Raw genomic sequence first — 72,089 nt, forward strand, 5'->3', positions numbered from 1 at the left:
TACTGTCAACAGCATAATAGTTCCCCTCCCACAGTGACACAGGCCATGACAAATCCTCCCAGTGAGCAGAAGTGTTAGACTGGGATGCTCCAGCTGCTTCTCCTGCTGCCTCCACCTGCTGAGGGCACAGCTCAGGGGCACCAGGCTCTGTGGGTCACTGGGAGGGTTTCCCAGAAGGGGACAAGGAAGGTCTCTGCCCATGAGCCCCCTTGCTCCTCTTCAGCCCCAGCAGCAGACAGGACAAGGCTTCTCCTGGTCTAATCCAGGACAGAGATTGTTGCTATGTGTGTTTGTGTCGTGATGCTGTGATAAACACTGTGTGTTGTCAGCTGGGCTGGATGGAAAGGCCTGGAGTTTGGAGTATTAGTAGAGCATGATCAGGAAGATTAGTGGGATGTTCAGGGCACTGAGTGAGGAAGTCACTCCCTCATGTAGGTGGCTCCATTTAATGTGCAGGACCAAGATAACTGTAGCAGGTACAGGGGACACTAATTCTATATCTTCTTTCAGCACTTTCCCCGCAAGAGAATGGGATTCTACTGCCACCATGATTAGACTTGGACCTTGAGTCTTTCAGCCTTTGGGTCTAGACTTGTACCTGCTGCTGTCACTGGGGCTAAGGAACTGTGGAAATGGATGGTGAAAACCAATAAGCTGCTTATTACATTGACATGAACTATTGGTTTAATCTCTGGAGAACCCTGACTAACTCAGGCATCACAGAAAATTTATCCAATAAAAGATGACTCACTACAGCTATTCTAAGCAGAAAGTGTTTTTTTTTAATGCAAAAATTTAATATAAATTAAAAACTTTAAAATACATAACATATGCTACTGAGTAAAAGATTCATTGACAACCATTAAATATACAACAATAAAGAATTTTAAAGTGTTTTTATTTACTTCTTCCCTTTTTCAAAAACAATATTTGGCATAAAATCTCAGCATTAAACATACAAATTTGGATGTCAGTTAAAAAATTTGTCAATGACATACACAACTTAGTTTTTAAAATTACATTACTTTTCAGTCATTTAATTTTTAGTATTTGTCAGATTTTAACACAAACATAGCCAAAAATATTAAAATGGTATTTCTGACCTGTGGCTCCTGACACCCACACTCAGTAATTATCTCCAGAGAAGACTTTCATACTGGAGGACATTACGTGTATAGCCTGGAATTGTGTGCCGAGAGTGTTGAGCCCAAATGTGAGAACAGGCTGTGTTACAGGGGACCTTCTCTAGGACACTGGGTTTTGCAAGTATGTGAGCTGACTGCTTCAGGTTTGGTACATGGTATTTCAACTTCTAAGCCATTTACTCTAGGTACATGTCCAGATCTTCCCCACTCCTTCTAGATCAAAGCTCATGGAAAGACAATTGGAATTAGATACCTGGTCCTGATGTCAGTTGGCTGCCTAAGGTTTCTCCTAGGACCCTCCCATTAAACACCACAATCCTGGGGTCTCTCCATCCTCCTTCCTGGGAAACAATACAAGCTTTCTTTGTATTATTTCAAAAAAGATCCTTTTTGCTCTTGTAAGTTTCTTTTTTCTTTGCTCAATTGATGTTTTTCAACTGTGCAAGCAGTTGTACCTGCAATTTAGTGGAATTCACTATATTTTTAGAGTATAAAGTTGTGACATACTGTTGTGTTTGAAGGTTTTCAGCTTCATGGCAGAGATTGCGGAACAAGTTACATCCCTCACATGAAGATAGGTGCACTTGACCAGTGTGTGACCCAGGCACTGATGTCCTGGTAATGATAGGAACCACACCATGCAGGAAACTGTGATTTAATGGGTGAAAGTGAGCAGAGTCATGTCAATCCCTAATGAATCATGTGTGGAGTCTGATGTGGTGTGGAGTGTGTGGAGTGTGCAGATTTCCCTGTTTAGATCAAGGAGGGCACTAGGAAATATGGGGATGCATCTGAGAGGAGAGGAGGGAGCTCTGGGAGCAATGGGGACAACAACAGAAAGACCGTGATGGGATCCAGGAAGAGCAGGGGCCCCACAATTCCAGAAGAACATTGTTCATTGAAAAATATTTTTTACCTCTGTAATGTGCAAATGTCAAGAAGGCCTACAGTGATTGATAACCTTATCAAATGATTCCAGTGGAAGTCACCAGTTAATTGACCACAGTCTGCATCCTGGAAGAGACAGTATCAACAGTGTTAAAATGCATCAACATTTCCAATGTCTCCTCTCACCCTTCACATGTGTCTTTCTGATCTGTCTCTACGGGATGAAAAACAAGCGACTACTGACTCACTGACCAGTCACAGTTGTGTTGTGCTGAACATTCCCGCACAATAGACACCTGATTTTGCCAGGGACCAGGCTTCTGCCACATTATCACTTTGGAGTAACATAGTCACCATCCTCCTTGTCCATCTCCACCTGGATCTGGTTTTTATTTTTAAACAATCCAAGGCAACTGTTTCGATTAATATATATTAATATATATGTTAATCAAATATATACGATGTATAATAATATACATAATAATATATATATAATAATATATATAATGCTGATGCTCCACAGAGCTATCACTAGAAAGCAAGCTCACAAGTCAATCAACAATCCAAGGAATCAATCTGGAATTCTTGGGACAGGAGCCGTGATCTTGTCCTTTGTTTGATATATATTTTCAGATTTCTCTTGGGTGACTAATACACTAGTCACAGGTGAACCTGAGGGCCCAAGACCCCTAAGAAGAGGTGTGTTCTGAGCTGGGACCCTCAGGGGTCTAGGGGTAGGTCCTTCCCTTCCACAGCACCTGCAGATGCTGGGGACAGAGGCACAGGGTGGTGGTGGTTATTGGAGTTTCAGAACCACTGGGACCTTCCCTGCTGCTCTCTATGGGGCCTTGAATGACTCTGATCACCTGTTGAGTGCTGTTCCTGGGCCTGAGAGCAGTTGGGAGCTGCTGAGAGTCTCACAGGGGGTCTTGGAATATTGGGGTGGAAGCTCTAAAACTGGATCCCCAGGATCTCCCATCCCTGATGTCATTGTACCCTGAAGAGTCCCTCAGGCCCATTCTCTCTTTGCCAAAATCACATCATTGGCATCTCATGTGGGTCATTTGGCCAAAATCTCAACTGCCTTGACACTAGCATATTTATGAATTCCTAATGAACTCTGTTCATTAGGAATTCATAAGTACTTTGTTCTTAAGCAGTTGGACAATTTCTTGAAGAGAGGGATCACTGAGATTCTCACAGAATCTTGCCTAGTCATGAAGGGAACCTTTGATATCCTGCAGATCCAGGACATTGGGTGATTTAGTTTTGCCCTTGAGGCATTTTTGTAACCACTTTGGATGTTGGAGAATCAAATCTAGCCTTTGGTCTATATTTAGGAACTGGTCGGGATGTCCAGGCCTGCTAGTCACCAATTTCCAGACCTTCCAGAATACGAGGAGATCTAGATATTCCTCAAATGGCATCCCACAGCCTTTGCCATTCCACCTCATGCAGGATTTGAACCCCAGGATCACAAGTACCCCATAATCAACATGGAACCCAGTCAAGAGGTGTCAGATGATGAGACTGGTTAGATCACATACTAAAGCTAAGGGTTAAATTAACAGGCAGAAATTGAAGGAAACTGAGAGACAAAAACCTAATGAGATAGTGAGTTTGTGGATCCAAGAGAACTGAGATTGCAAGTCACTGATGGGTCCAATCTGTTAGGGACAGAAGAAGGTTTTCTCACTGGGGCAACAATGAAGGAGCAATATTAGAGACAACTAGACAAACAAACTTGATCAACACAAGATAATTATGCATGAAAAACAAACACTCCTTCCTCCCTTCCCAGTCTCCAGACCATCATCACAGCTTTTTGATCAGAGGCTCTGGGCCAAGCCCATGTCTGAAAGACTACCAGCTAATCCAAACACCTACAATGCTTTCTAATCAATCTAGGTGGAATGCCTGTCAGGATTTACAGTCAACTTAGTTGACACACCTGTGGGCTTTACATTAATTCTAGATGAGACAGCACAGAGGATTTATCATCAATCTGCTTAATACACCTTATTGCTTTAGAATCAGTCCTGTTCTTCTTCTTCTTCTCTCTCTACCCCCACTACTGTAATTCATTCCTCACCCTTGTATTATTTTTCCCCTTTCCCCTCACTTCCTCTTGTATGTAATTTTGTATAACCCTGAGGGTCTCCTTCCATTTCCATGCAGGGGAGGGGAGGGGAGGTGAGGGGGGATAGTAGAGGATAGGAAAGGCAGCAGAATACAACGGACATGAGTATATCAATATGTAAATCAGTGGAAGTGTAACTGATGTGATTCTGCAAGCTGTATACGGGGTAAAATGGGAGTTCATAACCAGCTTGAATCAAAATATGAAATATGATATATCAAGAACTATGTAATGTTTTGAACAACCAACAATAAAAAAAAATTAAAAAAAAAAGAATCAGTCCTGTTGATATACCTTTAGGCTTTACATTAAAACCAAATGCAGAGAACAAATAAGGTACATTTAAGCACACATAGCTCCTTTTGTCTTCCTATACCCAAGATACAATGGGTCACTACATAGGATCCAAACCCTAGGCAAATGCAGAGCTCCCACCACCATAAGAGTGTCAGCTGCCTAGCACTCACAGCATGATGATGTTCAGACTGGCCTGTCACCCTGAGTGCTGTGCAGAGTGAAGTACTGAGTTCTCCTGTGCCCCCCCCTCCTCCCAGGGCTTTTCACTACAGCACAGATAGTTGTTTCCTTTTTTAAATTTTTTTCTTCAAATTTGGTATTGAATTCAGACACACACTACCATTTAAATACAATCACAGTCACATTTTTAATTTTTTTTTTTTTAGGCAGTGTCTCTCTAAGTTGCTAGGTCTTTGCTAAGTTGCTGAATCTGGCCTTAAACTTGTGATCCTCCTGCCTCAGCCTCCCAGTTGGTGAGGGTTACAGGTCAGCACCACAACACCCAGCCAGATAGCTGGTTTTTTTCATTGCTGAGTAATATTCTACTTTCTGGCTGTTCAACATTACTGATCCATTCCCCCCAGAGATGGGCAGGCTTGTATCCTTCAAATTTTCATTGCTGACCACAGGTCCTCTAAGTTTTCCAGTACAGAATTTTATTTATTTTTAGAAGTGTATTTTCACCATTTTTAGTTTTATAGCAGAATGCCTAGTGTTATCAGAATCTGTCACACTGTCTTGCATGTCCTGTCTCCATCTTGGAGACAGCTTGTGGATACTCCCCACAACACTCAGCTTCTAAGAGTGGCTTGAGACTGCAGCCAGAACCAGCTCAGCATCAGGGATGGGGCCTTGGCTCCCCTCCTGCTGCCTGTGGGGTGCTCCCTCCTGGACTTGGCCATCCCTCAGGGGTGGTGTTTCCTCATGTGTTTTAATTTGCATTTCCCTGATGACCTGGGGTATCACAATGGTGTGTAGACAGATGTCCACAATTTGCAGTAGTCATACCCAGCTGTCAAATGTTTGTCATTTGTCATTTGTGAGGTATGCAGGGGCCAGCGGTCCTGCAAGTCAGCCTCCGGTCTTAGGTTGGTACCATTGCAGTTGGATCTTACCCGTCATTGACTACCAGTCCAGCATACAGCCACACCTGTGGATAGGTCTTTGTACCAGCGGGGGGTGGGTGGGGTGGTGGGGTGAGGTTCTTTGCCTCACCTCTGTTGGCCCCCACATTTTAGCTGAATGACCATCACAAGCAGAAGGGAGGAAGATACAATAAGCCAATTGATGGCTCCTTTTGGAAAAAATGTACCACCGATGACAACATCAGCAAAAATACCCAAACTCTACCACAAGTCATTGCACCAACAGATAGTTCACAATGCATACAAGTGAGTTCACAATGCATACAAGTGATACATAGTCCAGACAAGTTCTGCAAGCAGCTCAATGATAGTTATTGCAGAAGCTGTAGATTGGTTTTATCTTTGTCTTCACCAGCACTGGGATGAAGACAGGAATTCTGGCAATAATGGCTAAAGAAAAAAATTATGTAACATTCCAGAAGGCACTAAAAGAAAACAATTTTCTGAACAATTTACATTATCTTGAACAGAATTATTAAATATAATGAAAAAGGAAAGATGCATGTAAACAAACAGATCTGTTAACCTCCTTTTTTGTTCATATATTAAAAACAATCCTCAGCAGCTATTTACCCAACTTAAATTAAACCATTTAAATCACGTGAATAAAAAATTTGTATCCATTTTTTTATGAACACACATCATATATGATATATGAACATATGTACATACAAACATACAACATAAAACATAAGTGTGCACACATAATATAATACATACAGCACATAACATAATAGTAAAGGCCTTATAACATTTTACAGGTGAAATCTCCATTGCAATGTTTAAAAACTCTATAGTCAAAAAATAGAACTGATCAGCAAAACATTAACCTAGGTCTGTATGAGCTCAAAAAACAAAATAGAATTTCATAATGTGGGAATGGGTAATAATAAAATAGATATTGATAAAAGCATCCTGGTGCTGTCACAGATGTAAGGGTAGCCAAACTGGAGTTCTGATTATCAGCTGTTATGGATTTGAGCCAAATTATCTTCTTTTTGGTATACAGAAATCACTTTAGTTAATCTCTCTGGAATCCAAATCAGCTGCTGTTCTCCCTGTGGAAACACACAAACAGACCCCCGACTCCAGACAATTAATGGGTCAGGACCTTTCCATTGTCCTGTTAGATTATTCTTCCAAAGTACCTTGGGCTTATTTGCATTTTTTGGACACATATGCCTTTCCACAGCATTAAGTCCTGATTAATCCAAATTTTAAAAGTTTAGAGTAAAAAGGGTTATTTAAAGTTTATCTTTGGGGGATATATACCCCTTCCCTATTCCGTCTTTTTGCTTTAATAAGTACATTTTAATAGTTTGATGAGCTCTTTCAACTATGCCTTGTCCCTGTGGATTGTATGGGATTCCTGTTATATGAGTAATGCCAAATGATGAGCAAAATTGTTTAAAAGAGGTAGAAGTATAACCAGGGGCATTATCTGTTTTTAACTGTTTTGGAATGCCCACAGTGGCAAAATTTTGTAAGCAATGAGCTATAATATCTTAAGTTTTTTCTCCAGCATGAAGGGAGCCCATCAAAAATCCAGAAGAAGTATCAACTGTAACATGCAAATATTTTAATTTTCCATATTCTGGCCAGTGTGTGACGTCCATCTGCCAAATATGGTTAAGTATCAGTCCTCTAGGATTGACTCCAAGATTAACTTGTGGTAAAAAGGTCACACAATTTTGACATTGTTTTATTATATGTCTAGCTTGTTCCTTAGTTATTTTACAATGCTTTTGTAAAGTATTAGCATTGACATGAAACTTTTTATGAAAATTTGTAGCTTCTTCTAGTGTAAAGAAAATATGTATGTCATGTGTAGTTTTATCTGCTAAATATTGCCCAAACTAAGGGCTCCAGGCAATCCTGTACGTTGTTTAAACAGAGAGAAGGAGATGGAAAAGGAAGGCCAACTGAATCTTCACTTAAGAATACAGAACTATGAAAAATTCCCAGGTCAAAGGTGTTCCCAATGAAACCATACTTTGTGAAAGCACAAAGGAAATTCTTCAAAGGAAATCAAAAGTACTGAATAACTATAGTCCCTTTCAAAAAGTAAATCTTAAATTACTGGATCAATTGCCACTGTTGCATTGTTATTATCAAGTTCACGCCCAGAATCATCAGATATTTTGGTCCGTTTGTTACTAGGGCATGCTTCCTGATTGCTATGTGTGGATACATTACTACAATGTGAATTGTCACCATTATCTTCTGTTCCACTGCCATTTTCAATCTGCTGTTTCTTGCCTCGCTGTAATCTGTTCATGGCCTGTATCTTCAGTCCTTCCTCAATGCTGTGACTGAGTGCCTGTTGATTATTGTGCTTATTGATCCTGGCTAATACTCTCTCTTGATGAGCTTCATACTCATCATGACTTGGATAAATTTTGCTGAGGAGTGCATCAATGTTTGGATCTGGCCTTAGTGATCTTTTGGAAACTAGCTTTTTCCAACAAGTAAGACATTCTTTGTTGCCACTTCTAAGGGCTGTAATTATACAATCTGCACAAAAATGATGCAAACACTCCTTTGTAGTCGTGGTGTTTTTCAACATATCCAAACAAATTTGGCACATTAATTCACTGTTTAGACTTCTAGGTGAAACCACAATCTCCAAGCCATCTGTTATTGCCTCCTGAGGTGTTCGTTGTAATTCATATAAACTGAGTTCCCATGTTTTGCTTAATGGTTGAGTTCCATTTGTCTGCACAGCCTGAGACCTTGCGGCTCCTACCCCAGCCCGGGGCTCCGCTGGCCGCTGCCAGAGCGAGACTCAGGTATCAGCCGCAGAGTCCTCCGGCGCCACCGCACAATATAGAGAGCCTCGGCTTCCGCAATGGAACTCGGGAAATACAACCGGGGAAACTCAATATTCATGAGAGATGGAGGGGAAGCCGGCTTGGCTGGCGCTATGGGAAGGGCGGAAAGAAGCGAGTGAGGGAGGAGGCAGAGGCTCCCCATCCTGTGTTCCAAGGTCCCTGCTCCTGTCATGTCTCTATTCTCTATAGAGCCCCTCACAGCCTCTTTGGTCTTTTGTCCAAACTCTCTTGAGTTTACTGTGATTCCTGAGGAACATTTTCCAGCATCTAGACTTCTGCCATGAGCAGGCTGGTCTGTCCTGTAGAGGAAAATATTGTGCACTGGGTCCCGACACTGTGGCATTGACCACTGATGGGTAGCAGGAAGAAAAGGATCCAGGGCTCCTCATCCTGGTGGGAGAAGGTGCCCACCCTGCAGGGTCTCCCAGGTCAGTGGCTGAACCTTTGGGGATCTGTTACTCAGACTCTTGGTTGGTCACATTCATAGTTTCCTCCTGGCTCCAGAGATGAGATGGGTATGGTCTAGAGCCCAGCTCTTCAGGAGCTGAGGACACCTCTTAAAATCAAGAAAAAGAAGGTGGAAATGAGTGGATTCAGACCTCCAGCTGTGCTCAGGATGGAGAATTCCGTCCTTCCTTCCCTACAGACAGCTGTACTCACACAAATGCAGTGCATCTATGACCAGGACATGGGCATTAGTGCTCTGTCCCATCCAGCTTATATGGAAGTTCACATGTGCCCAGTCATCCCCTAGTGTCTTTTGTAGCAAATGGTCCAGTGGAGACTTCCCAGCTGCTGTGGAGCCAGGTCTCTTCAGCCTCCTTCAGCCTGGGGTGGCAGCCTCTGCTTCCTTGGATCTTGGGGTCCTATCTCTGTTGAAGGTGCTGTGTCAGTGGCCCTATAGAATACCCTCACAGAGGACGCAGTGTCTCTCAGGACTGAATTTTGATCCTTCATCCAGAATTGTGGTCATTCTACTGCCATAAAGAGGAAACCCCCCTGCCTGCCCACCAGTGGGTGGGTTCAACAGAAATGGACTTTCTCATGACTGGAATCTCAGGCAGACATCAGAGTACCAGCAGGGCTGTCCTGTTCTCCCATGGCTCTCACATGGCCGCCGTCATGTGTGTCACGTATTCTTTTCCCTGATGTTTCTGAGGCCTAATGTCTCTTCCATTAGGACACCAGTCATTTAAGATTAGACCTCAAACTCAAAACTCACACTTGCATGATTACATCTTCCACACACTGTGAAGTTGTGCAGACCACAGCCCCAACCTGTGAATTTTGAAGGACACAGCTCAGCCCATAGTGGGTGGGCAGGAATGTGCAGAGGGACACTCTACTCTTCTCATGGCCTCCTGCCAGTTGGGTCATGGCTTCATGTCCTACATCTTAGTGATGCTCTCTGAACCTGGGCTCAGGGTGTCACCAGAGTTCTCCGATGATTGTTGTCCCCTTTATAATTATAAGAATTTGTTCTTTGGAATATCATTATACACTAATGAGTTTATATGCTCCTCAGTGGTCAGAATGTTGTGATCATTAATAATTTTAACCCTTCAAATTCTCCAAATTTGTCTACTTGCTGACACATACAAATTGTCTTTTGTTATGTTTTTCTATGGCCTCTCAATATTTCACTGCATCCTGTGTTTCAAAATGGTCCTAGTTTTTCTTTTTCCTACCCTGTATTATAAATAAAACATTTTTCAGAAATTCATGGTTTTATTAGTGAATAGTTGTTTTCAAAATTATAGGTTCTTTTTGAGAGAACAGGATGTTTTCTTCAAGATTGTATGGATTTTTCCATTTATCAATTCACCCCTTAACCATATACAATGATACATGCTCATGTTCTATCGACAAAATCCATGGTTTTACATGATCACATGTAATTACATTCTAAAACACAGACTTTGTTTAATAATTCTTCTGTCAGATAAGTCACTTGTTTTTTCAACAGTGAATCTCTTAGGTCTAATTACTGATTGTTAATTTACTTACTTGATCCATACAACTGTTCAAAACCAAGCTCTAGATGATGTTTTTGTGAAGACCTTCAGGCTTGATCAGGGCAGAATAATCAGGGGTAGGAAACAGGGTAGATTTCGCTGAAAGAAAATGCTCTGCTCTCTGGTGCCACAGGCAGGATGAGGGTTGGAGGGGTGAGGACTGCCACCTCTGAATACAATGGTCTGTGAGGCCAGAGAGAGTGGGCGTGATAATCTGCAATCTGGTGTCCCAACAAGGTTCAGTGGCAGTGGATCTGGGATAGAATTTACTCTCACCATCACCAGCCTGGAGCTTGAATTTGTTGCCACTTATTACTGTCTTCAGTATATCAGTTGACCAGCCACAGTGACACAGGCCATAAGAAAAACCTCCAGGGAGCAGAAGTGTGAGGCTGGGTTGCCCCAGGTACTCCTGCTAACTACACCTGCTGAGGGCACTGCTCAGAGGCAGCCAGGCTCTGAAGGCCACTGGGAGGGTTTGGTAGAAGGGACCAGGAAAGCTCCTCTGCAGCCTCCCTCTCCCTCTTCTTTAGGTACAACAGCACATACTTGGCAATGTTTCTCCTGGTTTAAATAATAAATTTGATCAATGCACTTTTACAGTCTGAGTTCCAGTATAAGTCTGGATTATGAAAAAAAACTGAAGCCACCTCAGGTTTCCAAGTGGTGCTTGCTTTATACAGGGAGTTAGAGTCTACATTATAGTCATGATCTGCCTTGGCAGGTTAGACAGGCTGCCGAGATGATATGAAAAGCAGGGCATTGTCTGGTGCCCCTGATCCACACCTTGTCTGACCCTGGAGGCATGGGCCTCCTGACCATGGTGTTAGTGAATGGGTAGATCTGGTTTTCTCAGCTGCCTGCATAATATAACCTCATGATTTTGCAAAGCTCACTTTACCTCTGTCAATGCATCTGCCTACTGGTGCTGGTGGATACTGAATTCTCTTCTTTAGACTCTTAATCCTGAGAAAGGCACAGCTCAGATCAATTGTCCTAGTTTCCAGGAAATCACAGGGTAAAAAGGAAAAAAGAAATATGCTTCTAATGAGAGATGATGAGCTGGGAACAGAAAACAGTAACCCTGCATAATCACTGTTCCTCCAACTCTCAGAATTTCACTAGCAGAGGATGGACTCATACTATGTGAGGATCCTATCTCCATGGTTGCTAGCAAGTCTGGGATCACATTGGAAAAATTCATCAAGTTCCACAGTAAGTAGATAATGAAGAATTGTATTAAACATGCAGCTTTATGATAATAAATATATAGACAATTTAAATTAATGAATACTCATGCAATCTTCATTTTCATTAAAATATGTGTGCCTTCCTGATGGTAATTGCTGCAGAAGCTGATTTACAGGAATAGCTGCCAAATTCATGGAGTCTAAAAAATGTATATTCCTTTTTTCTGTCAGGCCCAGTCTAAGATGGTGAGATCAAGAGATGATAAGATGAACATTCAACAACAAAATGAAAAATTGGCCAGCAGACTGACCTGTTCTGTGTCTCCCAGGGATTAATACATTCTCAGCAGGCAAATGTTTGCTGTCTTATTCTGACATGGGACATATGGGGACACTGGACCTGTGTGCTTGGTTATTGAGAAGAGAGAGCCCTGCAGCTGTGCCTAGCCCTGCTCAGTCCTGCTGATTTGCATGTGCCCACAGCACAGCCCACTGCCATGAGTATATGTTAAGAGGCAGCTCACACACCTTTCTGGAGTCAGTCCCCATCTTGGCACAGCATGGACATGAGGGTCCCCACCCATATTCTGGGGCTTCTGCTGCTCTGCCTCCCAGGTAAGGAGGGACAATATTGGGGATGTGCTCATCCCAGTGGTCAGTGTTTCATGGTGTTCACTGAAGTCCTCTAGTAACATTCCTACTTATGTGGGTATTTATGTGTATGTATCTAATATCAGGTTCCATATGTGACATCATGATAATGCAATCTCCATCCTCCCCATCTACATCTCAAGGAGACATAGTCACCATCAGTTCTAGGGCAAGTCAAAGTGTTAATAATTGGTTATTCTTCTATCAACAGAAGCCAAGGTAAGCTCCTCTATGCTCCTCATTTATCATGTCACCAATATGGGATCTGGGCCCCATAGAGGTTCAGTAGCAGTGGATCTGGCACAGATTTCACTCTCACCATCAGCAGCCTGGACCCTGAAGATGTTGCCACTTATTACTGTCTACAGACTAACAGTTCCCCTGCCAAGTGACACAGGCCATTTTACAACCTCCAAGGGAGCAGAAGTGTGAGGCTGGGCTGCCACAGCTGCTCCTCCTGCAGCCTCCACCTGCTGAGGGCACTGCTCAGAGGAAGCCAGGCTCTGAGATCACAGGGAGGTTTTGGAGGAAGGGAGAGTGAGGGTCCTCTGCGTCCCCTCTTGAGATGACAACTGCACTTCTGATTGAATAGATCATCACATCTAGGAGGATGGGATTCATAGAGTATGGGGAAGCCACATTAGGTATTCTGGGTTGGAACTTCATACTATAGGAAAAGAGAGAAAATTTAAGTGTTTCATTGTCTGAATGTATGGTGGTCAATGATGTAGTGAATTAATGCAGATCCTGGAAGGTACTGATTCTCTGGTTCACCACTGAAGTCTGAGTTGTCTCCTCCTCACATCCCAGGCCACATGTATTTCAGTAGTGAATGGAGAGCCTAAACTAAACTTTTTGGAAGTTCTGGGGATATGATCATTTGTGAAGCTGGTGCTAGAAATGGGAGAGTTTCTGTTGTTACTCCAAAGGTGAGGTCCAGTCAGAACTGAGAGCAAGAGGACCAGAGCTCCTGTGTGACCATCACCTCTGTCCTTCAAATTCCTCCCAATACTGCTGAGGATGCCAGAGAGATGAACAGCAATCACCACCTTAATTAAACCAAAATGCTGAAGATTGCAATTTCTCTGAAGTGAAAGAGATTATTGATCCTCAGGACAGCAGCAGATAATGGGCTGGCTCCAGCAGTCACCAGTTGGGCCTCTATAGTAGCTGGGGATGCACATTTTGACAATAAAGCCAATGAAAAGTTTCAATGAATGCTTTTGGGAAAAAGCCTAGTGTTTTCTCTGTTGCCCCTCTGCTGGGTATGGCTAGGAGGAGCAAGATTACAGAAAAAGAGAAATCCCTTATGGTAAGAAGGCAGTAACAAGGAGCAGTGTTCTCATGGGTTGGGTGAGTTCAGTCAAGAAATTCACAGTAACCAAGACTCAGTGTCCCTAGTGTTTGGCCACCTGATTTCCACACAGGATCAGAAATGTTTAGCAGTCTTGTTGGCTTTGGCCTGTAGCTGTCACTTTACTATGTCTCCTGCTCCCTCCCTCCCTGCCTGCTTCTGTCCTTATGATTAATCTAGCACATCTCAGGATATTTATTTTCTCATACCCCAGAAATAATGACTGGAAGTGGTCAATAAAAGTTCAGTGGAGGATAAGATGAGCTGAATGGCTGGGACCCCAGGTACACTGACTCCACAGTTAGCTGCTTACAGAGAGAGTGGGACAATAAAGGTTCATGTGGCCCTTGATCTCCAAGCCTGGTGGCAGAGTCCTGACTCATGGCTCTCATGTCTCCCTGGAAACTGAGACCCAAAACCTCATTTAATCTCAGCCCTGTACAGTGTGACAAAACATGTACGTTGGTCACATCTAAACAAGCCAGGAAACAATACCACTCTGTGTCTGAAATGTGCAGGAAAGAACATTTCACTCTCACCAGGACACCAAGTGTAAAATCCTCAGGGTGTCTCTGCCATGTGGTCATAGAGGGGGCCATGAATGGCTGGCATGTCCTTGGAATTGTGTTCTGAGTCTCTGAGGGGCCTGTGAAGGCCTTGCTGCCCAGGTCCTACTGCCTCCTGCTGCCCTCTGCATACTGTGCCTGCCTGGGGGTCTGGGGGGCAGGGACACAGGTCACTCTGGCCACCAGCAGCCACACTTCCTTCAGGGCACATTAACTTCCTCCTGACACCTCTAGGGAAAAATCTCTACCCAGATTCTGATGAGCTCAGCCCTGGGTGACCCCTGCTGCAGCCTCTCACAGTCCACTGTCTGAAGGACTGAGCTGGATTTTAATGCAGAAGCCTCATTTCTACAGTTGTGAACCTAGGTTGTCATGAGGAAAATCAGAACATGATTCCATTTTTATTCTCAGGGCCTAGCTTGCTCCAACTCTCCAGAAAAAAGATTGCCTTAGGATCTCTCTTTCCTACTGAATCCCACTTAAAACCATAGTGAGTCTTTCAGGGCAAAGCTCTCTACCCTGAACAGTGGCCAGGCCCCTCCTCCAGTGTACTGAGCACCAGCTCTGCACTGTTGTGCATGGTGAGATCAGGTGAGCCTCTCCCAGCCCAGGCAGGAGCAGGGATGGAGGCACATGGGATCAGCTCAGGGGCCTGTGAGAGCAGAGAGGGGTGGAAATGGTTTCTGTGAGGATTATGATTCCTTTTGAGCAGAGTGGAGCTGAAGCCCTTGGCCACTCTTTTCCATGTCCCAGACACGAAGGGAATGACAGTGAAAGCCACCAGCCTTCCTAGGCCCAGGAGGCATCAAGCTCAGGTTTGACAGCTAATGTGCTGAGGATGAGAAACACAGATGGAGTGTTTCCTGGGTTATTTCTGCTTTCACTGACCTTGCAAATCCCCACATGTTTGACCTTCTGTGTTTATTTGTTAAAACTTCCCTAGAGTGATGCAAGAAACTAAAACTTCCTTCCCAACTCCCTTTTACTTCTCCAGAAAGAACACATGGGTGAAAGAGCTTGTCGGGGCTTGATCCCTGCTACTCTGGAGAGAGAGGGAGCATCCGGTGTTAGTGTTGGAGAGACTGAGGCAGGAAGGGCTGAATTTAAAATAGGACTTCTCTTCCCCTAAACTCTCAGTCAGCCTAAGCCACTGTCAACTGAAACCCCAAATCTTCAAAGACTTACAAATTCAACTCTCTTTTTATCTTCCTAACTCTGTTTATACCCTATACATGAAATATAGCCTCCATTCTAAATTTCTCCCTTATCAAGAGAATGTAATAGAATTGTCATTAAGAAATATTAGATATGGGTACAGTTGTGCATGCTTGTACTCCCAGCAGCCAAGGAAGTTAAGGAAGGAGAATCTCAAGTTCAAAGCCAGCTTCAGCAATTTAGCAAGGCCCTAAATAACTTAGCAAGACCCTGTCTCAAAATTATATATATATATATATATATATATATATATATATATATATATATATTGCTTGGAATGTTTCTCAGTGGCTAAGCATATAATACTGCTATAAGTATTCCATGCAGAAATTATTTAAATGAAAATAATGAGAGTCTAAATGACAGTTTTCTGAATTTTTGGATGGAACTAATGGGTTCAATCTGTGAAACTCCAAAAAGAAAGGAAAAAAAAAGAAAGAGAGAAAGAAAGAAAAAAGAAAGAAGAAAGAAAGAAAGAAAGAAAGAAAGAAAGAAAGAAAGAAAGAAAGAAAAGAAAAGAAAAGAAAAGAAAAGAAAAGAAAAGAAAAGAAAAGAAAGGAAGGAAGAAAGGATAAAGAAGGGAGGGAGTTAGGAAGGGAGGGACAGAAAAAGAAGGGGAGAAAAAGAATTACTATAAACCCTTTTCAGAACCATAAAGAAGAAATAGGTGACAACTCAGAGGACAATGGAATGAACCTTTCCTGTGGACCCTCAGGGAAACATTTTCTTCAGGCAAATTTATACTGTCCCAATCTGAACTGGGACACCTGAAAACGGGGCCTGCACTGAGTGACAGATAAGCCAGCCCTGCAGCTGTGCCCAGCCTGCCCAGCCCTGCTTATTTGCATGAGCAGAGCACAGTCCACTGCCCTGAGGACTTCTTAACTGCCTAATCTCTACCTGTGCAGGAGTCAGTCCCAGTGAAGACACAGCATGGCCATGAGGGCCCCAGCTCAGTTCCTGGGGCTCCTGTTGCTCTGCCTCCCAGGTAAGGAGGGACAATACTAAGAATGTACTCATTGCACTGTGGTCAGTGCTACCTGCCTCTGCCCAGAAGTCCTCATAAGGCATGTCTAATTGTGTGTGTCTTTGTTTTATTTTCTTGCTTCTAATATCAGGTGCCAGATGTGACATCTAGATGACTCAATCTCCATCCTCCTTATATAAATCTCCAGGAGACAGGGTCACCATTACTTGCCATTCAAGTCAGGGCACTAAAAATTACTTACACTGGTACCAGCAGAACCCAGGGCAAGCTCCTAAGCTCCTCATTCATTGGGCAACTCGAGGCTCAGTGGCAGTGGATATTGAAGATTTCACTCTCACCATTAGCAGTCTGGAGCCTGAAGATGTTGCCACTTATTACTGTCTACAAAGCTACATTTTTCCTCCCACAGTGATATAGGCCATGACAAAAACCTCCCAGGGAAGCAGAAGTGTGAGGCTGGGCTGCCCCAGCTGTTCCTCCTGCTGCCTCCACCTGATGAGGGCAAAGCTCAGAGGCAGCCTGGCTCTGAGGTTACTGGAAGGGTTTTGTAGAAAGAACTGGGTGCTCTTCTGAAGCCTCACTCTTTCCTCTGCAGAGCACTAGCAGGCGGGCACGGAAATGCATCACCTTCTTTAATAAAGGACATGGATCACTACAACCAAGGACATGAGTTATGGCATTGGTTTAGATACATGCAGCACAGATGAAGTTGCTATAAGTATTCCAAGCAGAATTTTTTTTTAAATGAAGATGAGAGTCTAAATGAGAGTTTCCTGTATTTTTGGATGGAACTAATATTTGTATGCATTTGTGGGTTACAATGTGAGGTTTCTATACCTATGTATATCATGTGACGATGTGGAAAGTCCAAGTCAAAACCATAGTAATGTAGTATTTCTTTTTCCTTTTTTTATGGAGGGGGCACTTTGAGGGTGCCAGCAATTAAACTCAAGGGTACTCAACCACTGAGCCACATTCCCAACCCTATTTTGTATTTTATTTAGAGACAGGGTCTCCTGGAGTTTTTTGGCACCTTCCTGTTGATGAGGCTGGCTTTGAACTCATGATCCTCCTGCCTTAGCCTCCCGAGCTTCTGGGATTATTGAAATGCAACACTGTACCCAGTAGTAATGACTGCATTTACATTAATTATTATTATTTTTTTATTTTTTTAAAGCTATGGATAGAACCCTGGGACACTTAACCACAGAGCCACATATCTAGCCCTTTTAATGTTTTACTTTAACAGAGGGTCCTGATAAGTTGCTTGGGGCCTCAAAAAATGCTGATGCTGGCTTTGTCCTTTGGATTCCTCCCAGCATTCTCTTTAAATGTTGTTTGTAAAGAGCTGTTTTTAAGCAAAACATGATGAAAGACATGAAGGAAGGAAGAAAGGAAGAAAAAAGAAAGACAAGAATAGATAAAGGCCAGCAAGCTTGTTTCTAAGGAAATAAAATACACAGAATCAAGACCACTCTCTGTATGGCCAATTTCCATTTACTGAGACTTGGGGTCCCATTGTTCATTCAATTCTGTTTTAAGGAGTGAACATTCAGATGTTGCATTCAACCCAATCTTGAGGAAGGTATTGGAATCTTTTCATGCATGTCAGCATAAACCTTTTTAATATCCAGGCTATTCTTGTTTTAGAAGATGAAGAGGCTGCCGACACTCTCCACAACCATCTGCAGGCATCAGCCAGTCCACTGAGGCCCTTTAATGCAGTGAAGCTGAGATCCAGCCAGAACTGAGAAATTGGGGACAAGTCCTACTGTGCTGCCACCAACTCTGTTCCCCTATAATATTCCAAGATTGCCGTGGGTGACACAGATGTGGGAGATGGTCACTGCCTCTTGAACCAAAACTCTGGAGATTCTATATACTCTGAAATAAAAGGGATTATTTATCATTTTCAGATGTCCATAAGGAATGCACCAGTCCTGTGACAAGCTCTTGTATCAGCCAGTGACAAAGTTCCATAGCAGTGGGAAATATTCCCACATGCCTAGAAGCCAACGGTCTGTTTAGGATAAAAATTTGGCATAGGAAAGCACTTGTATTCATGGAGACTTTATTGGCCATAGAGAAGAGGGGAGAGATTGCCCTATCAGGGAAAGGTCTGGAAATAGGGGGCAGTCCTAAGGAGTAGCCCTTGATGCTTATGGATTGTGTGGTTCCCAGTCAGGAAGGTTCACAGAAGTACCAGCTACAGGGACTGTGAAAAGTGCCCTCTGTTCTATGTCTGCTCATGGCTTCCTGCATAACACCTACAAAAATTCAACAGTCAAAACCAACTACAGTCTCCACACTGAAAATGAACAATATGAAGAAGACATTTTAGAAAAATTAAACATACATTATTATTAAAAATAAAGAAATACATAAGAATATGCTTAGCCAATGACATCAAGGGTTTCTAAACACAAAACTGCAAAATGTTGATGGAAAAAAATGAAAATAACATAAACAAAGGAAATCCAACCCACATGCATAGACTGGAAAACCTAATTTTGTGAAAATAAAGATGGTCTGCAAACTTATTTACACGTTGAATGCAATCCCTATCAAAATCACTGGTTCTGTAGGTTTTCCATGGGTGGAATCCAAACACCTGAGAAAACAACTTGGAGGAGGATACTTTCATTTTAGCTCATGGATTCAGCCTTTCTGTTCATGGCTGGCTGATACCATTGCTCTGGGCCCTGGTGAGGGAAAGCATCATGGCGGAAAGTTGTGGCAGGAGAAAGGAAGTCAGACCTGGCACCGGGAATAACATGGAGAGCCCTGCTGTTATGGTTTGGATGTGATGTGTCCTGCAAAATCTCATGTAGGAGACAATGGGAGAAGGTTCAGAGGAGAAATGATGGGGTTAATCACTCAATCAGTGATTAATCCCCTATAGGGATTATCTGAGTGGTAACTGGAGTGATGGGTGTGGCTGTGGAGGAAGGAGTGGGGATGTGGCTTTGAAGTATATATTTGTATCTGGTGAGTGGAGTCTCTCTCTGCTTCCACATGTGCACTGCTTCCCTCTATCACACTCTCTGCCTTGATGTTCTGCCTCACCTCCAGCCCTGAGGAATGAAGCTGTCTGTCTATAGAGTAAGACTTCTGAACTGTGAGCCCTAAATAAATTTCCCTTCCCTATGGTTGTTCTGGTTGGTTCTTTAATTATAGTGGCAGGAAAGCTGACTAAAACACCTGCTCACCAGTGACAGAATGTAAACCCAAAAAGCACAATCCCAGTGAACTCCTTCCTTCCGCCACACCATACCTGCCACTGTTACCACCCATTTAATCCATTTCAGTGGATTAACCCATTCTTTATGTTGCACCTCTCGTGATATGATCATACCACCTCTGAACATTCTTTCATTTTCTCACACTTGAGCTTCTGGGGGAAACCTGCTATCTAAACCATAAAAATGGTAACACTACTTTGGATGAAATAGAAAAATTCACCTTAATTTTTTGGTGGGGGAATCATCAGGGGTCTTAATATTAAATGGATCTTGAAAAACACAAAACAAAATTGAATGTCTCAATGCTGTCTTCTTTATAAATTTGTTTCATGCCTCATATCAACACTCTCTGGTGCTGGTTCAAATGCACACATGTAATCCATGGGATACACAAAAGGATTCATGTGGGGACAACTTCATTTCACTGGGGGCAGGCAGCCAACAAATTATGGGTGGTCACTGTTTGAAAAAAAGTGAGCAGAAAAATGAATATCCACATAGAAAAGAAGGAGGATGGACCTTACTCTAAAACCTCCACAAAGATTGACTTCAAATTTATGAAAGATCAAAATTTAAAGACCAAATCAATGAAACTTCACACAGCAAACTCAGAAGGAAGCTTCATGGCTTTCAACTTGTGAACGAATTCTTGGATATGAAATCAAAAGTGCAGGCAAGAAAAGAAAACAGGATATATGGGATTCATCATACACACATGCATACACACACATGCATACACACACACACATACACACACACACACACACACACACACACACACACACTAAATCCGCATCTAAGAGCACTGTGAACAGAGTGAAAAGGAAGCCAGAGACTGAGAGAAATAGCATAAGTCATGCATTTTGTGGGGACAGATACTCACAATAGGTGAACAGGTTCAGTTCTATAACAAACCTGGTTAAGTTAGCAAAATATCCAACAGTGCACCAGACTCACAAAGTCCTAATAAATAAGTGAACAACATGCAGCATCACTCATCTTTAGGAAGCTCAGATTGCAGCCTCTGTGGGATCCTATGGCACCTGCATTAGCATGACTTCTTCAAACTCCACATAATCCCCTGGCTTAGGTAGAATGTGGGTTACTTGGAAGCCTCAGGCAGGGCTGTGAGTGTAAGGGTCCAGCCACATTGGACACAGCCTGCTGCTCCTGCAGTGTTCAACTCAGATCCAGCATGGCTCCTGCAAATGCTCTTCTGAGGAAGCCCCAGAGGTGGGAATCTGGGCCTTGGGCATATTTTATACCCATGTTCACAGCATCATCCACAACAGCCAAAAGGGAACACAAAAAAAAAATCCCATGTATGGATGAGGAGGTCAGCTACAGCAGTATGCACATCAGGCAGAGCATCACTAAGCCTTGGGAGGAAGAGAATCCTGGTACATACTACACCTGGGTGAGAGCTGCAAACAGAGTGAGTGAGGAGCACTCTGCCAGTCACAATAAGACGTACACTGAGTGACCCCACTTTTATAAGAAATTTAAACTGAAATTCCAGAGATAGGCAGCTATGATAATTGTACAACATTATTTACACCAGATGTGCTACAAGATGTGTCCTTAAAATGTTTAAAACATCAAAAGATCTGTTATTTTTAACTCATCATAATAATTAAAAAAAGAAAAAGAAAAACTTAAGATGGGGAATGATACTGCTCCATGTGTAGAGCAATGGTCTGGTGCTGAGTAACTCTTACAAAGAGTTATTTAATGCATTTCAGATAATTTGCATAGCTTTTTGATCACTCACACAAAAAGCAACACCTTCCTGCCCTGTGGAGCTTCTGTCATAGGGGTGACAACCAACATTTGTGCACTACTGACCTTCAGCAGGTTCTGTCTTCAGAGCTCAACACCTGGAAAACTAACTACAAGATCATCAACCCATGAAGAGGACCCAGAGACAAGTGGCTTGGAGACACGTCGAAGGGGCAGATTTATAGCAGCTGGGTGGTGGTCACTCACTTCATAACTGTGACATCCAGGCTTCTGTGTCCACTTGCTTTGGTTATAAGGTGCCAAAGTATCTGGTGACATACTGTCCTGGGTGTGCCAATGAGGGGGGTTTGGATGAGATAATCCTTTGAATTTGCAGGCTGAGCTAAGCAGACTGACTTTTCTCATGTGCGAGGACCACACAGCTGGGCCTAATGGAAATTCCTGGGAGTAGGGAAGCACCCCTGCTGCCTGACTGGACCTACATTGGTGTTGCTCTGCTGAGGAACCAGCCTAGAAACAAGGGTTTCATTGACGTGGAATCTCCTGACATGGGCTGGAGCCCACCATTGGTCTCCTGGGTCCACTGCTTGCCCACTGCATATTGTGGGACCTCTCAGCCTCCTGAAAACTGTGTATGAAATTCTCATAAGATGACCCACACCTGTGACCACATACACAGCCCTCTGGCTTCTGTTGGTTTGCTCTCTGGAAAATCCTGACTGACCACACATAGATGCTCTGAGGGTCCCTGTGGTGTCTGACTGACAGCAGGTGCAGGTCAATGTGATTCCTCTGGTAATCCTGGCCTTCTGAGACTCAGCCTCTGACTCAGGGAACAAGTATCCTGATCCACCAGGCAGCAGAACCTAAGCACTTATTGACCTTACCTCCAGTTCCAGGAGTTCCCTGGAAATGCCATGCTTTATCTTTTCTGTTAGAGTAGTTCACCAAAAATGTTTTACTGGACCATCTGCCACTTCAAAGATACGACTTTCAATTTCTTATTTCAGTAAACTGACCACCTTAAATTCTACATTCAAGTGCAAGAAAAAAAAAAAAAACCTGTGTCTTCTTAAGGAAGTAAGGAAATACACCTGCTGGCCTTGTATTCATCTTATATTTCTAGGCTCAACCCTAATAGTACAGTTTTAGTAAAATGAAAAGTCCATTTAAATGTGCTGGGCCACCTGCAGCCTGTGTGTGAGCTGTGAGCACTGAGGACAGGAGGGTGGACTGATGGTGCCTCTGTTTGGGCTGCAGCAATCTGTGTCCTTCTCCTCTCTCTGCCCATGACCCCCACACAGCACCTGGGATGGGTGTGTCCTCCAAGATGTCAGTCAAGCTGCTGACTTTAGACATCAGGAAGCCAAGTTCTGCCTTCTGAATCTTGCCTTATTTGGAAAGAATATGCAATAAACCTCCCTTTGTGTGCCCCCTATAAACATAAATAATCCAGGTGCAAGCTCTGTCTTTCCAACACACCCCTAAGGTCGAGAGCCATCCTGGATTTTGAAAAGGTATTTCTGTGTGTTATTGTGCTTCTTTCTCTGTTTTCTCAGTTATTGATGTAGCCAGACATTGTGGACCCTGCAGAGGTGGCCAGCCCGGCCAGCTGGTGATATAGATGATTTTGTTGTTCAGAAGAAATTATATTGTAATGAATTTTATATTTTAGTGGATATAGACAATTGATTTTTTTGCATTCTGTATTTCTCTCTATGAAAGGATGCAATGTCGTCTCCTGAATAGGAAAACCATACCCAGCATACATATGTCTGAGTTTCTGATGGTGATGCCCACACAAAAACCCTCTCCAATCCACCTTTCAGCCAGGTTCTGGAGCTTGTTACACTGAATGCTGAAGCACATCCCCAGATGCACCTCCTGATACAGTGGTCTCAGCTGTCCAGGATGTAGGTGGACACTCATTCCATTTTTTCTGGACAGTGTCAGTAGAGTATCCTCCTGGCTCAGACCTTCCGCTGGGGAGAATGGCTGGAAAGAGTGTGCTCCATGTTATATCTACTCAGGGCCTCCTGAGACTTGGGAGGCTGCTGTGGACCCTGGGAAAGGGAGTCCTTCCACTTCCCTCTCTGAGGATATCTGCAAAAGGCAGTCAGGGACAGGGCAGGGACAGAAGGCCTAGAGTTCACAGCTTCAGGGCTGTGTCCACAGGAATCTCCAGAGCTCCTGCTGATTCTCCCTGAATTCCACCAGTTATGCTGCACTACATTTTACATGACTATAACGAAACACCACAGCAATTGACTTACAAGGAGGATAGTTTCATCTGGGTCCATTTCTGGAGGTACCTGTTCAATGCCAGATGGCCCCACTGCTTTGATACCTGGGCAGAGACAGCACACCATGGGAGGTTGTGAGACAAAGCCCATCACTTATCTCAGGAACCAGGAAACAAAGAGGAGCAGGAAGATAAAGTGATTGGGGTCACCATGGTCCCTTCCTCAAGGTGCACAGCACCTCCCAGCAGCACCATTCTGGGGCTAAGCCTTTAGCTCATGGTCCTGTGGGGACACCTGGTGCTCACAGTAGCAGATACAGGTGGAAAATGTACCTGGACAGTGTCCAAAAGACCTTGGGACACCCTGGCTCACCAGGTTCCCATTTATTCACAGGATCCCCTGTAGTTCCCATACCATGGGTCTGACGATGATGTCAACCTTGACACAGCAGCTTGGAGGCTGAGGATGCCACTTTCCATCACTATTGCCATGGTATGGGGCTGACAGCGTGCCTATCAATTAGCATTCTGGTAGCCACAGAGATTGTGCTGATGCTGCTTTTAGAGCTCTGCTGTCTCACGTGGAACACACTAGTAACAGGGACTCTATAAACTCAGATTCAGTTAAATTTTACAATGAACATTTCCTTTGCACTTGGTTCTTTCCTGTGCTTCATCTCAGAGGCCAAGTATGACAAACGGCTGCCACATAGGACAGATAAGATGCAGATCTCTTCATCATGGCAGGAGATTCTGTTGGCCAGTGTTGGTCTAAAAGATTCACAAAGTCTTTCATGGAGCTGCAGCTCAGAACACAAACCTCCCCAGCCACTGGGCACAAGCCTGTCCTTCCTCAGCAGTTATAGCTGCTGTGGTCCAGAGTCTGCTCTGGAAGGCTTCTGGGATGGCAGGAATGGAGCTGCATGGACAGATCTACACCAGGAGAACAGGATTCCAGTGACCTCAGACAGTATGCCCTGCAGCCCTCAGGAGTCTTTGTAAATCCACACCTGTGGCATCTCACCACAGTGTCTAGCCCCTACTGTCCTAGGACTGGATCACAGTGTCCAGCCCCTACTGTCCTAGGACTCTTTCTTTTTCTGACTATGAAATTGTCTGTTAATCTTGTGTCTTCAATTAATGTCTGTATCAGAGAAGGGATAATTTCTGTTCTCTACAGAATTCTTCTGGTGACTAATGCAATAGAATGAGATCCATCAGGAAGAGATAAGGGACTCCAGGAAGCCACCTTGGTACCATCTCTGACCCTGTAAGATGAAATACCAACCATCAACCAGTAGGTGTCAGAACAAACCACAATTTGCAAAGATAATCTTGATCTTGGAAATGCTAGGTAAGTAAGAGAGTGATACTGTCCTTTACCTACAGGGAGATCCCCAAGCTTGAATGGGGACTCTGTGTGGCCAGGAGTGTGTGGAGGACCTCTCTGGAGGCTGAGTTGTGGGGAAAACCTCTCTGTGTTGGTGCTCTGAGACTGGATGCCCAGCCCTGCCTTTGCATCTCTCCACCTAGTCACTAAGGCCACTACTTTAGGATTAGTAAAACTGCCCCCATTCATATGTTGATGGCTCACAAAGGCGTGTTTGCAGAAGTGGTCTATAAGAAGGAATGGAGGATAAACAAGGTCACCAAGGTGAGGCTGATCCTACAGGAACTGTGTCCTTCTGAATAGATGTTCAGTGAGCTCTCTGTCCAGGGAGCTCTCTCCATCCCTCTCAGGCCATAAGGAGAACCCGTGAGGACAGAGAAGAAGGGAGCCCTAGGAAGAGAGCCTACGACAGAGAGGTCATCTGCTGCCCCTTGTCTATGGACCTTCAGTCTGCAGAACATTGAGAAGACACTGAGACCAGGGAGATGTGTCTCCCTATGACAGTCCCTGAAGATTACTTCAGAATCTTGACCTTCCCTGAGTGGGAGCAGCCTCAAGACCAGGCTCATGGACATGGACCTGCCAGGCTCCTCTCTCCCCTGCTCCTCTGACTCGTGAGGAAGGAGGACCCTCATCCTCAGTGTGTGACATGTGATATACTTTGAACATGATGTTGTCCACCTGCTGGGGTGTTTTACTGTCAGCAGCACTTCAGCCAGCCTCTCACAGTGACTGAGCCCAAGCAGAAATGTGCCCTATGTGCTCCAGATCCTGCCCTGGTGCAGATACCTACTCCTTACTGGAGGTGAGCCTGAGATGTGTGAAGAGCCCTTTCTGCAGCTCTGCAGGTTCTCAGAACTATGCTTCTGACATGCTGAAGCAGTATGCAACTCACATTCCATCACAGGGGAGAGGTGCCTAGGGATTTATGGATGGAGGCTTCCATCATTGATCACTGCATAATGGAGCCCCTGACCCTCAGACTAAATGATGGTTCATTTCTTCCTGAGAGGCTGTGGCATGGTGATGGGTCCTCTGCAGCTGTGCCTGGCTGCTGCATGCAGCTGGTCAGCTGGGCTGGAGCCTCATGCTTGCCTCATCTACCTGCCACACAGTTGGAGTTGGCTTTCAGCCAGGGTTCTTGGGTTTTCCTCTTAATGACAGGCGAATTGGAGGAGTCATGGGTGACTTCAAATGGTTTTGGTTTGTTTGTTTTATTTTGTTTTCTGTCAATGTTCCTGAGCGCTTCTACACAGCACCAGAGACAGAGCACTCCTCCACACAAAAAGGAGCCTGCTCATAGTCCTTGGTTAGCTCCCTGCTGTGTCATGGCCAGTCTGCCCACAGGTGTGGTGGTAGGTGTGGCTGTGGGCTGGGTGCTTCTCCTGCAGGTGGGCTCTGTCTCTCCAGTGGACAGCCTCAGTTTTCACATTCTAAGGTAGAAGGTGGTTCGTGCTGCAGCATCAGCCCTGGGTTCTTGGGCAGTGCAGCCTTCACGTGTTCTACAGTCAAACAAGTCCAGAGTTTGGGGTTGCTCCTGCCTCTTCAATTTTTGGTAGTTTAAAAATTCTCAATACTTTCTTTGGGGTGGGGGGATGTGTATGGGGAATGGAACTCAGGGGCACTCAACCACTAAGCCACATCCCCAGCCCTGTTTTTTATTTTACTTAGAGATAGGGTCTCACTGAGCTACCTAGTACCTCACTTTTAATGAGGCTTGCTTAAAAATTACGATCTTCCTGCCTCAGCCTCCAGAGCAGCTGAGATTACAGGCATGCACCTCTTTGATGAGCAAGAAGGATCAATGTTATTTGAATATTTGAGGGGCTGGGTATGTAGCTGAGTGGTAGAACACTTGCTGGCATGCAAGAGGCCCCGAGTTCAATCCCAAGAGTGCAATATTTTAAATATTTCATAAAATCAAAGTGAAGCCATTGAAATCTGAGATATTCTTTAACAGATGATTTTATTTCCTCCTTTTTCCCCATCCTTCCTGAAGTTTTAGGAATGGACCCTGGGCCTGTCATGCACTAGGCAAGACCTTTGCCACTGAGCTACACCCCAGCCCTTGAGGGGAGAGTCTCGATTACTAACTCCATCTCCTTCTCTATATTGCTCTATTCAGATTGTTTCTCCATGACTTAGTCTTGTTGGTTGTTTCTATCTAGGACTTTATCCATTTTTTCTAGGTTATTCTATTTACTGGCAGAAAACTGTTTTTCTATTCTCTTATAATACTTTGAATGGCTGTTAGTAGGTCTAAATTTTCTTTTATTTCTAATTTCATTTGAGACTCTTTTTAATTTAGTCTAGTCAACCATCTGCCAATTATATCTATCTTTTCCTAAAACCAATATTTAGTTTTGCTTCTTTTCTATTGTTGTTCTCGTCTCTATTTTATTCTGATGTTTGTAACATCTGTTCTTCATGATAACAAGGGGCTTAGCTGGTCCATCTGTTCCTCCTCCCCTGGGCATAAAGCCAGCTGTTTGGACATCTCTCCTTTTTCAATGAAGGAAGCTACTGCTGTAAACCTTCCTCTTTGAACAGCCTTTGCTCCACTCCATAGGCTTGGGTGTGTTGTTAGTATTCTCACTTGTCTCAGCAGAAAAACTTTTATTTCATTTCTTCTTTGACCATTTGGTTCTTAAGGACCATATTTAAAATCTGCACCCATTTGTTAATTTGCTACAATTATTCTTTACTGAGTTTTAGTTTTATGGCATTGTGTCAGGGGAAGACTCTTGCTGATTTCAGTCTTCTTAAGTAGCCATGATGTGTTTAGTGGTCAAACATATGCTCAGGAGAATGGTCCAAGTTTGATTGAAAAGAATGTGTGTTCTGTTGCTGTTGTAAATGAGGTCTGGTAGATGTCCATTAGGTCCATTTTTCTACAATGGTGGTTACTCTCTATTCACTGATGAAAGTATTATTGTATTGCTGTATTCATTTCCCTGTGGATCTATTAATGTTTACTTTTTATAATTAGGTACTACAATGTTGGGTGCATATACACTCATAATCCCAGCTTCTTGACGAACTGTTTCCAGTGTCTTTTGTAATGACCTTTCCCTTCATTCCCTGTTCAGTTTTGTGCTGAAGTCTTGTTTACCTGCTGTGACTGCAGTGGTCCTTGCTCTCTTCTGGTTTCTGAAGACTGCTTTCTGAGAAGAGTAGCTATTGGAAAGTGCAGTTTAACCAAAATAAGGATGATCCTCAAGAGCTCCAGTGAGTTCAGTTTGTATAAATTAGAGTAACTGAACATAATGGGTTATAGAATAAAGGCCCAACTATATTGATAGATGATAGAAAATGCATGTTAATTTTTATATATATTAATATTTTTTAGTTAAGAAATATCTCAGTGTACTTGGAGGAAGGAGAATCAGAAGGCAGAGTGACCACAGAGTTTCACTCTGAGGACAGAGAGGGAGTGCTATTAATGAGTATCCAAGAACCCTCTCAGGCAACGAAAACACACCCTAAAGTATGACAGTGGTATCACAGAAATGGTTTTTAAAAATGATATAGAAAACAAGAAAAAGTTAAGAAAAAAAATCCATTAGTCTCCCAAACAAGGGATCACACTGGTCATGAAAATATGCTCCAATAATCTGGGTCTTTTCTGGTGCACAGCGCCCCCAAGAGGTATGCTATGGATTTGCTCCAAGAAATCCCTCTGCCCAGGGCACCTAGCATCTCCTCTAAGCCACACACCAACACATAGCCACTTTTTCTATCATTTCTAGAAGATGATATTCCATGGGATTTGGGGAAAAGAATGACATGTCATGTTAAGGATTAAGTCATGAGATCAAGTAGCTTCTTTTGTTTAATCTTTCTTAAAAGGAGGATGCCTCATTCTAACTACAAAATCTTACACGAATAGGAACCAGAATAATTAGGGAAATTTTTCTCTCACAAGGCCAAGAAGAAACTCCTCTGGGACTGTGTATGGACACCAGCAGGAAGGTAGCCCCCAGAACACCAGCTCTGCAGCTGCCAAGCAGGGTCTGCCCCACCCTTACTGATCTGCATGTTTCCCAGAGCCTATTTCTGCTTCTCAAAGTCCCTGTGAACAGGCCTTTTGGTGACCCTGGGTAGCAGGAACCTTATGCAGGGCCTGTCTAAACATGGGTGACCTGGATGCCCTCATCTGCATTCTGCTCCTCTAGTGTCCAGGTGAGGAAGGAGCACAGGGGACAGCCTGAGCTGATGGAGTTCTCTCCTCCTAGAGTGAGATGCTCCCAGGGTTCTTTGCATATCTGGCCAACAGTCCTCTGAGGTTAGGGGACCAGGAAAGCCAGGTCTACTGCAGGAAATGGAGTGTGACACATTTGACAACAGGAATGCTGTTTCTTTCTTCCCAGCTTCCAGTGGGACCCAAGGGCTGACGCAGTCACCAGACTCCCTGACTGTGTTTCCAGGAGAGGGCACCTCAATCACCTGCACTGCCAATGAGAGCATCAGTGACTCTCTAACCTGGTACTAGCAGAGACCAAGCCAGGCTCCCAAGATTCTCATCTATGAAGCTGATAAGTGATGATCTGGCATCCCAAATGGCTTTGCTGGGGTACAGTCTCAGACAAAATTCACTATCAAAATCAGCAGGATAGAGACTGAAGATGCTGCCAGCTCTGACTGGCACCAGGACTCTGCAGTCCCTCCCACACAGTCACAGCCCTGTGCACAAACCCTCCTCCCAGGGATGGTACAGGGAGTCAAATGGTGTCACCAGCTGCCCTCTGCCATGGGGCATGCTCAGAGGCACTGGGTCTGGTTGGAAGCATTGGCCGGGCTCATGGTAAAGGCCTGAAAGGGACTTCAGAATTCTTAAAGCAGGCTATCCCACTACTGCCACCATGAGGGACCCTGAAAAGCAGCATACACTTCACAGCCAGTGGCCAGGGACTGAGATTTGGAGATTGCTGGGTGTTGAAACCACACTAAAGGCTCACGTGTCTAGTGTGACTGGCCTCTAGTAATCCTGTACAGATATGGCTTTGGAGGTTCTCAGAGCTCAGCTTGCTTCCTGTGTTTGCAGGAGGAGATGCAAGCTGACTCTGAGGCTCTGGCTCCATAACTCCCACTCAGGCCTTCATTTAAAACCAGATGCAATTAAATCCAGAAAAGCACATGTATTGCCAGTAAGTGAATGTAAAGTGACCAGCTGGGTCATGAACATGAACTTCCTGCACCCCTTAGCCACTATCCCATGGGGGATACAGGTGTCCTAGCTCTTCACAGGCCCTCCTACTCCTCCCACTGATTTCCCACCTCCATTTCCCATCAACATATGTCAGATCTCCTGAAATTTCCTGTCAGTGGACCTCCTGGACATTCCCTTTGGCATCTTGCTCCTTTTTATCAACAGGTTCTTGAAATTCACCTGTGTGGTGGGCAAGGTTGCAATTGGATCCCTTTTACTGTTTACAGATCCCTATTATATATGAACATGTTGGTCATTCCTCATGTTAACGATTTGACTTAGTTCTGACACTGTTGGTAATTTTTTAGGGACATTCTGTCAACATCCCTTGTAGCCATATGCATTCACTTCTCTTTGGTATATTCTGAGAAATGGGAGTGGTGAGTTAGAGTGTTGGTTGGCACAGTTTAGCTTCAGTGAACACTAAAATAAAATAGTGACATATTTTCTAAAATACTGAGCATATTTGCAATCTCCTGACCTGCACCATTCTCAAAAGTTCAGCTGGTATAGAACCTTCCCAAAAATATTTTATAGTGTTAGACTTTGTGAAATTGTGTCCATATTGGTATATCTTGGATTTGTATTGTGGTTAAAACATACATTTCTTTGATGAGGAATTATATTGAGTAATTTTGCATATGTGTTTCTTTATCCATAAGTATTTTTCTTAGAATGGATAGTTATTAAATCAAAACATACAAACATATATGATTTTCTCCATTTTCAGTAGTCCTTTTTACATCTTGAAAATTATGTTTTGTCAGTGTATAAATAAGGGTTCTCCAGAGAAACAGAATACATGTGCATACACACACACACACACACACACTTGCATACACATAGACATGAATATACATTTAGGATTATATATCTCTATCTATCTATCATCTATCTATCTACATTAGAATGTTACATTGGGTCACAAGTTCACGTAGGCTGAAATGTTCCCCAATGGCTGTTTTCAAGTAACAGAACCATGGAAACCGGTAATTTCTTGGTTGAAGAATCTGGAGATCTCAGAAAGAGAAAATACAACATGTTCCCATGTTTGAGTCCTTAGGTCTGAAGGCTCCCAAGGGTGCATTGGTGCTGGGTTAAGTTCAAAAGCAGAGAGTCCTGAATTTTGATGTCTGCAGGGAACAGTGGTCTAGTGGACTAGTGTACATGGTAAGTAGGGGAGATGGAAAGAGAAAAGACGAGAGCTTCTCCTACTTTTGTCCTCTCATTCAGGCTGTGTTTTCTCTGCTCAATTTCCTGAACCACCTGCTCAACATTTCTTGTAACACCCTCACCCTTGGAACACACATCCAGAAGTGGGCTTTAACTGTGCTCTAAGCATCCTTCAATCCATTCAGGTGACACATTTTTTGACAACCACAGTTAGTAATATGCACTGTGATGTCTTCTCCCAGTCCATCACTTGGCAATTGGCTTTCTATGTTTAAATTTTAAAATATTTTATTGACAATCAAAGTCATACCTTTGTATTGCATCATTGAATTCAATCCATCATAGATTGAATATACAATGAATTTTACCAACATTTTCTTGATATTAGCCTCTAAACAATATAGTGGAAACATTATTTACATAAAGAGATGATTTGAAGCATATGGAGTGTGAAATTTTTCATCAGAATAATTATTCCATCAGCTTTAAATTCACTCTCACAGTCTCAAAATATGTACAAAATGGACTTCTTTGCCAGAGAGCAACACAAGTTACCTCTATCCCATTTCCAATATTCTACTTTCTCTGAAAACTCATGAGCTCAGTATATACACTACACAGCCTATGAGCATTCTTGTCTTTTGAGATTTCAGCAGAATCACACAGTAAACTCTGCTCACAACAATCTAAAGATTTTCCAACTTGCATCTCTAAAATATTCAAATTTCTGTCCAAAAGTTCCAAATATTTTCAAAGAATCTGAAACACTTGACTAGGTTAGTCACAAAAATGACCCCCATTTTGTACCAATTTCTGTTTTAGTCAACCTAAACATTTCATTGCTGCGACCAAAATACCAGACAAGACAACATAGAAGAGGACATGTTTATTTTGACTTGTGGATTCAGAGGGTTCAGTCCATAGATGGTTGACTTCATGGTGCTGGGTCTGAGTGGAGCAGGACAAGTTGTTGAAAGGGTGTGGAGGAGGACAACAGCTCAGGACATGGATACAAGGAGCAGGGGGAGCACCTTTAACCAGGGACAAAACACAAAGTCAAAAGTCACATCTCCAGGGACCTACTTCCTCCAGCCACACCTACAATTACCACAATTTAATCCACACACATGTATTTATCCACTGACTAAGCTAAGGCTCTCCTAACCCCACAATTTTATCTCTAAGCTTCCTTTCATTGTCTCACATATGAGCTTTGGGGGGACACCTCATATTTAAGTTGTAACAATGACATTGAGCAACTTCAAGTATGTGTTGATTACTTGCACATCTTCTCTGAAAAAATGTCTTTTCAGATTGTTGGTGCATTTTTATTTGTTTTTGTTGTTGTTGTTTTTGGTTTTGATTTTTGCTGTTGAGTTGTGTGAACAACTTATATATCTTGAATATTAACTCCTGGGTTTATTTTGTTTGCAAGTATCGTCTCTCATTCTCTAAATTTCCTCTTCCACTTATTATTTTCTTTGCTGTACAGAATATTTTAGTCCCACTTGTCAATGATTGTTTTTGTTGCCTGTGTTTTTGTTGTAACATCTGGGAGGTCACTGATACACCAATGGCAAGGATCTTTCCTCATAAGTTTTCTTTTAGGGTATACAGTTTCAAATCTCATATTTACATCTTTAGTCCAATTGAGTTCAATTCTGTATGTCGTGTTGCACGAGGCTCCATATTCATTTTTTTGCGTGTGTGTGCATTTTTCCCAACACTATTTATGGATGAGACTTCCTTTCCCTGTGTGTGTTCTCAGTGCTTTTGTCAAGACTTGTGGGCCATTGACGTGTGGGCTTATTTCTGGGTTCTCAGTTTAGTGCCACATGTCCATGTATCAGGCTGTTTTCCCAACACCACAGGGTTTCTATTACTCCACTGTTGCAGTACAGTTTGAAATCAGGAAGTGGGATCTGGAAAGACAAAACTTCCAGGTTCTTCTTCTTTCTTGAGATTGCTTTGGTTCTTTAGGGTCTGTTGTGACTGCACAAAAATGTACATTAAAAATACCTTTGGGCTTTGGATAAGTTTTGTGTTGAATCTCTATATCACATGATGTAGTTTGGGCATCTTTCAGTTCACCTACATGGGATATCCAATTTTATGATCTTCTTTTAAATATTTTTTTTATTTGTAGATGAAATATCTACACAATATCTTTCTTTATTTATTTATATTGTGCTGAGGATTGAACCCAGTGCCTCACATGAGTGAGGGAGGGGCTCTGCCACTGAGCTTCAGTTATTTTTGTCTTTAATAATTTCTTTAATGAGCTGTAATTAAGTCTAATGTATCAATGTTCTCCTGTGATGGTTGTATACACATGTTTTCTGTTTAAAACTTTACCTGCTTTAAGCTGGAAGTCATCCTCAGCTTTCCTTAAGATCTGCATTAATTTAGACCTTACCTGTGGACTCTGATCCTCTGTTAATTCACAGGTTTATTGATAAAATATGTGTGAGAACTTTTCTCTAAAGTCAATTTAATTTATTTTCATATCCAATTGCTCTTTGCAAATTTTTGAAAAAATAAAAAGAAATTTTTATATCCCTCTTTATTACTTTGTTAGAAATCAGATGACACTGTACATATGGGTCTTTATGGACTCTCAGGTTTTGTTGTTGTTGTATATCCACTGTAGTTGTCCCTAGAATGCAATCTTATTGAAGATCTATCAGCCTTTCTTTTCTTTCTTTCTTGTTTTTTCCTGTTGTGCTGGGGAACAAACCCAAGCACTCTATACTCTAGGCAAATGTTCTTAAATGTTCTATTACTGAGCTATATTCATAATAATAGGTTTTGAAATAGAAGATTATTAATATTTTTCTCCTTTAAATTTTCTTTGGCGATACCAGGTACTTTAAATTTCCTCAAAAATTCTATCATAGGTTCATCAATTTCAATGAATCATTTGTAGATTTTGATTGAAATGGAGTGTGTATGTGTGTTTGTGTGTGTGTGTGTGTGTGTCTAAATTTTGTGTTAAATGCAATCTTAATATCATCAAGTTTTGTAGTTTATGAACATGGTAAAGACTTTATTTAAACAAATCTTCTTTAAACCACAACACGTACTGTACATACTGAAAATGAGTCCAGAGATTTTGTAAAATTATTACATGTAGATTACATTATTACATTAGATTAAAATAAATCTAAAGGATAAATATTAAATATTTACTCACTGATTACAATGTTAGTTGGCACCTTATGAGGAGTGTAAACAGAACTTCCAGGATTGTTAAGGGGAGCACCTGAGGGTCTGTGGATGATTGTGTTATGCTTCCCCATTACTCTGTAAACTTTGGGGGTTAGGAAGACTTAGCCTAGTCAGTGAGTAAACTCATGCATGTGGATTAAAAGGTGGCAACTGTAGGTAGATAAGATGTGCAGCTGTTTCACCAACAGTTCAATCTAAACAGTTCATGCCTTCCAATAGCATCTAACACAGAACACGTGGGGCTCTGGATTCTCCATGGTGACAATGCTCATCATATTCCTAAGAAGACTAATTCAGCAGGGACCTATTGCTCCTGTTTCAGGGTTTCTGGGATTGTACATAAATAAAATGAAACTGATTTCGATGTAGTTCATTGCTGGCCTAGCATATGAGAGACTCAGTGTAGAGCACCAGAACTGACAAAATACCAAAAAACAACCTTAAAATCACACGTTAACCCAAAAGTCAAGACATATCTATGTGCAGACATATACTCATACTAGAGATGCAGAGTAACACAGATAGATCCACATAATTTTTCTCCTTCATATTCTATATGTGGCATATAATATTCCTTTTATTAATTTCTAAGCTAATTGGACTCTGGCTTATATGAGCCACTGGGGGTCTTTGCTAACCCTCCTCTCAGGTCCAGCAGGGTCTCTGCCCAGGGCAGTGGGCTCAGCATATAATACAGCCACCCCAAGGCCAGGCCCAACACTGAGTCTTGGTCTCTGAAACTCACCTGGCCATTATCTCTCAGTTTAGCTCAGCTCCAGGCTGTGGAGCACCTTCCTTCCCTGAACCTGGTGCCCAACAGCCTGAGGCAGGACCTCTTCTTCCCCATGTCCTCAGCCCCACTGCCCAGGAGAGCTGTGTCCTCACAACCCAGGGCCAGAGCCTGCAGCTCTGGGGCATCCCCTCCTAAGCTCAGTCTGGCTGAGCACCTGCCCAGCCTTTCCCACCTACAGCTATGGGTCAGGCTACATGGGCAATGCACACAGACTCTATTTTACCCTGAGACTCCACCTCCTGTAAGAAGTGCTTCTCCATGGGAACCCCGGCCTCTGTGCCCATCCACAGTGGCCAGCACAGCAGTTTGGCAGCACAAAATGGCAATTCTTATACAATGTAAAATTGTTCTCTCTGGTGTCCCCACATTTCCTGGGTCATGCATTCTGTCAGAAAATGGTCCTCTAGTTGTTGGTGACCATTCTATAACTGTGTTCAACTAGAGTGATTTTGATCCACTTCCCTGATGTTTATGATTTTAGATCCTGTGGGGTTTGCTTGTGGTTTAGAATCAGAAACAGCAACTTGTGATTAATGTACTGTCATTTTTTACTTACGGTATAAAAAGTGGACTAAAACTCCTGGAGGGTGCCCAAGGGTGTAGAGTTGCCACCTGCCCCTTGGCCCACCAGCTCATAAATAAATGTCCTGTCTCCTGCTTTAAGATCGATGGGGTTATTAATTGCAATCTCACCATGACACTACTACACAGGCAAAATCATTCCTTCCTCTAAAGCTCAGAACACATTCCCACAAATGTCCACCTGCAGGTGTCACCTTGCTAAGGAGAAACTTGTCCTGAATGTACTTTTCCCAGCCCCACAGTAAAGATTTCATTTTAGTCTCTCTTCCCTAAGGAATTTAGCACAAGCACAAGGATATTTAAAATAGGGTGCAACTTTTAAAACTTCCCCCTTTTCTTTAATTTACTGCCCACCAGCACTGTCCTGCTGTTTGTGATAGGAGCAGGTGAGCCCTCACAGACCAGCAGGAGGAAGTATCAGGGGACAGCTGATCATCCCAGAAATGATATGCAAGGGAGGGAGGGAGGGGATGGGGCTCTGAATCAGATGTAGAGATCTGTGCCTCATACACCAGGCCTCAGCACCAAAGGAGGAAGAAAGGACTGAAAGAATGAGAGAAAGAAAGAAAGGAAGGAAGAAACAGAAAAGTAAGAAAGATTGCTGGTAAATCTAAGAGCAAAAGTGAAGAACTTTGTCCTATTTTATTCCTGGAATTTTGTTAGAGGACCTGATGCAGGACTCGATGTTTAGAGACAATGCGGCCCTCTTGATGTTATGAGGCATTACTAAGAATCAAAAGGCCCTGTGGTAATACTGGAAAAACAGAAATATGTAAGTGTTCAGAATATTTGCTCTTTTTACCAAGATGCTGCACCAGCCCTATATTCTCTAATCTTCTATAGTACTTTCACTTGTTTGTAAAACTATTCTTTTCCTAAAGGAAATTAAGAGGAAGAGCCTGGCTGGCCTTAGACCTGCTGGACTGGAAAAGATGGGCATCATGATGGGTGTGAGTGTGCACTGTGGGACTCTGAGTCAGGGAGGGCTGGGTCCATGAGTGGGTCCCTCCTTACCCATGCTGTGCCAATTTACAGAAACCCCAAACACTTCAGTGAGTTTATAAATCTTCCTCTCTTGCTGTCTTTATTCTGTTTTAACTTCCAAAGCATAAACTATCCCCTTGCTTCTGTAATGTCCCCGCCTCCTCCAAGGGTCACCAAGACAGATCTGCGCTTAAGACACAAGGACAGCCTGTCCCGAACCAGAAAGTGGCTAAAGATCACCCCTCACAGCTCAGGGGGCTGACTGTCTCCTGTGGCCTCAGGAAACCATGTTCACCCCAAGCAAATCTGAGCTGCCCTAGTCTGACCTGGGACACCTGGACACACTGAGCCTATGTTGATTGACCAGGAGGAGTGTCCCTGCAGCTGTACCCAGCCTGCCCAGCCCTGCTGATTTGCATGTGCCCACAGCACAGCCCACTGCCCTGAGGGATTCTTAAGAGGCTGCTCACACCCTGTGCAGGAGTCAGTCCCAGTCAGGACACAGCAAGGCCATGAGGGCCCCTGCTCAGCTGCTGGGGCTTCTGCTGTTATGCCTCCCAGGTAAGGAGGGACAGTACTGGGGATTTACTTATCACAATGAGGTCAGTGATGCCTGGCTACTCAGGAAAGTCCTCTTGGAACATCACTACTTACAAAGATATTTCTTCTTATGTTTCCAATGGCAGGTGTCAGATGTGACATCATGATGACCCAGTCTCCATCCTCCTTGCCTGTGTCTCGTGGAGACAGAGTCACCCTTACCTGCAGGGATAGTCAGTGTATTAGAAATTATTTACACTGGTATCAGCAGAAACCAGGTCAAGCACCTAAGCTCCTCATTAATAATGCATCCAATATGCAACCTGGAGTCCCCTCAAGGTTCAGTGGCAGTGGATCTGGGACAGATTTCACTCTCACCATCAGCAGCGTGGATCCTGAAGATGTTGCCAATTATTACTGTCAACAGTATAGCAGTTACCCTCCCACAGTGATACAGGCCATGACAAAAACCTCCCAGGGAGCAGATGTGTGAGGCTGGGTTGCCCCAGCTGCTCTTCCTGCTGCCTCCACCTGCTGAGGGCACTGCTCAGAGGCAGCCAGGCCCTGAGAACTACAAGGAGGGTCAGTCAGAAGATCAGGGGGCCTCCTGGGCACCCTGAACCTTTAGCTCAGGCCCAGCAGGCAATGAGCTGACTATATGATAGAGAAAATAATTTAACACCTGAAGAGACTGAATTAGGCAGTATCAGGGGTTGTGCAGCAAAGATAGGCCTCTCCAAGTATTCCACATGGGAATAATTTAGACTTTATTTTTTAGTATAGTTTGAGTATCCAAGAAAATTGGGGTGAAGTACGGGGTTCTCCTGTGTCCCCCCCTTCTTCCACAGCCCCTCCATCACCACCCGCAGACTCTGTTGCTTTTGTTCCAATTCATCAACCTCTGCCCATGTCTACAGGTCACACCAGGGTGGCTTTGTGCATTCTGTTGAACTAGAAAAGTAGACAATGATGTGTGTCCAACAGTGTGGCCTGGCAGAGTGCAGGTCCCATTCTCACACTGTCTGAGTTCCAGCTGCTCCTCACCACCCCTCTCTGCTGCAGACATTCGTGATTTTCCATCCTGTAGTTTCACCTGGGCTGAGTGACAGGGACCTGAAATTTACAGCAAGGACGATATTCAGACTGGCCTGTCACCCTGAGTGCTGTGCACACAAACCTCCTCCAGAGGATTCCATGACATGATAGGTAGGGTTTTTTTTTTTTAATTTTTTTTTCAAACTTGTTACTGAATCTAGGCATTTGCTACCTCTTAGCTACATTTGCAGTCTTAGCTTTAATTTTGAGATGTGATCTCTTTGAGTTATTAGGTCCTTGCTAATATGCTGAACCTGGCCTTAAACTTGTCATCCTCTTTCCTCAGCCTCCTAGTTGCTGGGGTTACATGTGAGCATCATTGAACCCAGGTTGAATCGCTGTGTTCTTTTCAGTGCTGAGTAATAGTCTACTTTCTGGCTTTATAACAATATTGATCCATTCCCCTACTGAAGGGCAGGCTTGTGTCCTCCATGTTTTCAATGCTGAACACAGTTCCTGTATGTTTTCAGGTATAGAATTCTATTTATTTTTAGATGTGTATTTTCACCATCTTTAGTTTCATAGAAGAATGCCTAGTGTTATCAGAATCTGTCACACTGTCTTGCATGTCCTGTCTTCAACTTGGTGACAGCTTGGGGACACACTCCAGAACACTCAGCTGCTGGGAGTGGCTTGTGACTGCAGCCAGGACCAGCTAAGCAGCAGGGATGGGGCCTGGGCTCCCTTCCCGCTGCCTGTGGGGTGCTCTCTCCTGTACTTGGCCATCCCTGGGGGGGGGGGTTTCTCATGTGCTTTAATTTGCATTTCCTTGGTGACCTGGGGTATCACAATGGTGTGTGGAAAGATGTCAACAATGTGCAATGGTCAGATCTATCTCTCAAATGCTTCTCACTTGTCCCTACCCTTATGGTCCTTCTCTATCCCTGTGTTCCAAGGTCCCTACTCCTGTCATGTCTCTATTCTCTATAGAGCCCCTCACAGACACTTTGGCACCAGCTACACACTCTCTTCATGCTTCTACAATGTAGGGCTCTTGAGTTTACCATGATTCCTGAGGAACAGTTCCCACCATCTAGAGTTCTAGGTCAATAGATTTTTCTTCAACACTTGAAAGTGTGTCCATTCCTTTTCCTCCCTGTTTCCAGGGAAGAAATTCTCTGTTCCTTCCAGTTGCTTCTCCCATAGAGCTAAGGAGTCTCTTTTCCCTCCCAGCTTTTGAGGTCTCTGTCTCTGTGTTCAGAAGGTGGCAGTATGGCTCTGGGGGTGGGCTGGCAGTCACCTCCTGGTCATCTGAGTTCCTGATTCCTGGCCCACTCAGCTCTCTCCAGGGTTCTCTAACTGGGTGAGACCATGGTTGTCCCTCCTGCTGCCTCCTTCCTCTGCCTGCTCCATTCATCTGCTCAGATCACCCACTGGGCTCTTTTTTTATTATTGGTTGTTCAAAACATTACAAAGCTCTTGGCATATCATATTTCATACCTTTGATTCAAGTGGGTTATGAACTCCCATTTTTACCCCGTATACAGATTACAGAATCACATCGGTTACACATCCAGGGGTCTTATTATGGTGAATGGAGTTTCAAGTTCAGGAACTTTCCATTTTCTGCCCTTGCAAAGTTTCTTTTCCCTGGCTGATGCTTTCTGTTTGTTCTTTATTTGTTTCAAACATATTTGCAATTGCTGGTTAATGCACTTTTATTGTGACTGATTTAAAATCCTGTTCAGATAATCCTTAGGGACATTTTAACTCAGTGTTAATGTGAACTGACTGAACTTTCTCATTCATAGGAGATTATTCAGATTTTATGAAGATGAGGTTTTTCTTTGCTACCTGGACATTTTATGAATTGGCTTACATCACGGTCTGGAAATTCTGAGTGACTCACCAGACCCTAGTACAGGCCAGGCCTGTGATTTATGGCCTACAGAAAGGCAGGACCCATTCAGGCAAATGGTTTATTTTTCTTCTAGGCCTAGAAACCTCCTTGGAAGCACTTAGGAGCCACAGATGCCTGAATTCAATTCAAATCCTTCTAATCACCAGTCTGTGTTGGTAGTTTTACATTTTTGTGCCAAAAATGCAGCACAAATCTAATGTAGTGCAGGAAAAGTTTACTTGGGCTCATGGGTTCAGAAGTCCAGTCCATGGTCAGCTGACCTCATTGCTTGGGCCCACATGGGAAGAACATCAGGGCAGAAGGGTGTGGGGGAGGAGAGCTGCTTCACCCATGGTGGCCAAGAAGTGCAAGGAGAGAGGGGAAGGGGCCTCAGGGAGAACCTTTCAGGCTCACCCCTAGTGTCCTCCTCCACTAGCCACTCCCACCTGCCCTCAGTCACCACCCAGTTAGTCCACTCAGGCCCAGAAGGACTGATCAGGCTCAGCTCTCAAAATCTTATCATTTTATCTACAAATATTCCTGTATTAACACATGCCCTTCATGGGGACAGTCTCTCACGTGTCCTGCATGGGCAGTGGAAATGTGGTACCCCTCGATGGGAAGGGCTGGCTGAGAAAGAAAACCTAAGAAAAACAGAATGACGAAAAACCACAGGACACAGAAAATGATTTCAAAAATCCGAGTGGGAGGGGCAAGCAGATCATACAATAGAGTGCACTTTTGTACTCTGGTACAATGGAGCCTGCACCTGCTTTATTTATATTGTGGGACATCAAAGGCCTTCCATAGAATGTCACTAGAGAGTAAGAACAGCAGAGAGTAACAATCCTGGGAACTTGACTTAGAAACCCCAAAATAGGAGCAGTAGGTCCTTGCTAAGTTAGTCTTCTTCTTATGATGATGAGCATTGACACCATGGAGACACAACACAGAATCAAGAGCCCCTCGTGTTCTGTTAGATTCTGTTGGAAGGCTTGATCCTGTTTAGGTTGAAGTCAGAACTACCAGGAAAGTGCTGTTGGTATAACAGCTGCACAGATGTGCTTTGTGTGACCAAGGGAGGCTGAAGACTATCTTGATGTGACACAGTCTGTCAGTGACAGAGCCCCATCTCAACCAGATGGCCTAACTCATGCCCAGCCTGACAGCATTAGGCCATGGGGTGGATACTGTGCAGCTGTGGTGAAGCTCTTATAGCTGAATGGTGCTGGTTCCAGGGGAAGGTGGAGCATTCTCAGCACAGGAGCTCCCTTGGGATGTAGATAAAGGTCAGGAGAGCAAAGAGTTTAGGTTTTCAGAGGAAGCAGCAGATGCACGGGGTGTGACAGAATTTCCATACTGTCATGGAGAGAAGGGCCTGCGTTGGTTGGTGGCTTCATTGTGCAGGATGGGTTTTGTACACCACCAGAGGAAACTAGGCAGAGCTCTGTAGTGCTGCTAAGCATTCTCATGCATTTCAGGGTGGAGGAGCAGCTCTCTGGGGCTCAGGCAGCCCTGCTCCTCCAAGGAGGTGTGGTTGACATTGCATGGCCTCTGCTGGGCCTCAGGGAGGCTTGTGCTTTGCTAGTTTCTACACAGAATGTGGTGGCCTCAGGGCCTCAGGAAAGTGGGACAAGGAGCAAGTGAGATTTGCACCTGAAGGTCAAGTTCTGATGGACTCCCCATTCCAGCCTGATGCTGCCCTGCCCTGGTGCAGAGCACTGGGCACAGGTGAGGTAGAGAGTGACCTGGAGTGCCAGCTTCTCCTTTCCCTATGAGTTTGCCCAAGCAGCATGTCAGGCAAACTAGCTGAGTGGTGAGGCAGGAGGACCTGGGAACTCCATGACAACAGGAGCCTGCACTAGCCTCTGCTGCTTCCAGAGCTTCCCTCAGTGAGCCTCCACTTATCCCAGGGAGAAATGCAGAGAGTCAGTGGGAGAGTCCTGCAGGACTCTGTTCTGGGAAAGCCAGAGTCTCCAGGCAATGACAGCAATGCCCCAGCCAGTGAGCCTTCAAATTAGGGAACAGCATGGACACATGGATACAGCTGGCCTCACATGCATGTCAACGTACATATCAAAACTGTATGATTCATATGTGCAACACTTTCCAGTACTGTAAAAGTTGGTGTACCCTAGGCCTGATGCACACTCATGCTGTATATTAATCTAGGAGACTTACATTCACATTGTTGACATATTGCTAACACTCAGATATCCATAAGAATTAGTGGATATGGTGGATATGCATGTGCTGTGTTTTCTGGTGTTAATTTCTTCTCTCCTTGACTTTATTCTTTTACCTAGTTGTGTCATTAAAATTCTCAGTACTGATTCTCTAAATTATTTTGTCATTCTGGAAGGATATAAATATATTATCCATATAAATGCCAAGCTAAGGAATTTTCTGAGTAGCTGGCTACATGATGAGCCCTGAGAAGTCTGAAGGAAGTGTCTTAGGGAAAGCCCCAGAGGGACGGTGGGGTTTGTCTTTCATGTGAGTTATAAGTACGAAGGCCACAGTGGAAAAACTAGAAAGGCAGAATGAGCCCTTGGTGACACAGAGGGACTCTGAAGGCCTGTGAGCCTGTCCAGGAGGAGGATGGATAACAGAGGGTTGAAGGAACAGGGCGGCCAGGGCCAGTGGGCAGGACTGAGGGGCTGAGCAGGGAGAGCACCAGGAGGAGAGAGCAGTGAGCACTGTGAGCAGTTAGTGGGCAGCAGGGCCCTGCACCTGATGGGAGGTGAGGAAAGCATTTGTACTGGATTCAGACTGCTCCCTGAGTCTCTGCTGAGTTCTTCACACTGCTCATGAGGACTGTGCTGAGGCTAACAGCATGACAGAGTGGTAAAGTTCCATTGCACACCTTGGGTGCTGACACTGTCCTCATTCTCTGTCCTGTTAGAACTTGTTTTACAGGAGCATGTGGGAGATTCTTTTATGTCACAGTATCATGGACGTGAACACTGAGCAAGGGCAGCTGAAATAACTTCTCCCATCACAAGTTCCATGGTGATGCAGCTCCAACCAGCCAAGGGACAGTTGCAGTGCCTGTGTTGATAACTTCTAGAATGCTGCAGACATGATCTTCTGGAGAAAGAAGCTCTAACTTCTGAATGAATATTCCATTGGGAGCTGACAGAGCATTAATAACTAACTCCCCGTGGCCTAAAAAAGGATCGGGAAGCAAACGCATTGGACTCCTGTGAGAAAAGCAGATGTACAGGGCACAAGGCTCAGAACATGGAAATGTAGCCTGAAGAGCTGCTCAGCCTGAACAGGGAAGGTTCTTAACCTCCCCATATGACCCATGCTGAGGAGCCCAAGGAAAACTAGCTTGATCCTCTGTAGACCAGAACCAGGAACTGAGGTCCTCCACATTGCCCAGGGAAGAAGCTGGGATCTGGTCAGACATGCACATCACACAAGGCAGAGAGGAGAGGGTTTTAGAGGGTCATTGAAGAATGACCTTCCTGCCTGCTGGGCAGCACTGGGGTCAATCTCAGGGACCTAGTGCCTGGAGCCTGAGAAGCCAGAGCCAGGCCCTTGTCACCTGGCACTGGTGGTTTCTTGTACCACACTCTGTGGCTAAAAAAAGCTGCTCATACTATATCTCACACAGGGTGAGTTTCTCTTGGGCCTGCAGGAAAAATCAGTAAGGAGCAAGGAAGAGTTGTGGCCTGGTCACCTCCTCCTGGCTAGGACAGGTAACCCTACCTCCATGGAGAGGACCAGGCATGGGAGATGAAGAGATAAGTGAGACCAGAGGCCTCCCTGCTGTTTCCTGTAGCCCTGTTCCAATGTCAGCTGGGCAGTTTATTAGCATGGTGAGGCATGAGGAAAGAGGGATGAAATTCTGATCTGCCCTCAGGCTGAGCCCAAGACTCTCCTGCTAGGACCACCTGGGTGTTCAAGTGCTGACAGGAGGAGGAAAACTCTCTGCCCCTAGGAGCCCCACTGGCCCCTCCCAGCCGCTTTGCATGTGCCACCCACACTGCTTTCCAAGCCATATGAGTGACTGCTTAAGGCTCTGGGAAGTTCAGTGTTAGGTGGAACACAAAGGGAGTCATGGCAGCCCAGTCAGCTCCTCTGCTTTCAGCTACTCTGCCTCCCAGATGAGGGATCATGGGATGGTTCTATACACCTGTGAAAACTCTGTCTTTTTGGTTGGGTCCTGTGTCCTGGCACCTCTGTTTAGCAAGCCCAATGATTCAAGCTCAGGGTGCTGCAGGGTCCTGGCTCTACTGTGGAAACTGGTATATGACCTAGACTGTACAGGTGACCTTTATGTTCTCTTTCCATCTCAGTACCACAGGAGAAATTGTGCTGGCACAGACTCCAGCCTCTGGTTTTGTCTCCAGAGGAAAGAGCCACCCTCACCTGCAGGGCCAGTCAGAGTGTTGGCAGCTTCTTAGCCTGGTACCAGCAGAAGCCTGGGCAGGCTCCCAGATGCCTCATCTATGGTTCATTCAGCAGGGCCAGTGGAGTCCCAGTCCGGTTCAGTGGCAATGGGTCAGGGACAGACTACACCCGCTCCATCAGCAGCTTAGAGCCTCGGGATGCTGCAGTTTATTACTGTTGCAAGGCCACACAGATTACCAAAGTGGTTCAGTCCCCAAGAGAAACCTCAGAAGTCCCACTGCCATCCTCTCTCCCCTGGGGCACAGCAGTTGCCCCCAGAGGCACCTAGTCAGATATTTTTCACTTTTCTCTTTTCCCACACCTGCAAAGTTTATGTGAGAGGGGAAATTAAACTTCATTCAGGTCTGAAAGATTCATAATCTCCTACACCCTCTTTTGCTCCTTTGGAAAAATATGAGATTAAAGAGGATTCGGACACTTGGTATTATTTTCCTACTTCACCAGGTGAGGATGTAGCCTCTGGAAGAGTCATAATATCCCAAAAACAGGTGTAGTTAAAGGTGAATTCCTAAGTGTAATTGATTTTTAGACATTTATTTCCTTCTCATTTTGACATCAACAACATCTTGCTAAATCTGTCAAATCATAGACACTGTCTTCCGTGGCTCCAGAAATAGCTCCAGGTTCTGCTCACATTTATTTTATAACAAAGTCAGGGTAAGATGGGGGGATCTTGTGTCCAGCTAAAAGAAACCTCTCAGTTATTCCTGCTTCTCCACCTATAGAGAGCCCAGTGTTCCAAGGAGGTGGGAATTGGTGGAAAGTCAGGCTTTCTGATGAGCACATTCCTCCATCCATCCTAAGGAGCTAACATCTGACAGATTTGTCTTTTTCCTGTCACAATCCTGCCTCCTGATGTTTGACACTGAATAATGAAGAGTATGAATACAACTGTAGCTCATCACACCTGGACAGAAATTTCTTAAATAATCAATCACTTAGGGAGTTATTTAAGAAAGACCTCCAGATCCCATTCATGGACAATTTGCAACAGCTTAGTTCAACGATGAAATGCCAAGAATGTTCCAGGTGTCCTAGCCAATAAACCTTCTTTATCTTCTTTTTTCCCCCTTTCGCCAATGAACTTTCAGTCACAAGCTCAGTATCTCACATGCAGAACCTGATAACTACCCACAAAGGAGCATGTTCCTGTGAAGAGGCACCATGAACTCCTCCACCTGCATATAGGGCCTCAGACTCCCCTTCTCACCTCCCAGTCCACAGGCAGCCTCCTTCCCTTCCTTCTATCCCTCTGCTCTCAGTGCTGGGGAGACAGAGGTGAGCTGAGGCCTCCTGTCCTCCACACCAGCTGGCCTCACATGAAACTCTTTCTTTTTGCAAACCTCGGTGTCCCAGTTTGGCTTCCATGTACATCACGGGTAAGGCCTGGTTGGTGTCAGTTACTCTCATGGAAATGTTTGGAATCGCAAACCAGCCCATCTCTAGAGCCCAGGTTTACTAGCAAGTTCCATCCCACTAGTTGGCTTCCTCAGAAATCTCTGCCACTATCTCCAGGACAAAGTGTCCCTGTGCAGCTCCTGCCATTGTGCATTTCCCACTCAGCGCAGGTGATGGACACTTGTCCCTCTAGTGCTCTTCTCATGTTTGGTGAAGGAAACTGGAATGTTTTTGGACAGACTCTTGTGCTTGAATTTGAACCTTTGAAAAACATGCCAGGTGTTTCACCATTTTACAATATAGTCTTGGTATTTATAATTGCTACTCTGACTTCACACTAAAATCAGCTGTTTATTGTATACTCTTACCTGGAAAATGGAAGAAACACATTTTCTTTTCCTTCTGAGGAGTCAAGGAAATTATGGTTGGAAGATGTAAAGAGAAGAGGGATGACTAGAAGCACTGACTGCAGAGCTCACTCTGGGCTCCTCCTGGGCACACTTTGACTGTAGAGCCTCAACTTCCTTCATTTCACAATACAGATAAGAAGTTTATTTTGCACAGGTTTGTGTACCGAGTGTTACATAATGATATTAATGGAGACTGTCAGAAAGTAACTATATTCTTTGTCTGCTTATTTTGGGGTTGAAAAGCCTAATATGAACATAGCAGTCCATCCCAGTGGCTTGCAAGGCTGAGGAAAGAGAATCACAAGATCAAAGCCACCTTCATTAACAGGAAGGCAGTAAGCAACTCAGGGAGACCCTGTCTCTAAATAAAATACAAAAGAGGACTGGGGATGTGGCTCAGTGGTTGACTGCCCTCAAGATCAATCCATGGAGCCAAAACAATAAATAAATAACAAAAAATAAATGTAAAATAAGATAGCAGTATATCTCAAATTCATAAGCAAACTTAATGCAATAATTATCAAAAGCAAAACTGTGTCTTCTTTCTTTTTTTGCATAATCTTTAATCATTCATTTCAGTTAACAGGATAATGCAGGGGACACGGAGAGACTAAATAATTTTGCAAAACAGAAGTTCACTGAAGGGACTCAGTTTCTGACTTCCAAAGTTTCTAATTTAGTTTTCTTGGCTATTTCTCTGTGGTGCTGGAAACAGAACACAGGTGTCCCATGCTGCCAGTGGTCTCACAATGATCTGACCCTGACCCTCCCTTCTTTCTACCACAGTGCTGGGGAATGAGAAGCAACTGTCCCATACTGACCCAGCAAGAGCATTAGCATCATCAGTCTGGCTCCATCAGGACTAGGCCTGGCTGCTGAGCTCCTGCTGCCTCCTGCTTCCCTCTGAACACCCTGCCTGTCTGGGAGGGCTGTGGGGCAGGGACACAGATCACTCTGGCCCCCAGCAGCCACACTTTCTTAAAGAACTTGAACTTCTTCCTGTCTACTTCCACTCAGATGCTGCTTGTGCACAGGGCTGCTGACAGTCTGAGGACCCTCAGGGGAGCAGGTTGGGGACACCTCTGAAGTCACACAATCCCTCCCCTCCCATCCCTTCTCCCTGGACCTGGGCTTCTCCAGTGTCTCTCCTCTGCACTCCTGCCTGGGTCTTCTATTTCTTGTCCCCTCCTACTCTGAGTTCAAACCTGTCAATCATCACTCCACACATAGCTGTCCACATTTGCGTCACAACCCTGTTCTCCTGCACATCCTGGTCCTTGGTCTGCCTCTGACTCCACCCCTTGGATTCTCATGGGAGAGCCAAAGATGGTGCCTGGTGGTCTTTAGAGATCAGAAAGGAGAGCAGCAGGTGTTCAGGGTTGTACGTGTTGCCGCCATGGTCCACTGTGAGCAGAGTCCCTGGATCATGTCAGTTGTGACCTGCCAGAGGCACCTCTGTTTCTCCAGACAGAAGAGTCTGCTGTCTACCAGCAGCTGTGAATGGGTTGTCCTGTGGCATGCAGTCACTGAGCCAGCTGCTCTGTGCCCTGTGGGGAAAACACAAGTGAGAAGCTGCCCATGCCCAGCTCTGGACCAAAAACTTCTGTCCTCTTGGGGCCCAGAACAACTGCCCATAGGTATGACACCTGCTTCTATCTGTAACCAGAGCCCCTCAGGTTACCCAGTGTCCTCAGCAATGGAAAGGTCAATGTTGACACAGCAGGCACACAGGAGCAGGTCATCAACTCCATGATGCTCATGCTCAGTCCCTCTGAGTGGAGTAGCAGCCATAGTCTAGGCAAGAGATGCCAACTTTAAATATCCAAGATAACTGCTTCAAAACTTGATGTCCAATGGGTAGGGTGGCTCATGCCTATAAGCCCACCTACCTTAGAGACTAATAGAGGAGGAGTCCAGGTTCAAGTCCACCCCAGGAAAATTATAGGAACACTCTATATGAATAAAATAAAAAGGCACACTCATACATCGCTGATGGGACTGCAAATTGGTGCAACCACTATGGAAAACAGTATGAAGATTCCTTAGAAAACTGGGAATGGAGCCACCATTTGACCCAGCTATCCCACTCCTTGGTTTAAACCTAAAAGACTTAAAATCAGCATGCTACAGTAATGCAGCTGCATCAATGTTTATAGCAGCTCATTTCACAATAGATAGACTATGGAACCAACCTAGATGTCTCTCAATAGATAAATGGAAAAATAAAATGTTGTATGTATACTCAATGGAATATTACTCAGCTTTAAAGAAGAGTAAATTTATGACATTTGCCAGTAAATGGTTGGAGTTAGACAATATCATGCCAATTTAAATAAGTCAGTTCCAAAAAACAAAGGCTGAATGTTTTCTCTAATCCTCATAGTTCAGGGCCAGAGCCTGTAGCTCTCAGGAAGCACCTCCTGAGCTCAGCCTGGCTGAGCCCCTTCCCAGCCTTTCCCATTTACAGCTATGGGACCGGCTACATGGGCAGTTACCATACAGACTCCATTTTACTCTGAGACTCCACCTCCTATAATAAGTGCTTCTCCCATAGGAACCCCAGCCTCTGTGCCCATCCATAGAGTCTGGCTGGCACAGCAGTTTGGCAACACAAAACAGTAATTCTTATACAATGTAATGTTGTTCTTTTTGTGTTAACCATGTTTCCTGGGCCATGCACATGCACTCAATACTAAGCCACATCCCCAGTCCTATTTTTGTATTTTATTTAGAGACAGGGTCTCACTGAGATGCTAAGCACCTTGCTTTTTCTTGAGGCTGGTTTGAACTCACGATCCTCCTGCCTCAGCCTCCCAAGCCACTGGGATTACAGGCATGTGCTACCATGCCCAGCTCAAATTAGGAATGTTTTATAGACAGAGGATATATCATCAGAATGAGGTATAAGAGGGTTATGAGATATAGGAGGCTAAGAGAACCCTCTCTATTCTGGAGCTCCCTAAAGCACTCTGAGTATACAAATTTAGGCAGTCTTTACCTACAGTGACAAATGAGTTCAGGATTATGGGGAGAGTCAGAGAATCCCCTATTTTTAAGACCAATATCCCTAACAGCCAGACCTGCTAATATAATTAATGTCTGTAGTATGAACTTCAATCCCTGTATTAAAGCCAGTCCTGCTTTGAGTATTTGTCAGCTATCTAAATCACATGCAATACCACTATGTGGACTCCCAACATTCACTATTCTGTGTCATTTAGGAAATAAGGAGAGACACACTCTGCTCTGCCCCGATGGAGCTAAGAGGAAGGAAAGATAGTGAGTACACAAAGAGGTACCCTTTTCCCTTCCAGGCAATGAGCTTCAGAGCCTGGCTGCCTCTGAGCAGTGCTCTCAGCAGGTGGAGGCAGCAGGAGGACCAGCTGGAACAGCCCAGCCTCACACTTTCCTGAGACATTGATATCATGGCCTGTGTCACCTTGAGCAGCAAACTGCTATGCAAGTGGCAACATCTTCAGGTTCCAGGCTGCTCATGCTGGATGTTAAATCTGTTCTGGATCCTCTGTCCCTGACCCTGGATAGGACCTCATATTGGAAAAAGGTTGCTAAATACATCAGGAAATTGGAGCTTTCCCTGCTTCCTATTGATATCAGTGTCAATAACCAAGGCTCTGACTTGCCTGGTGGGACATTGTGATTAGGTCTCTTTAAGATGTAGACCTGGATTGTGATTATCTATATCCACATTTGGTGTTCCTTGGTTTTACAGACTATAGCTCCTTCTCTATATTCTTTAGTAATCAGATCAATGTCTTCAGAATAAGAGGTCCCCTCTCTGCCAAAACTCCTCATTGACACCCTTGGATCTACAATTGTTTTCCTCTATTTATGGAGAATTCCTACTAAATTCTTTTTACATTTATGAAGATTGTGTCATCTGGATGTCACATCTGGCATCTGAGATTGAAAACATAAAAACCAATATCCACATACTGATCCTTGTTATGAGAGAATGTAATTATAGACCAAATACAACAGACCCCACTATACTGGATAAATCCCCAAGTGTTGAAAGTTTCTGCTTTCAAATAAAAATAGAAGGGTCCCAAGGAGTCATATGGGCACCCTTATGTCCATGCTGTGTCCTGACTGGAACTGACTTCAGCATAGACTGTGACCACCAAAAGAAAAAGTCCTCGGGGAGTGGGCTGTACGCTGGGCACATGAAAATCCACAGGGCTTGCCAGGGCTTGGCACAGATGTAGAACTAGCTCTTCTCACTCATTCAGCAGAAATTAAATGTCTGCCCATTTCCACGGGCATCACATAATTGCCAACAGAGTATTTTCTATTTTTTTTGGGGGGGGGACAACAAACAGCCTCAGTCTTTCCCCCTCTGTATGGCCTGCTGGTTCCATGTCCTCCAGCTTTAGCACATTATGAGCTTGCTAGATTCCATCTATGACAGGAACTGTCCATTATGACACAATTTCATCATATGCATGAGTGTTCTAGTTCCTTTTCTTGGTACCCATGAATATCACTGAGGCCAGGGCAGCTTCCTCTTTACTCTGATTCCCTGACACTGTGGTTCATTCAGGGAAGCAATAGGAAAACAAGGAGAGTCATAATCTATTTTAAAGAGTGTCACCTACCTGACCCAGCTGTCATGTACAGCTAAGCATCTTTCTTCCTCCATCTCTGAAGGCTTGGTCCAACTGCTTCCATCAAAGCCATCCAAGATCAGGGATTTCTCCCCTCCCATCTGAGCACTATGAGCTTCTGTCCTAGCTGCTCATGATTACACATGTCCATGCCTGCTGACCCTGGATGCTCAGGTTCATGCTTCTGCTCGCTGTAGTCCCATAACTCAAGTCACTATCTTCAGGGATGGAGGTCCTTCCTCCAACAAGTGCTTGGTGATGCACTTGAATGTCCTGAGATCCCTAAGTGTGCATTTCTGCCATCACCAAGTATCTTGCAGTTCCTTAAAGAACCCAATTCTAATGGCTGTTTTAGTACTACAGGCCTCAAGCAGGGCGAGGGAGAAACATGTGTGAGTGCAGTCTCATTCGTCCTGAGGGTGCCCCTAATTGGGTTAGTTGTACCTTTGGCTCACTGTGGGCATCCAAGAAAGAGGGAAAGGCAGAGTACACAGAGGGATGAGATGCCTATGTAAGGAACAGAGTCCAGCATGGTGAGGGGGACACTCTATGAGGCACAAAGTTGAGATAGCTGAGAAGTGGTGTCAAAGTGCAGCAGGTGTGTGGGTGTGTTGGAGGAGTGGAGACAATCTCCAGAACTAACATTTATCTTCATTCCCTGCTGAACTCTTTTTCACTTGCTTACCTGATTCTTTATCACTTTACCCTGCTTAAATCCAGGGGCACTGCAGGCAGCCATTAATAACTCTGCTCCATTCTGAACTAGAAGAGATGGACAAGATTAGAATATACAGGTTCCGGGAACTTTGTAGATTCAAGGGTGTCAATGAGGAGTAGGGCAGAGAGGGAACCTCAGCTTCTGAAGACTTTGATATGATTACTATATAATACAGAGGGGAAGCTGTAATCTGTAAATCCAAGGAAGATTAAATGTGGATATAGATAATCACAAGCAGAGATAAGATGGTCACTCTTATTCTTCTGGTGAACAGAAACACTTCCTGACATTGAATGACTTAGATGTATGTAGAGGGACACAGCATTCAGGGACAATCTCTTGCTTAGGTAGAGATGAGAAGAAGAGTAAATGAGGACAGATCCTGCTCATTCTTATAAATTGTGACCGCCCATATTTACTTTGATTTTCTCATTCACAATAAGGGCACAAGGGAAATGGACCAAAGAGGAGTTGGTCTCATCTCACTAATATCTGTAGGGGCTCATGCAACCCTCATTTAACTTACTTGCAGTTAATGGATTTCTGTCCTGTTGGAAAGCCCCTGTCAGGATGAAATGGAGATCAAGGAAGCACATGTCCACCTTCAAGAGACCAAGTAATACTCTACACTCAGGGCACAAGGAGGATGTAGTCCATTATTTTTCAAAAGAAGCACATTATCCACAGTCCAAGGTGGCCTGTTTACTCTAGACACTTGGACACTGTGAACCTGTGCTTAGTGACTGGCAGGAGCCAGCCCTGCAGCTGTGCCAAGCCCTGCCCAGCCCTGCTGATTTGCATGTGCCCACAGCACAGCCCACTGTCCTGAGGACTTCTTAATATGCCAGTCACATCCTGTGAAGGAGTCAGTCTTAGACAGAACACAGCATGACCATGAGGGCCCCTACTCAGCTACTAGGGCTCTTGCTGCTCTGGCTCCCAGGTAAGGAGGGAAAGCACTGGGGAATTAATCAGCCTACTGTGTTCAGGGTTGCTGGCCAAACATAGAAGTGCCCTTTAATATGAATATTTTTTTTTGTTTGTTCATATGTTTTCAATGTCAGGTGTGAGATGTGACATCCAGATGACACAGCCTACCTCCTCCCTGTCTGCATCTCTGGGAGACAGAGTCACCATCACCTGCAGGGCCAGAGTATTGGCATAGGTTTAGCCTGGTACCAACAGGTACCAGAGCGAGCTCCTAAACTCCTCATCTATCTTGCAAACAGTTTGCAATCTGGGGTCCCATCAAGATTCAGTGGCAATGGATCTGGGACAGATTTCACTCTCACCATCAGCAGCCTGGAGCTTGAAGATTTTGGCACTTATTACTGTCAGCAGTATAACCGTTACCCTCCCACAGTGACACAGGCCATGACAAAAACCTCCTAGGGAGTAGAAGTGTGAGGCTGGGCTGCCCCAGCTGCTCCTGCTGCCTCCACCTGCTGAGGGCACTGCCTAGAGGCACCAGGCTCTGAGGGTCACTGGGAGCTTTTGGTAGAAAGAGCCAAAGAGGATTCTCTGTATCCCCACTCCTTGCTCCTTCTCAGCCCAAGGGAAACAGACATGACTATGCTCCCCTGAAATCAATGAAAGCATTTGTTAGACACGGGGAATTTGGTTATGGTTTCCATTGGATTCATATATCAAAACACAAGCCCCTATTGGTGTCCCAATAGTGAATTTTCTGGGTGATTAAAAACAGACATCTAATCCGCCCTGTAATGTCCTGGGGTCTGGTAGTCAGAGAAGCTGACAGAAGAAACAGGGATCCCTTCTGCTCACTCAGAATCCAGAGAGAATATTCTATTGAAATTAAAAAGTGCCCAATCCTGGGGTCCTCAGAGCTGTGCAGAAGGCCTGAGGTTGTTTTCTGAAGCTGCCCATGGATTCTAGTACTCACCAGGTGATTATCCTCTTCCCTTGCCTCCATGTGTCACCTGCAAAGACAATGAATGATGCACTTTTATGACTTCCAAATGACAAGGAATTGCCTCCACTGAGACATTCTATAGGAAATCAATAAACACACATGTTCTGATCCTGAGACCCTAGGAATATTGCCTTACATCAACAAAGGGAGGTGGGATTAAATTAAATATTCACAACCTGGAGATTTTCCTGAATATTCTGTAGAAGACCAATATGATCACTAGGGTCCTTAGAGTGGGAAGGAATGATTGTCACAGTCAGGGGATGGGACAATGGTGAGAAGTCTTGAGAGACAGAGGAAGGGCCAGGAGAAGGAAATGAGAGAACCTAGCAGCTGGAAGGCCTGGAGCTGGATTCTTTCCTCAGGCACCTGCAGAAGGCACCCACACCTCTTGCCCTGGTTTCAGCTCACTGGGAAGTTGAGCTCCAGTACCTTGAGATAAGCCACTGTGCTGCTCTAAGCCCAGGAGGTGATGGATGACTGTGAGGGCAGCAGTAGGGACTGATGCAAGGGAAGGGACAGAGACCCCTTGACAGTGGCCATCCACTGACCCACCAAACACTGTCACATTACTGTCATTTGTTTTGTACTTTGACATGAGGCAGAAAATCTTTTTCCCTAAGAAAGTATCTTTCCAGAGCTCTTCTGAGGTAGAAATACCTAGATAAATCTCCCCCATGTGGGGTCTGCTCACAGCACCCGAGGAGAGAGGAGGGTTTTGCTTGCTCTCTGCTCATTGGTCTCCATGACAGGGGTATGGATTAGATTCACAGGGGAGAGTGAGAGGGAGGTATGAGTCAGCATTGGGGGCAGAGGGCAGGAGGAAGGGTCAGGGTGGTAGAAGGCATACCCCTGCCCACATCTGGAATGAAGGCAGGTAGGAGAGCTGTAGGCTGTGTTTTGCAGAAGAACCTGCAGAGTCCTGAGTTTCAGGTCAGGTCAGCAGGGAGTGAGCAGAGGCAGCAGGGAGCTGAGATTCCCTGCCTTCAGTCTGGATCTTCTCCTCCCAACTCACAGGCCATGCTGCACCTTTGGGAAGACTGTGGCCACGTGGAAGAAATGCATCTAAATTCAGACAGACCTGGCTTCAGAATCAGCCCCAGCCCTCTGAGTCCACGTGACATTGTTGACCCCACTGTGCTGGGGTGACTGGTTCCCTCAACTGTAGAAAGCCACAGTAAAAATATCAGAGGGTGTCCTGAAATAATCTAAATAACTAACCTTGAAATACAATGCTATAAACACACAGTAATAGAGTTTGAGTTAAGTCCCTTTGAATATCTCAAAGTTAGAACACTGTGTGATGGCTCAGTAGTGAAATGTCTTCAAATGGCCACCACCAGTGTTCATTCTACCGAAAGCAGGTGCTTCTCTGCACTGTGGGGTTCCACATGCTGTATTTCCTACCAGAGTAACTTCCAGTGTCCATTCCTGTAGAGCATTAGGATGTTGATGAGGACACCAACAGCCATAGTCTGGTGTTCTCTGAGCCCCATGGGTGTGATTTCCCAATACCTGCTGTAAACACTCACCAGAGATTGGAGGTCACACACAGCAGCATTACTACCATGCCCCACATTGCTGTGGGTCAGTGTCCCATTGGCCAACATCAGGTGTGGAGGTGACAGGGGACGGTCTGGTCCTCAAACTCCAGCTCTGGAGGATGCAGCCCCATGACTCTGTCTCACCCTTTATCACCCTTGACTGTCATCCTTCCATCTATGTTAAATGTCTCTTACGTTTTTACCTGATTTTTATTAGGACATTGGGCTTACATTTGGGCATGCCTGGTTAACACAGAGTAATCTCTAATATTTAAATATCCATAATTTCCATTTGCAAAGGCACTTTTCCCATATAAGGTATTTACAAAGCCTTCATGATATAGGACCTAATACTGTGGCAACCACACTCAGTCACAACCCACTCAAAACCAACACCATTGTGCAAACACACCCTTCACCCCTCCCTCCCCCTGGATTTTCCTGTTTCACCTCCACCTTCAGGAGGAAAGTCCCTTCCCTTCTTAGTGTATCCACCCCACTGTGCATACTCAGGCTCACACAGGAGGACCTTGCTCAGGATAGAATTAAGTACCTGCTCTGTCACAATCATCATGCAGAAGGAAATACAGATCTGAAGTGATCTTACCCACCTGAGGATCACCTTTCTCTCTGGAGGCCAGTTTTGGTCTCTACAGACACTTGGAACTTCCATGGCCATGTGTCCCCCAGGCCTCAGAGAGGGTTGGCATGGCCCTGACTAAAACAGGATCCACCTTTGCTTTCCATCCTTACCCTTCAGCTCACTGTGAACAATAGAGTGGGTGAGGGTGGAAGGACATGAGTAAATTTCCCAATCTACAGTAGTGTCCTCCTTGGTCAAGTTAATGGGTTATTTTGGAGCATCTTAAGAATGTATTTTCTGGGCATATCCTAGTTCAAGGGATGGGAGGCATTCCTGAATTATGAATACCATGGTCACTTTGGCTAAAGTAAATATTCCTTCACATGAAGCTTCCTTGCTTACATCCCTGGTTCCCAGGTCAGTGGCAGTTAGGTCTGGGGCCAAGTCATGACTCTCAACCCCAGTGAGGAGCCTAGGGGTGTCCTTTCCTTTGTCCTCCCTGTTTCCAGGGGAGAAATTCTCTGTTCATTCCAGTTGCTTCTCCCATAAAGCTAAGTAGTCGCTTTTCCCTCCCAGCTTTTAAGGTCTGTCTCTGTCTTCAGAAGCTGGCAGTGTGGCTGTGGGATGAGCTGGCAGGCACCTCCTGGTCATCTGAGTCCCTGTTCCCTGGCCCACTAGGCTGTCTCCAGGGTTCTCTAGCTGGTTGTGACCATGGCTGTCCCTCCTGCTGCCTCCTTCCTCTGTCTGCTCCATTCACCTGCTCAGCTCCCCACTGGGCTCTTATTATGTTGAATGGAGTATTCAGTTCTGGAACTTTCCTTTTTCTGTCCTTCCACAGGTTCTGTTCCCTGGTGATGCTTTCTGTTTTTTCTTCATTTGTTTCAGACACATTTGCAATTGCTGGTTGATGCACTTTTATTGTGGCTGATTTAAAATCCTGTTCAGATAATTCATGGGGACATTTTAACTCAGTGTTAATGTGAACTGACTGATCTTTCTCATTCATAGGAGGTTATTCGGGTTTTTATGAAGATGAGTGTTTTCTTTGCTACCTTGACATTTTGGGAATTGGGTCACATCACAGGGCTAGAAATTCTGAATGACTGACCAGACCCTAATACAGGCCAGGACTGTGATTTATGACTTAAAGAAGGGCAGGACCCACCGAGGGAAAGTGTTTATTTTGCTACTAGGCCTAGAAACCTCCTTGGAAGCACTTAGTAGCACAAGATGCCTGAATTCAAGGCAAATCCTTCTAATCACCAGTCTGTGTTGGTCTTTTTTTCTTTGTTGTGGTAAAAATTCAGCACAAATCTAATGTAGGGCAGGAAAAGTTTATTTGGGCTCATGGGTTCAGAATTTCCTTCCATGGTCAGCTGACCACATTGCTCTGGGCCAAGGTGGGCAGAACATCAGGGCTGAAGGGTGTGGGGGAGGAGAGCTGCTTCACCCATGGTGGCCAGGAAGTGCAAGGATAGAGTGGAAGGGCCTCAGGGAAGATGCACCTTCTAGGGCTCAACCCTAGTGACCACCTCCTTCAACCACACCCACCTGCCCTCAGTCACCACCCAGTTAGTCCATTCAGGCCAGGAAGGACTAATCAGGCTCAGCTCTCAAAATCTTGTCATTTCATCTATGAATATTCCTACATTAACATGGGACTTTTATGGGGACAATCTCCCATGTGTCTTGCATGGGCACTGGGAATGGGGTTCCCCTGAATGGGATGGGCTGGCTGAGAAATGAAACCTCAGAAAAACAGAATATTGAAAAACTACAGGACAAGGAAAATAATTTCCAAAAGCAGGGGTTGGGGGAGCAGGCAGATCATAGGGATTGAGTGAGATTCCATACTCTGTCAAAATAGAGCCCACGCCTGCTTTATTTATATTGTGATACATCAAAGGCCTTCCATGGAATGTTTTTCTCCAAAAAAGGTTAAAAAGGTGGGCTGTCTAGTTCCCACTGGTTTATGCCCATTTCCCTTTGTACCATGAGAGACCTTCCTAGCAGAGCAAAGGTGAAGGTCATGTGCCTTGGGCAATCTATTGGGTGGGTGAGCCATGGATGTTTCCTAAGGATTCCTAAAATCTCCCTGGCTTCCTGCTTAGAGAAGATTCCCTTGTGTTTTGCACAGATGGCTCCCTGAGGGACACCTCATATCCAAACCATAACACAGTTAAAAGAAGAGCAGAAACAGTCACTTTAAATTAATTGTCTTTTTCTCCCACTTGCAGTAAATTTTGTCTAAAGCAGTGACTTTTGGCTGCCAGGTCTGAAATCAAACACCACACATGGCACATGATCCCGAGAGCAGCGTGTCATGGAGCAGAAAACTAAGAATTCCTCCCTGTGCCTGTTCCCTTCACCCTTCTCCATCCTGGGCTCCAGGGCAAAGCTACAGCCTCTGCTGAGCTGGTGTTTGCAGGGTCAGGGCTTAAAATAGTGTCCCTACTCTGCTTCATTCTGATTGTTTCTGATTTTGTGTTATGTCCATTGAAGGACACCTCTCATGTTCTTTTGACAAGTGTCCATCACCATTCCTCAGTTCTGGTGTTCACTCAGACCTCTTCCTCTCAACCACCAAGTGAGGAGCATAAACCTACTTGTCATAGTTGAATTATACATATTGGCACAAATCATAAAGAATTTAGATTTCTGGTTGAGGGCTGTCTGATGGGTGCTGAGTTAATAAAGCTTTAGGATACAATTGAAGGTATTCTGTAGTAGATTCAGGGAGTCATTCTAGTGCTGGGATCAAGTCCTGCTACCCTGCGGGGTCTAGAGTTGCAAGAGTAGAAAGTCACATACCCCTTACTTCCTAAAACATTCCTTCTTGCCATCAGGGACATCTTATTAAAGATGAAGTGCATCTTGAGGGAGACTACTACAGTCTGTAGGAAGTCCTCCATAAGTGGGTTGTGGGGGACACTGTGTTTAGAGGACCAGTGAAAGCCACTATCATGCATGTATTGTTCCTGGTCCTGTTGTGAAGATTTCTGTCTCAACCATGCTGAAGCTCCTCAGATTGCCATGGGCAGGAAAGGCAAACTTGACCCATGGCACAGGTGTGTTCCAAGAGGAGGGCACCACAGCACTCCAGGTGATGGTGATGTGAAACTCCTTCCCACAGTTGGCTGGTGACATTTGATTCTGATGCTGAGAAATCAGATACGCTGTGATCACTGATGACCAGCAGCACCAGCAGAGGTGGTGGAAAGACGTGGCTCTTGTCATGATCCCCACCCCTGCCTCCACTTGACCAAGGATGGATTGTGAGAATATGGTGTTAGTGAGGGGGACACAGAGACCAGGCAATCTGACTGGACGATAGGAGGCTTCTAGCTCACATGGGCACATAGCTCTCCTCTATGGCAGGGTTTCTCTGCTGTTTCATATAATCCATAAAGTTCTGCACACAGAGAACCCACTCCAGGAGCACATCCGCCTGAATCCTCTCAGGATCACTTTGTCTCTGATTTTCTGTCTTCTCCTTCCAGGCCCTCAGTTGTGTAGCTCTCCAGGAGTCCACACACAGATTTTTGAGAAGGCCATGTCTCTGTCCACATGTAGATTGTGACCATATGCTCTTCTCAAATATCTACTATCTTGATCCACCCATCTGGCCACACTGTGGGGGCATTCACCTTACCTGTGCCATTTGATACTGCTAATCCATTTAAGTCAACCCCCCTTGACATTGCCTGATTGGGACAACCCCTGTGACTCCTGGAGTGAGCTCATGCAGAGGTGCTAGGTTAAGAGAAAAAGTCGGTATTAGACACCAGGATAACGTCCATGAATTATTACTTGGTCTTGAATCTGCTTATCCCCAGTGTGTTATCTGCATCTTAGCATAAAGTGTATTTTAACTGCTTGTTCACCTTTCAACAATAATTTTTGGCATAAAAACCTCAGTATCAAAATACAGATATAAGAGGCTAGGATTGTGGCTCAGCAGTAGAGTGCTTGCCTTGCACCTGAAAGGTGCTGGGTTTGATCCTCAGCACCACATAAAAATAAATAAATACAATAAAGTCATTTGTCCAACGGTAACTAAAGAAATATAAAAAGTATATAGATACACATCTCAGTTTTTGACATTTTGTTAATAACTTCCACTAAATATAGAAAAAAATATTTTTTCACCCAGTTATTTTTCAGTATGGCACAGATTTTATCCCAAACATAGCAAAACACCACATTATTAAAGATGATATTTCTACAGTGTGCATCCTGGCAGACAGGCTCACCAGTTGTCTTCATAGAAAAATTTCATTGAAATTTTCATAGAAAACTTTCATAGATATTTTAGAGAAAATTTTCATATTAGAGAACATCATACATTATAGTGTTACATGCTGTCCATGCACTTGTTATGTGAGCTATGCACATTGGAGCCATGTGAGGGGACAGGTCTGGCACTTAATGGTGATTCAGCTGTGTGTCATAAGTGGGCCTTTCCTCTCACTCTGCCTGTGATCCTGCACAGCACCTGAGATGGGTGTGATGTACCAAGGTGTCAATCAACCTGCAGACCACAAGACATCACAAGGCAAGTGTCCATCTTTCAAAGTACCATTGCCTGCCTTATTTGGTGAAGAACATTCCATTGTAACTGCTTTGTGTATCTTCCTTTTAAAATAAAGAGATTCTGGGAGCACACTCTCTTTTCAGCACTGCTCAGCATGGAAGAGGACAGTTGGGGTCACAGAGCAGTTACACCCTCTACTTGAGAAATTTATATATGTGTCTTGTGTTGTTTCTTCTCTGTTTTCTTAATTTAATGTTGCATCCAGCTCTTTTGATCCCAGCCCATTTCCTCAGCCCATCCAACTGGTAGGATTATACCATAGAATTGTGTGCCATAATAGCTAAGACCAAATGTTAAAATTGATGAGGGAGAGGGGACTTTCTGTAGGGCACTGAGACCAGATAAAGATGCTGTTTTCAACTTCTATTCCCAGTTACTCTAATAACATGCCAAGTCTTTCTCCACTGCTTCTAGGGACACAGCTCAGGAAAGACACTTGTAATTAGTTACCTGGCCCTGATTTCAGATGGCTGCATAATTCATTCCATAGCCCCCAACTGTCTTCCCAGGATGGACCCTCCCATCAAGCACCACCCTCTTGGGGTCTCTTCCTCTTCTATTTGGGGAACAATAAGTCTTAATTAATATTTTCAGTGCAAATTCTCTTTGTATCATTTAAAAAATCCCTTTTGACTTTAAACTTTCCATCTAATTGCCCAATTGATCTTTTTCAACTGTGAAATTAGTGGTACCTGAAGTTTAGTGGAATTCACTGTGTTTGTTAATATGAAAATGAAGATATCCTCTTTTCTTAAAAGGTTTCCAGCTTCATAGCAGAGTTTGCTGAAACAAGTTACAGCATTCTCATAGGGCAGGTGCACCTGAGCCAGGGTGTGACCCAGGCACTGATGTCCTCATGGCCATGGGGACCCAGCCATGAAGAAAGCAGTGACTGCAGGAGGGAAAGTGAGTAGAATTATTTCCATCCTGATGAGTTCCATGAAGGGTCCACTGTGGTGTGTGCAGTGTGGACAGTGCAGCTGTTCCTCTGGGTGGACCAGGGAAGGAACAGGAGCTTCTAGAGATGCATGTGAGAGACGGGAGCCCCCTGACCAAAGGGGACATCAATAGCAAGACCATGAGGGGCACTTGGGAAAGCAGGAATCCCAACATCTCAGATGAAACACTATATTTCATTGAAAAAATAATTTTTGCCTCTGCAGTATGGGCAGAAGTCCAGCAGGACTACATTAATCAATGTCCTCATCAAAATAATTCAGATAAAATCACTTGTTAAATGACTACAGTCATTTAACTGGGACAGCTGACATTTAGATCGCTAAGGGCATGTGTGGACATGATATTCTTCCCACCCTCTTCTTCCCCCTTCTGTGCATCTATTCTGATCTGTCTCCAGGGCTGAAAAACAAACTGTTTACTCTTTCAACTTGACCTACACAGTGTCTTTTGTCCCCAGAGGGTTCCTGTGTAGATGACCTTGGACACCTTCCCTTCCCCCTCCTGTTTCCATGTCCTGAATCCCTGTGTAAGTGGTTGGAATGAGTCACAGCTGTGATGTGCTGAACCTCCCCGGCCACAGCAGACTCCAGACTTCAGCCAGGAACCAAGCTCCTGTTACAACCTCCCCTGCAGAGGCCCAGGGTCACCATCCTCCTGACTCACCTCCAAGTGAGTCTGTACTTGATACAAAAATAAACAATAATCCTGTTTTTGATTTAAAAAGGAAAATATAAGCAGCTCTCACCTGGACAGGGAACACACTAGTCACAGGTGACCCTGAAGCCCCAGGACTCCTTGAGAGGTGTTGTCTGAGCAGGGAGCTCAGGGTCCAGGGAAGATCCCTTCCTTCCTCAGCACCTGCAGAGGCTGAGGGGAGAGGCACAGGGGGTGCTGGTTACTGGAGCTCCAGAACCACTGGGTTCATCTGTGCCACTCCTCATGGAGTCATGGGTGACCCTGCCCGACTGCTGAGTGCTGCCTCTGGGCCTAAAAGACCCTGGAAGCTGCTAAGGGTCTCAAAGAGGCTCTAAAAATATTCCAGGTGGGGAGCATGAAGCTTGGCTGGCAGCTTTAGACAAGGAGCCCCAGGACACCCTCTCCTCTGGTACCTCTGCACCCTATAGGGTTCTTAAGTCCCCTTATTTCTTTGCTAAAATTACAACTTTGGCATCTCATGTGGGTCACATGGGCCAAGTGTCAACCTCCGTGAGACCAGCATGTGTTTTAAATTCCTGAAGAACTGTTAATCTTTTGTCCTTAAAAATGGAGTGTTACTTGAGCAGAGGGATCACCTTAGTTTCCTGTAGAATCTTGACTAGTAAAGAAAGAAGAGGAACAGCTTCATAAAGTGGGTAGAAAAGATCTGAGTTCAAGACTGTTGAACCCCAGACAACAAATCCTGCATGTTGATGCTGCTGACTGTCACTGGAGAGCAAGCACAGCAGACAGTAAGAATCCCAGGAACCTGATGTAGACACTTTGAAACAAAAGTAGTAGGTCCCTCCTAAGTTAGTCTTCTTATGATGATGATGAGCATTGTCACCATGGAGACCACAACACCAGAAACAAGAGCCGCTCATGTTCTGTTAGATGTTCTTGGAAGGCCTGATCCTGTTTAGGTTGAAGTCAGAACTACCAAGAAGATGCTGTGGTGTAACAGCTGCACATATATGCCCCGTGTGGAACACACAGTGGTCCTGGGTGACCTGCCCAATTGTTAAGTGCTGCCTCTGGGCCTGAGAGACCCTGGGAGTCTCTCAGGTTGGAGCCTGTCTTGATGTGACAGTCTGTCAGTGACGGAGCCCCGTCTCACCAAGATAGCCTGACTTGGACCCAGCCTGATAGTATTAGAACATGGGGTGGACACTGTGCAGCTGTGGTTAAGCTCTTATAGCTGAACAGTGCTGGTTCCAGGGGAAGGTGGAGCAGCCTCAGTGCAGGAGATTCCTTGAGATGTAGAGAAAGGTCAAGTTCCGATGGACTCCCCGTTTCAGCCTGATGCTGTCCTGCCCTGGTGCAGAGCACTGGGCACAGGTGGGGTAGAGAGTGACCTGGGGTGGCAGCTTCTCCTTTCCCTATGAGTTTTCCCAAGCAGCATGTCAGGGAAACTAGCTGATTGGTGAGGCAGGAAAACCTAGGAACTCCATGACAACAGGAGCCTGCACTAGCCTCTGCTGCTTCCAGGACTTACCTCACTAAACCTCCCCTTGTCCCAGGGAGAAATGCTGAGAGTCACTGGAAGAGTCCTGCAGGACTCTGTTCTGGAAAAGCCAGAGTCTCCAGGAAATGGCAGCAGTGCCCCAGCCAGTGAGCCATCAAATTGGGGAACAGCACTGACACGTGGACACGGCTGGTCTCACGTGTATGTCAACATACATATCGACACTGTATGATTCATATGAGAAACACTTTCCAGTACTGCACAAGCTGGTGTTCCCTAGGCCTGATGCACACTCATGCTGTATATTAATCTAGGAGACTTACATTCACATTGTTGACATATTGCTAACACTCAGATATCCATAAGAATTAGTGGATATGGTGGATATGCATGTGCTGTGTTTTCTGGTGTTAATTTCTTCTCTCCTTGACTTTATTCTTTTACCTAGTTGTGTCATTAAAATTCCTAGTCCTGATTTTCTAAATTTTTTTGTCACTCTGGAAGGATATAAATATATTCTCCATATAAATACCAAGCTAAGTAATTTTCTGAGTATCTGGCTACATGATAACCCCTGAGGAGAAGTCTGAAGGAAGTGTCTTAGGGAAAGCCCCAGAGGGACAGTGGAGTTAGTCTTTAATGTGAGTTATACATACAAAGGCACCAGTGGAAAAACTAGAAAGGTAGAATGAGCCCTTGGTGACACAGAGGGACTGCGAAGGCCTGTGAGCCTGTCCAGGAGGAGGATGGATAACAGAGGGTTGAAGGAACAGGGCGGCCAGGGCCAGTGTGCAGGACCGAGGGGCTGAGAAGTGGAGAGCACCAGGAGGAGAGAGCAGTGAGCACTGTGAGCAGTTAGTGGACAGCAGGGCCCTGGGCCTGATGGGAGGTGAGGAAAGCACTTTGTACTGGATTTCTGGCTGCTCCCTTTGTCTCTGCTGAGTTCCTCACACTGCTCGTAAGGACTGTGCTGAGGCTAATAGCATGATAGAGTAGTAAAGTACCATGGCACACCTTGGGTGCTGACACTGTCCTCATTCTCTGTCCTGTAAGAACTTGTTGGACAGGAGGACGTGGGAAATTCTATTACATCACAGTATCAAGGATGTGAACACTGAGCAAGGGCAGCTGAAGTAACTTCTGCTGCCACAAATTCCATGGTGATGGAGCTTCACCCAGGCAAGGGCCAGCTTCAGTGCCTGTGCTGGTAACTTCTAGAATGCTGAGGACATGATCCTCTGCAGGAAGAAGCTCTAACATCTGAATGGATGAAGATTCCATTGGGAGCTGATGGAGCATAAATATCTAATTCCCCGTGGGCTAAGAAAGCCTGGGGAACCAAACACTTTGGACTCCTGTGGGAAAAGCAAATGTACAGGACATGAGGCTCAGAACAGGGAATATAGCCTGAAGGGCTGCTCAGCCTGACCAGAGAAGGTTCTGGACAAGGCCCTCACCTCCCCATGTGACTCATGCTGAGGAGCACAAGGAAACCCAGCTGGATCCTCTGTAGATCAGAACCAGGAGCTGAGGTCCTCCACATTGCCCAGGAGGGAAGCTGGGATCTGGTCAGACATGCACATCACACAAGACAGAGAGGAGAGCGTTTTAGAGGGTCATTGAAGAAAGACCTTCCTGCCTGCTGGGCAGCACTGAAGTCCATCTCAGGGACCTAGTGTCTGTAACCTGAGGAGCCAGAGCCAAGCCCTTGTCACCTGATCACTAGTGGTTTCTTATACCACACTCTGGGACTAAAGGGAGCTGCTCATACTACATCTCACACATGGTAAGTTTCTCCTGGGCCTGCAGGAAAGATCAGTAAGGAGCAAGGAAGAGGTGTGGCCTGGTCACCCCTTCCTTGGCAGGATAGATAACCCTATCTCATGGAGAGGACCAGGCATGGGAGATGAAGAGAGAAGTGAGACCACAGGCCTCCCTGCTGTTTCCTGTAGCCCTTTTCCAATGTCAGCTGGGCAGTTTATTAGCCAGGTGAGGCATGAGGAAAGAGAGGTGAAATTCTGTTGCACAGGAGGGAGATCTGCCCTCAGGCTGAGCCCAGTACTCTCCTGCTAGGACCAATTGGATGTTCAAGTGCAGACAGAAGGAGGCAAACTCTCTGCCCCAGAGAGCACTGCTGGCCCCACCCAGCTGCTTTGCATGGCCCACCCAAACTGCTTTCCAGAGCCATATGAGTGACTGCTTAAGGCTCTGGGGGACTTAGTTTTAGATAGGACTTTAAAGGAGCCATGGCAGCCCCATGCAGCTCCTCTGCCTCCTGTTATTCGGGCTTCCAGGTGAGGGATCATGAGATAGTTCTCCAAGTCTGATAAAACTCTTTCATTGTGGTTGGGTCCTGTGTCCTGGTACCTCTGTGTTTACCAAGCCCACTGATTCAAGCTCAGGGTGCTGCAGGGTCCTGGCTCTACTGTGGAGACTAGGGTAGGACCTAGACTTCACAGGTGAGTTTTCTGTTCTCTTTCCATCTCAGGTACCACAGGAGAAATTGTGCTGACACAGACTCCAGCCTCTGTGGCTTTGTCTCCAGGAGAAAGAGCCACACTCACCTGCATGGTCAGTCAGAGTGTTGGCAGCTACTTAGCCTGGTACCAGCAAAATCCTGGGCAGGCTCCCACATGCCTCATCTATGGTGTATCCAGAAGGGCCAGTGGCATCCCAGCCCAGTAAAGTGGCAGTGGGTCAGGGACAGACTACACCCTCTCCATCAGCAGCTTGGAGCCTGGGGATGCTGCAGTTTATTACTGTGTTCAAGGCAACACAGATTACCACAGTGGTTCAGTCCCCAAAAGAAACCTCACCAGCCCCTCTGCCACCCTCTCTTCCCTGGGGCACAGAGGCTGCCCTCAGAGGCACCCAGTCAGATATTTTGCTCTTTTCTCTTTCTCCACACCTGCAAAGTTTGTGTGAGAGAGGAAATAAAACTTCATTCACGTCTGAAAGACTCATAGTCTTCTACATCCTCTTTTGCTCCCCTGGAAAAAAATATGAGAGATTAAAGAGGATGGGAACACTTGGTATTATTTTCCTACTTCATCAGGTGAGGATGGAATCTCTGGAAGAGTCATAATATCCCAAACACAGATGAAGTTAAAGATGAATCCCTAAGAGTAATTGATTTTTAGATATTTATTTCCTTCTCATTTGACATCAACAACATCTTGCTAAATCTGTCAAAGCATAGACACTGTTAACTGTGGTTCCAGAAATAGCTCCAGGTTCTGCTCACATTTATTTCATAACAAAGCCATGATAAGATGGAGGAATTTTTAACACTTTGTTTTTTCCTTTGTGTCCAGCAAAAAAAAAAAAAGAAAAAAAAGAGAAAGAAAGAAAGAAAGAAAGAAAGAAAGAAAGAAAGAAAGAAAGAAAGAAAGAAAGAAAGAAAAAAGAAAAGAAAAAGCCTCTCAGTTATTCCTGCTTTTTCACTTATAGAGAGCCCAGGGTTCCAAGGAGGTGGGAATTGGTGGAAGGTCAGACTTTCTGATGAGCACATTCCTCCATCCATCCTAAGGAGCTAACATCTGAGTGATTTGTCAGTTATTTGTCTTTTTCTTGTCACAATCCTGCACCCTGATGTTTGACACTGAATAAAGAAGAGTTCACACAACTGTAACTCAACACACCTGGACATAAATTTCTTAAATAGTCAATCACTTAGGGAGTTATTTAGGAAAAACCCCTAGAACCCATTCATGGACAATTTGCAACAGGTTATTTCAACAATGAAATGCCAAAAAGGTTCCAGGTGTCCTAGCCAACAAACCTTCTTTTTCTTCATTTTCCCCCGATTTTGCCAATGAACTTTTAAAGTCTCAAGCTCAGTTTTTCACATACAGAACCTGATAACTACCCCCAAAGGAGCATGATCCTGTGAAGAGGCACCATGACCTCCTCCACCTGCATGAAGGGCCTCAGACTCCCCTTCTCACCTTCCAGTCCCAAGGCAGCCTCCTTCCCTTCCTGGAATCCCTCTGCTCCCAGTGCTGGGGAGGCAGATGTGAGCTGACTCCTCCTGTCCTCCATGCCAGCTGGCCTCACAGGAAATCTTGCTCTTTTTGCAAACCTGGGTGTCCCAGTTTGGCTTCCATGTGCATCAACATAAGGCCTGGATGGTGTCAATTATGTTCATAGAAATGATTGGAATCCCTGACCAGCCCATTTCTAGAGCTCAAATTTGCTAGCAAGACCCCTCCCACTAGATGGCTTCCTCATGAATCTTTGCCACTCTCTCCAGGACAAAGTGTTCCCGTGCCATTCCTGCCATTGTGCATTTCCCACTCAGCACAGGTGATGGACACTTGTCCCTCTAGTGCTCTCTCGTGTTTGGTGAAAGAAACTGGGATGTTTTTGCACAGACTCTTGTGCTTGAATTTCAACATTTGACAAACCTGCCAGTTGTTTCACCATTTTACAACAGAGTCCTGGTATTTATCATTGCTACTCTAACTTCACATTAAAATCAGCTGTTTATTATATTCTGTTTCCTGGGAAGTGGAAAAAACACATTTTACTTTCCTTCTGAGTAGTGAAGGAAATTATGGGTTGGAAGATGAGAAGAGCAGAGCAATGACCAGGAACACTGACTCCAGAGCTCACTCTGGGCTTCTCCTGAGTACACTTTGACTTTAGAGCCTCAACCTCCTTTTTCGCACAATAGAGATAATAAATTTATTTTGCACAGGTTCATGTACTGAATGTTACATAATGATATTAAAGAGGACTGTAAAAAATAAATATATCTTTGTCTGTTTTTGTGTTGAAAGGCCTAATATGAACTTAGTAGTCCATCCCAGTGGCCTGCAAGGCTGAGGCAGGAAAATCACATGATAAAAGCCACATTCAGCAACAGGAAGTCACTAAGCAACTCAGCGAGACCCTGTCTCTAAAAAAAAATACAAAGGAGGGCTAGGTATGTGGCTTAGTTGGTAACTGCCCTAGAGATCAATCCAAGGAACCAAATAAATAAATACATAACAAAAAATAAATATAAAATAAGATAGCAGACCATCTCAAATTCATAAGCAAACTCAATGCAATAATTATCAAAATCATAATTGGGTCTTCTTTCTTTCTTTCTTTCTATTTTTGCATAATTGTCAATTGCTTCTTACAGTTAACATGATAATGCTGAAGACAAAGAGAGACTAAACAATCCTGAAAAACCGTAGTGCACTGAGAAGCCTCAGTTTCTGATTTCCAATGTTTTTAATTTAATTTTGTTGGCTGTTTCTCTGTGGTGCTGGGGAGAGAACCAGGCCTCCCCCATGTTGCCAGTGCTCTCACAGTGACCTGACCCCAACCCTCCCTTCTCCCTACCCACAGTGCTGGGGAGTTAGAAGGTACTGTCCCCTGCAGACCCAGCAAGAGTATTAGCATCATCCAGTCTGGCACTATCAGGACCAGGCCTGCCTGCTGAGCACCTGCTGCCTCCTGCTGCCCTCTGCACACCCTGTCTGCCTGGGAGGGCTGTGGGCAGGGACACAGGTCCCTTGGCCATCAGCAGCCACACTTCCTTCAAGGTACTTGAACTTCTTCCTGTTCCCATTAGGGGAAAAACCTCCACTCAGATGCTGCTTGTGCACAGGGCTGCTGACAGTCTGAGGAAGCTCAGGGGAGGAGGTTGGGGACAGCTCAGAAGTCATACCCTCCCTCCCTCTCCCATCCCTTCTCCCTGGATCCTGGGCTCCTCTAGTGTCTCTCCTCTGCCCTCCTGCCTTTGTCTTCTCTGTCCTGTCCCCTCCTACTCTGAGTTCACACCTGTCAATCATCACTTCCCAAATGGCTGTCCTCATATGGGTCACAAGCCTGTTCTCCTGCATGTCCTGACCCTTGGTCTTCCTCTGATTCCACCCCTTGAATTTTCAAGGGAGAGTCAAAGATGGTGCCTGGTGGTCTTTAGAGACAAGAAAGGAGAGCATCAGGTGTTCAGGGGCTGTACATGTGGCCCCATGGTCCACTGTGAGCAGAGTCCCTGCATCATGTGAGATGTGTCTTGCCAGAGGCACTTGTGTCCTTCTAATCAGAGGAGTGGGATCAGCATATATGGGTGGATTTGTTCTGTGTCCATGCAGTCACTGTGCCAGCTCTTCTGCCCTGTGTGGGGAAGCAACCATACAGGAGCTGCCCATGCCCAGCTCTGGACATAGAAACAACTACCCATCTCTATGACACTTGCTTCTCTCTGTCATTGGAGCCCTTCATGTCCCCCAGTGTTCTAAGCAATGGGAAGGTAACTGTTCCAGGCAGCAGGATAACCCTGTGCAGGACCTGAATTCCATGGTGCTCATGCTCAGTCCTGAGAGTGGAAAGGCAATGGGTTTAGGCAAGAGATGCCATCTTTACCTTCCCAGGCTCAGGGTGTCTGAACTTAGAGTCCCTTGGGCAGGGTGGCACATGCCTATAGTCCTGGACACCCTTAGACTGAGGGAGGTGGAACGCAGGTTCAAGGACACCCCAGGAAAATTATAGAACACAGTAAGCAAACAAAAGGGAGCTGACTTAGATGTAGTTTATTGTGGCCTAGATGTGAGAAACCTGACTGCATCACTGCAGCTGAGAATCTAATAAATAAACAAACAAATAAATAAATAGAAAATTCTACATTTATCATAAAGTCTAGAAATACCTATGTTCATACACATATTCATACTAGAGTTACAGAGTAAACACAGGTGTTCCATAGGATTTATATTTTAAATATTACATATGTGGCATGGAGTAATCCTTTTAGTTCTAAGGAAATTGAACTCTGGCTGAGAAGAGGCTCTGTGGGTCTTTGCTGACCCACCTCTCTGGTCTATCAGGGTCTCTTCCCCAGGACAGTAGGCTCAGCACTGAGTGAAGATCCAGCGGAGAGCTGACTCCTGGACTCTTAACCTTCCCTGGCCATAGCGTCTGTGCTTGGCTCAGCCCCCAGATATAGAGCACCTTCCTCCCCTGGATCCCTTGCCAGGCAGCCTGAGGGCAGGGCCTCTGCTTTCCCAGGTCCTCACCACACTGCCCAGGAGACCCTCCTCTTCAGTGCCCAGGGCCAGAGCCTGCAGCTCCCAGGCAGCTCCAGCCTGAGCTCAGCCTGTCTGAGCTCCTGCCTCAGCCTTCCTCATCTACATCACCAGCAAATTCCTTCCTTCATGAGATGCTCTGCACACATTCCCACAATTGTCCACCTGCAGGTTGTCACCTTGCTAAAGAGAAACTGGACCTGAAAGTGCTTTTCCCATCCCCACAGTAAAGATTTCATTGTAGTCTCTCTTCCCTAAGGAACTTAACACAAGCACAGTGATATTTAAAATAGGATGGAGATTTTAAATCTTCCCCTTTTACCTTTAGTTTACTGAACACAAGCTCCATCCTGCTGTTTGTGGTAGGAACAAGAGGGCCCTCCCAGACCAGGGCAGGAGAAAGTATCAAGGGACAACTGATGATCCCATAAATGATATGTAAGGGATGGGGCAGGGGCTGGGGCTCTGACTCAGAGGTAGAGAATTGTGCAGCATGCACCAGGCCTTGGGTTCAGTCATCAGCTCCAAAGGGAAGAAGAAAGGAATGAAAAAATGAAAGAATGAGAGAAAGAATAAAAAGGAAGGAATGAAGGAAGGAAGAAGAAAGAGATAAAAATAAAAGGTTTCTGATAACTCTAAGAAGAGCAAAAGTAAAGAATTATGTCCTGTTGTATTCCTATAAAAGTTGCAAGAGGAATTGATGGAGGACACAATGTTTAGAGACACTGCAGCCCTCTTGAGGTCATGAGCCATTACTAAGATTTAAAAGCCCCTGTAGTAATATAGAAAATCACAGATATGTAAACATTCAAAAAATTTGCTGTTTTTTAGAAGATGCTGGACCATCTCTATGTTCTCTAAACTTCAACTGCTCTAGTACTTTCACTTGTTTGTAAAATTATTCTTCTCCTAAAGGATAATTAAGAGAAGAGCCTATCTGGCATTAGACCTATTGTTCTGTAGAAGATGGCCATCATGATGGGTATGAGTGTGTTCTGTGGGACTCTGAGGCAGGGAGGGCTGGGTCCATGGGTGGGTTCCTCCTTCCCTGCCTCTGACCCATGCTGTCCCAATGTCCAGAAACCCCAAACACCTCATTGAGTTTATACATATTTCTCTCTGGCTGCCTTTATTTCTGTTTTTACTTCCAAAGCATAAACTACCCCCTTGCTTCTGTAATGCTTCCTCCTCCTCCAAGGATCACCAAGACAGAACTGTGCTTAAGACACAAGGACAGCC

General features: G+C 44.8%; 1 protein-coding gene and 1 gene segment (V, D, J or C); one reads left to right on the forward strand and one right to left on the reverse strand.

Moving 5' to 3' along the window:
• Positions 1 to 7,686: 7,686 nt before the first annotated feature.
• On the reverse strand, positions 7,687 to 52,652 carry LOC113178223 (E3 ubiquitin-protein ligase RING2). The gene is made up of 3 exons (XM_077791726.1): positions 52,583 to 52,652; positions 52,024 to 52,100; positions 7,687 to 8,385 (listed from the first exon to the last, which is right to left on the reverse strand). Exons 1-3 carry the CDS (start codon positions 52,650 to 52,652, stop codon positions 7,687 to 7,689), a joined length of 846 nt encoding a protein of 281 aa, XP_077647852.1.
• A 292-nt stretch (positions 52,653 to 52,944) lies between these two features.
• LOC144249607 (immunoglobulin kappa variable 1D-13-like) lies at positions 52,945 to 53,448 on the forward strand. The segment is given in 2 exon segments: positions 52,945 to 52,999; positions 53,141 to 53,448. Coding segments are annotated over 2 exon segments (363 nt in total).
• The last annotated feature ends 18,641 nt before the right edge of the window (positions 53,449 to 72,089 follow it).

Source organism: Urocitellus parryii, chromosome 12 (assembly GCF_045843805.1).
Source record: "Urocitellus parryii isolate mUroPar1 chromosome 12, mUroPar1.hap1, whole genome shotgun sequence".
Taxonomy (NCBI): domain Eukaryota; kingdom Metazoa; phylum Chordata; class Mammalia; order Rodentia; family Sciuridae; genus Urocitellus; species Urocitellus parryii.

Excerpts from the sequence above, each read along its gene's own strand:
- LOC113178223 (XM_077791726.1), bottom strand. The coding sequence starts at position 52,652 with ATGTGCTTCCTTGATCTCCATTTCATCCTGACAGGGGCTTTCCAACAG. Across the intron at positions 52,101-52,582 it reads CAGAAATCCATTAACTGCAA|TTCAGAATGGAGCAGAGTTA; the intron begins GTAAGTTAAATG and ends CATCTCTTCTAG. Across the intron at positions 8,386-52,023 it reads GTAAAGTGATAAAGAATCAG|CGGCCAGCGGAGCCCCGGGC; the intron begins GTAAGCAAGTGA and ends TCGCTCTGGCAG.